This window comes from Aegilops tauschii, chromosome 7, assembly GCF_002575655.3.
Source record: "Aegilops tauschii subsp. strangulata cultivar AL8/78 chromosome 7, Aet v6.0, whole genome shotgun sequence".
NCBI classification, from domain to species: Eukaryota; Viridiplantae; Streptophyta; class Magnoliopsida; order Poales; family Poaceae; genus Aegilops; species Aegilops tauschii.
The window spans coordinates 572,952,515-573,023,736 of record NC_053041.3 but is presented as its reverse complement, the minus strand read 5'-3'; the positions used below and the strand labels follow the sequence as shown (position 1 = coordinate 573,023,736).

The 71,222-nt window shown below is 47.3% G+C and overlaps 5 protein-coding genes across 6 annotated transcripts; 1 reads left to right on the top strand and 4 right to left on the bottom strand.

Moving 5' to 3' along the window:
• Positions 1-26,344: 26,344 nt before the first annotated feature.
• On the bottom strand, positions 26,345-29,264 carry LOC109760696 (G-type lectin S-receptor-like serine/threonine-protein kinase At2g19130). The gene has a single exon (XM_020319505.3). The coding sequence runs from the start codon at positions 29,143-29,145 to the stop codon at positions 26,704-26,706; it is 2,442 nt and encodes an 813-aa protein (XP_020175094.1). The 5' UTR covers positions 29,146-29,264; the 3' UTR covers positions 26,345-26,703.
• Positions 29,265-35,023: 5,759 nt separating this feature from the next.
• Positions 35,024-36,076, bottom strand: LOC109760697 (uncharacterized). The gene has a single exon (XM_045231563.1). The coding sequence runs from the start codon at positions 36,074-36,076 to the stop codon at positions 35,024-35,026; it is 1,053 nt and encodes a 350-aa protein (XP_045087498.1).
• Positions 36,077-38,217: 2,141 nt separating this feature from the next.
• Positions 38,218-43,223, bottom strand: LOC109760692 (uncharacterized). Its single transcript, XM_020319501.4, has 3 exons — positions 42,935-43,223; positions 40,723-41,034; positions 38,218-38,808 (listed from the first exon to the last, which is right to left on the bottom strand). The coding sequence occupies exons 2-3, from the start codon at positions 41,002-41,004 to the stop codon at positions 38,500-38,502; spliced, it is 591 nt and encodes a 196-aa protein (XP_020175090.1). The 5' UTR covers positions 41,005-41,034; positions 42,935-43,223; the 3' UTR covers positions 38,218-38,499.
• Positions 43,224-44,646: 1,423 nt separating this feature from the next.
• Positions 44,647-48,243, top strand: LOC109760691 (DNA repair protein RAD51 homolog 4). 2 transcript variants are annotated; one of them, XM_020319500.4, is made up of 9 exons: positions 44,647-45,080; positions 45,218-45,333; positions 45,499-45,580; positions 45,701-45,835; positions 46,030-46,143; positions 46,228-46,318; positions 46,740-46,810; positions 47,534-47,680; positions 47,894-48,243. In XM_020319500.4, the coding sequence occupies exons 1-9, from the start codon at positions 45,078-45,080 to the stop codon at positions 47,933-47,935; spliced, it is 801 nt and encodes a 266-aa protein (XP_020175089.1). In that variant the 5' UTR covers positions 44,647-45,077; the 3' UTR covers positions 47,936-48,243. The 2 variants fall into 2 exon arrangements, with proteins under 2 accessions (XP_020175089.1, XP_020175088.1); XM_020319499.4 differs by having other exon boundaries at positions 46,737-46,810.
• Positions 48,244-49,729: 1,486 nt separating this feature from the next.
• On the bottom strand, positions 49,730-52,612 carry LOC109760694 (G-type lectin S-receptor-like serine/threonine-protein kinase At2g19130). The gene has a single exon (XM_020319503.3). The coding sequence runs from the start codon at positions 52,427-52,429 to the stop codon at positions 49,979-49,981; it is 2,451 nt and encodes an 816-aa protein (XP_020175092.1). The 5' UTR covers positions 52,430-52,612; the 3' UTR covers positions 49,730-49,978.
• Positions 52,613-71,222: the final 18,610 nt, after the last annotated feature.

Here is a 71,222-nt window from a genome sequence, read left to right as displayed (position 1 = left end):
GATGGTGCGTCCTTGATATGTTATATGAGGACGTGTAGTCAGACTAGTTGTAGCCAAACACATCACACTGGCTTTTACTGTATATTTCATGTGATTACTTTTGGCATATCGAGATCTAAGCAATCTATAATAGGATGAAAAGACTGGCATCCTTCACATTATTGGCGAACTCAGTTCATAGAAACAAGCAATTTAACCATTCTGTGGGTAAATCAAAAGCGCCACTGGAATATTTTTCACTATCCAATCATACACGCAAAAAGGGGCGACGCCACCATAGGGGCTGGTATGGGCGGCCGCCTCAGGTGGCTGGAAAGTGTTCACCTAGTTTGAGTCATCCAGGTTGGCCCACGCTAGTTTTGTTCGTCCCAACGCACGAGCAGGCAATGTAAAAAATGAAGAAAAATGTTTCAATTTGGATGGGCCAATAACATAAGTGCAAGGCAGGCCCTATAGCAGGCTCGCGGCCCAAACGAGCGCCTCCCATATCGATCGACAGCAGGAAAAATTCCAATTCATTCGCTCCAGCCTCCAGTCTGGTTTGCTCCTAACCTAGCCGCCGCTGGACAGACCGACACAGCACTTCCTCGCACCCTCGTTGGAGGGCGGTCGCCGGGCTTCAAGCGAACGGAAGGACAAGAAGATGAAGATCCAACCCTGGGTGTAGCCTGCGTGGGAGGCAGCGGCGGCAGCACGGGCATGGCATCGAGCTTGCGCAAACGGACAGTCGTAGCTTGCAAGAGTAGCATGCGCAACGAGCAGGTACATCACATCCCTGATTATATCTAATTCAACTCTTCAATTTCTGGCCAATAGTTAAACCTGACGGTGTTGTAAAACTGCTTGTATGTAGGGAATCTATGAGAAAATGAAACCAATTTCTACTTATTTTATAACTCCCCCAATCAATACTGAACTGACTGAATCTGATGTATCTAATCAAGTTTCCGATGCAAACATACAAGCTCATGTTGTTCTTGAGCCTGAAGTGTCTAATGAACAGAGTGCTAATGAAGGATTTGATGCAAACATTTTACATGCTCCTGGTGATGAACATATAGTGTCTAATGAGGGATCTAATGCAAGCATTTTGCAAGCTCATTGAAGGATTTAGTGTCTAATGATGATCTACTATGTTGAGAGAGACAGAGATTTGCAGGCATTGATGACAAGCAAATTATAGTGCATTTTCATAGCTTGAGGAAACGTCGAGGCCATCTACCAGAAAGTCCCCGTATCATGACAACATAGCATAAATACTTTTCTAATCTATTGTTTGAAACTATTTCCATACTTGTGCAGGATAGATATATTCATATGCAGTTTGTGCACTCGTTATACGTGCAATTACACTTTGATATTTTCAGCCAGAGAACGAATAATTCAAGCAGGTACAGACCATGTTTGTAGTCCTTGTACACCATGTTGCATTTTGTGTTTTTGGTGCTTGCATCATTTAGTGTTTATAATCTGAACTACTTTGGATCATTAGCTGGTTTTCAAAGTGCATGTAGCTTCACATTTCTCAAGTTATGTTGATTTCCGGAGTGCAAGTGCCTTCGTATTTTTTAAGTTAAATGTTCGCCCCTGGTAACTTGAATTTTTTGATCAGCCGGTGCGGTGGACGAGGGCGTAGATGAGGTAGCTCCGGTGCGGTGGTGAAGCGCGACCGTCGTCTTCGTCGTCGTCGTCCGGCACAGAGGTGGGGAACGGTGGGGAAAGAGACGAGACGAGGGGCGATTCGAGGGTTGGCGGCGAATTAGGGATTTGAGCAATCTGGGCGCGGAAGGGGACGGTGGAGAAGAGAGATTTTGCAGGGCTGGAATTGGGGCCGCCAGATATTTCAATCCGAAACGTGGAAGCGCGAACTTATATTGTCGTCGTCCTTTTTTGGGGGGGAGGGGGTGGGTGGCTGGGTGCTACGCGTCCGTCCGACACACGCGACCACCCCGACAGGACTATGCTTCGGTGCCTTAAGGCACCTGCCTTTGTGTCCATGACATGTGGGCCCAACAGGTGGCTGGCCCACATGTCAGTGACCCAAAGGCAGTTGCCTTTAAGGCACCGAAGCAGCGTCCACCCCGACACGACCCAGGTCTGCCTGGTGCGCCTACATTTGAGAATGCAAACGAATCTTCTTTCATTTGCAAACGAATCTGTATGTATTACCATGCCCGTGTTTTCCTTGCAATAATTAGTCATTAGAAACGAGATACTCCATCCGTTCACTTTTGTAAGTCGTTTCAGACAACTTCAAATGAACTGTTTTGCACATTGTCTGAAATGTCTTCAAGGTCTTATAAAAGTGAACAGAGGGAGTACTATAAATTAATTAATGAGTTATTTGAGAAAAAATCGAAACGGTACCCACGCTAACGTGGATTAGAGTGTGTGTCACATAATTAGTTATTTGAATTAGAGTGTGTGTCACGTAGTTAGTTATTTGAATTAGAGTGTGTGTCACGTAGCGATCTCCAATTCTAACGTGGATTTCGCATTTCACTATATCCACGCTACTTTTTTAATACAAATTCATATGTATATGATGAACACCATGGTAGTGAGAAAACTTTTGGATGGATTCAAACATGTGACCTACAAAATAGCACAACAAACTGAGTCAATGTCAACTTTTCGAAACTTAGTATGGCACGAATTCGAAATAATTACCCGTATGCCTGGTCCTCGGTTCAAATCTTACAATGTACACCGAATTGAAACATCGATATTAAGTCTCGTACTATGTACATTCAAATGTTGTTTTTAGCCCCCCCCCCCCCGCACAAACGGTACATACTTCCTGTATCGGTCAATCTTCCTCTCCTAACCACCTTAGGAAGTTATCGGTTTCCAACACACGTTCATTCTTTCTCTCCATGTTTCGATCTCTAAGTCTCTCAACTACACAACCCCTTTTTCCACTCTGTTACCAAATGTATTTACCTCACACACCCGCCATTGCACCCCATGCCGAGCTCTCTCTCCCCCCCCCCCTCTCCCTCTCACCCTCTCGCGCTAAATACATGCATTGCCTATCTAGCCCCCCAACCTCTCGTGCGCACGCACGCACGTTGTATATCTAGGTCACTCCCTCGAGACTGTCTCACTCTTTCTTCCGCACGGCGGGCCACACTCGCTCAATCTCGCTCTCCTTATCTGAGTCTTGTTTAACCTCGCTTTCTTTCACACACAAATGATATATCTCCCTGTTCGGGCCTCAATCGACACACTCTATACTCTCTCACGCAGATTGTCTATCTAGGTCAGTCCATCCAAGCCGCCGCCACTCTTTCGACCTCATGGTGGGCCACGCTCACTCAATCTCTCTCTCTCTCTCCGTATGTCTCGATTGACCTCGCTCTTTCTCGGACAAAAACGATATATCACCATGTTTGAGCCCAATTCGACCTATGCACATTGTATACTCTCTCACGCACATCGTGTAGCTAGGTCACTCTCTCCAACCCGTCTCACTCTTTCGATCGCACGGCGACCCTATGTGATCGGTTGACCTTGCTTCCTCCCACGCACAAAATATATCTACACGTCTGTGACTGGATCATCTCTCAAGCTCTATCTTACAGCCCTCACCCTTGCCAAAAAGCTCAATCGAACAATATCTCTCCAGAGCATATATATTTGTTCAATGAATGTCGGACCACACTCACTTTGTCTCTCTATCTATATGTCTCTCGATTGACCTCACTTTCTCACACCGTATCTTCCACGCGTTGAAGCTACTACCTCTCCATCCCTCGCAAAGCCGGAGCTATTTACATTGCGAGGGGCACTCCAACCTTGGATTAATTTGTGTAGGCATTTATTCTGGTCGGTTTAGATTATATTTTCGTAGCATTCAGCCCACAACTACTCCAAACACCGTTGCAACCCACGCAACTCCCCTAGTTGATTTCCCTCTGGCTCGGTCATCGCTCTCTCGCACGTACTTTCTCGCCTTCAACGTCGCACCATGGTATTATTGAAAAAACTATGTTGTTCTCTTTAATTATTATAAATAAGCTACAAAACTACACATCGATAGTCCACTTGGAATGGAACAAATTTCGACCCACAAATTAAAGTGCTACAAACTACACACCAAGGGCCCACATGTCATGAAACAAATTTGGACCCATATACAAATTAAAAAATAAAGGACGAGGATCGAGCACGCGACCGGGCCTTCAAGTCGCACGTCAATAGGCAACATACGTAGAATAGCAATGTTTGTTGTACCCCTTCAAGCCGCCTAATTAATGGATAACATGTAATATTATTTTTAGTACTATTCGCCTTCACTTACTGGTGGGTTTCATGTGTGCTCTCTCTTTCCTCCCCTTCTGCGTTTAGACGCACGGGCAAACAGGAAGAACTCGCGGGCGATGTTGCCGTTGACCATATCTGGACGCGTTCACAAGTCACGGCACCAGTTTCACGTACTAGCAGCACTAGTCAGTGTATACGTGCAATGCACGTTAATTTGGAAGTATATTAAGTGCATGCGGATATTAACTACTAGGATATTATTTGCGTGTTGTCATGTGATTAGGACTATTTTTGGCATGAAATTAACTGCACGCTAAACATGTTGAGCGCTTGACATTGAAGCAGTCTAGGTCGTTGGATCACAAGGAATACATGTGGCTTGATGACATTTTATATTTAATTTGATACAGCTCTAGCAGAACATTCAATCGATCAAACCATACATTTCGTTCAGTCTGACTCCGACTTTAAATTATACGACGATCGATATAAAATAAATGGAAATGATAAACGTTCGGATTTTAAGCATGACAATCTGAATGTTTTTCATGGCAAATTTAGATTACATGGCGGCGGCGGCGGCGTCTTGCAGTGGGAAGCGGCTCCTCTGCCGTGCTCTGTGTGTCGTTGGGCCACTGACCGACGGCGACGGCGGCGTCTTGCACCGTTGTTGGCGTACTCCTGGACGTTGGCCTAGCTTCAAGGAAGGCCAAAATGTTCTGGACTTCGGAGCGAGTCAACTGGCGGGAGGAGGCGACTGGCGTTGGTGCAAGGAAGCGGTCGATGGCGGCCATCCATGCCGCTGAGGGGGGCACTGGCACCCGCGCGGGGACAGGCGCTGTCAACGGCGCGGCGGAGACATTCGTGTGCACGGGCACCGGCACGGGCGCGCACGTCAGTGCACGCGCAGGCACATGCACTGGCAGGTGCACGGGCACCGGCACGGGCGTGCGCGTCAGTGCACGCGCAGGCGCATGCACTAGCAGGTGCACGGGCGCGTGAAAGTCGGCGGGGACCTCGTGGAACCCCGTGGAATCAAGCTCGGCGACAATGTGCGGCTCCCAGCCCATCAATGCCACGGGGATGGGCGCTGGCGCAGTCGGGGCGACGGGAGCCGGAACGGGAGCGGGGACAGGCGCGACGTCTTCCCGCAAGGCCAGTTCAAGCTCGTCCCAAAGCGCCTTATGTTCTTGAGACTCCGGCTGTGTGTCTTCCTCAGGAAACTGGAACACTAAGGGCAGACCATCGTGATGTGGCATGGCGTACGTTTAGGTCAGGCTAGTTGGAGGTAGACGACAGGAGAATTGGAGAGGAAGAGAGAGGATTGTAGCAATACCGGGTAGTGCGGGGTTGATTTTAAACTGCGGCGCCGGCGACATTAAAAGTGGGAGCAGTTGGGACGACGGTGGGCGGCGGAGCCTGGTCAAAGGGCTCGCCTCCCGATGAGCCTGCACAGCGGTCTGCTCGCACGCCTCCCATCGACTCACACGCTTGCTCGGACGGCACCTGCCGATGAGAAGCGGGGACTCGTGGCGGCACGTAAACGCCCACGGTTTCAATAGTGAAAGCGTTCGCCTTAACGTGACAGGTCTTTGTTCCAAAATACCTTGGCTCTTCATTTGTGCAACTTGTCATAAGCAGCTTGTCTCAAATTGAAGAAAAAACTTACAAAGTAATATTTGTGCCATATCACGTGACCATGCTTAGTTTCAAGAATTTATGCTCACTTTTGGATTTTCTGAAATTTAAGATCCAGGATTCGAAACAATATCATAACCTGCATCATGCAATAAATTTTCAAGCCGTACATTTGTCCTGTTGTATTTCTTAAGAAAGGATTTGGTCAAACATTTTGCTTAGTTAGACTTCAGACAAGTTATATATGCAGAGTAAAAAGATAATCCCTCTGTACCAGTGCATTGCCTGATATATTAACTCAAGTACTAGGCACGAACAAACGGGCTCAATTCTGTGCTCATCCTGGTGTAGTAGTAGTAGTAGTACTAGGCAATGCAGTTGACGGGTGACCTTGACGAGCGGCGACCGAGGGAATTGAACCGTGGTCGGCATGGTAGGTAACGTTGTCTAGTTACTAAAGCATCCCTCAGTTGTTCATCGGTAGTCATTATGGACCGGGGACATGAGGGGAATTTCCTAGGGCTGGAATTCTGGCCGCCAGATATTTCGACTTGAAACGCTGAGGCTCGACTGGTTGGGGTTGCCTAATGTGCGTACCACGCACGCCACCGAAGGACACGGGCCCGATTTTTTTAGGATCAACACGAGCCAATGTCTGGCTGGTACGCCGTTGGCTCTTACCATTCGAAAATACGAAAGGAACCTTTTAAATTGCCGAACGAATCTATGTGTATTACAATACCCGTATTTTCCTTGCAAATACTAATCTCAACGTGGTAATTGATTTATGACGAGTTGTTGAATTAGAGTGAGTTTGTGATATAGTGATCTCAACGTGGATTTCACATTTCATGGTATCCCTAGTAAGTTTTCCAATGCAAATTCAAATTTAAAAGATGAACAATATGGAGGTGAGAAAACTTTGTATGTATCAAGCATATGACCACACATACACACACAGAGACACACACGCACGAACACAACAACAATCCAATAAGTATAGTGCATCTATTTTTCCAAACCATGCATGTATGACACGAATTCAAAAATACTCCTTCTATTCCTAAATATTAGTATTTTAGAGAGTTCAACAAGTGACTACATACGGAGCAAAATGAGTGAATCTAGACTCTAAAATATGTCTATATACATCCGTATGTGCCAGTCCATTTGAAGCCTCTAAAAAGACTAATATTTAGGAACGAAGGGAGTAAAATGTAAGACATCCATGGTCCTCAGTTCAATATTTAAAATGAACATGAAACTGAAATATGAATATTAAGTCTAGTACTACAGTACATGCAAATGTTGTGTTTAGGCGGAGCTATGATTGTCGGGGGTCAACCCCGCGACCTTAGATAAAATTGTGGAGCTCTGTTTAGGGTTGTTTAGATTATATTTGTCCCCACCCTCCCAACCACCGATTGGTTGTGCACCCCCACCCCTCCTCCCCGGGAGAATATCATGTGCCCCCATACCTTAGATGCTATATGCCGATACGAGTTGCTTGGAGCTTGTAGATCTGAGATATAGCAGCTCACATGATGTGTCTTAATATTTTTGCAGGAAACCTTGATGAGTTTGAGAATTGCACACAATTTGTACAAAAACTACTTAGATGCCCTTTGATCCCATATCCAATGACCTCGAAGCTCGTATCACCGTAGCATCTAAGATGAAGGAGGACATCATATTCTCCTGTATGTAAGAATATCATGTGCTACCACACCTTAGATGCTTTGGTGATACAAGCTCTTCGGAGGCGTTGGATTTGTGACCCAACACCTCCTCGGTGGTTCGAATGGTTTTTTGCAGAAAAGCCCCAAAAGAGTTTGGCCACTGCTTACAGGCACAAAGACTGCTCAGATGCCATTGGATCTCAGATCAAACGACCTCCAAGCTCGTATCACCGTAGCATCCAAGCTGCGATAGCACCTTATGTTTTCTCGCACAGGAGAGTATGAGGTGCTCCCGCACCATAGATTCTATGGTGATACGAGTTCACTGAGATCTAACGGCCCACAGTAGGAGGTTTGAATGTTTTTGCAATATATGACTGATAGAGTTTGGGAAATGCGCAGAAAGTACAAGTACTACGCATGTGCCATCTGATCACTGATCATACGACCTAGATGCTCATATCACCGTAGCGGGTAATTAAGCTACGGGGAGCACCTAATATGAGCACCGGGGAGCCGTTCGATCGAAGATGCAGCGGCACACATGAGGCCTGAATGTTTTATTTGCAAAAAAAACCTTTGGAGAGTTTGGAAATTGTGCATAATTACAAAGACTACTCCCAAGCCATTGGATCTCACTTCCAACGGTGTAAAAACTCGTATCACCATAGTATCTAAGCTGCGGGGTGGATGTGATATTCTATGCCGCTGTCATTTTTGTTCGTAAACTTGCAAAATACATGTAACTCGTGCCGTTACTTGTCTAACCGCGCAAAGTGTTTGTTCAAAAAAACCATCCTACACTGAAATATCGGAACAACACACGAGGGTCCCACTTGTCATTAATCAAATTTGGACCTAAAACTAACAAATCTGAAAGACGAGATTCGAACTGGCAACCTAGACTACAAAGCGTAAGTCGATAGCCTGAAAAAATGAACGGTTGTTGGCTTTGTCCCATAACTTGATTTTATACAGTACTTGCGTTGAGTAGAGTAGAGGGAGTGCCTCGTCAACACGTGCATGACCGTTGTCTCACTTACTGGTGGGTCCCAGGTCTGCGATCTCAATCTCTCTTCTCTCCATCGTCTAACCTTTGCACGGGCACACACGAAGAGCGGCGCTAGCTTGCCGTGGTGTTATTACAACTAAAAAAAAGCTTGGAAAATAGAAGAATCGCCTAGAACAAGAGACGTTGTGGCTGGTCGAGACGGAGCTAACCACATCTATCCTCCGTGCCACGTTTGCATGATGAAGTTGTGTGGCTAGTGGGGTGTTTTCGACCGACTGGCTGGGTCCCGAGGTCGAACCATAGGTACTACGTCTGATACAGTATATTTTTACACGCACATTTTTCCTCCGTGCCGAGACGTGGCACACCCTACCGCGCGGTTTCGCGGTCCTCCCGGGTGGTGCACGCATATATTCTTCCTGATGTGGGACGCCCTACCGCGCGTTTTCTGGGTCCTCCTCGATCGTAGCACCGAAGCAACTAAATGAGTCATCAAATCATGAAAGACCACCTTTCCCGCCGAGTACATCAGTGAAGCACGGTGGCTAGCTAGTTGGGCTAGTTCGACCGATTAGCTAGGCCGCCGCCACATTTGTTTTTTCACCCCTTTTTTATCTACTTGCCGGCAGGTAAATTTAAATATCCACCGCGGCATTGCTCTGGTGTTTGGGTACGGCAGGATTTTTAATTTTTTGATTGACGGGAGCAGGCGTGGCAAGATTTTTAATTTTTTGATTGACGGAGCAGGCGCGGCAGCAATTAGTCATGATGACTCCGCCTGTAAAAACCCACTGCTCCCTGATGTGAGAAGTCGTCGACTGGTGTTTTACCGTGGTGAAAACCAAAAGATTCCCCGCTCCCTCCGCCTTCCCGTAGATTGCATTGCCTTTCAGCCGTTTCGCCCCCTTTGCTTCCTCCCCCCATTGCTTCTACCTGGTGCCATGGCGGCGCAGCAGATCACGGAGTCCGAGGTAAGGCACCTGACACAGGAGCTCCATGTCAAGGATGCGGAGCTCAGGGCCAAGGACGTGGAGCTCCGTGAGCTCAAGGAGGAGAGGAGTGCCATGCTCCTCCGTTATGTGCGGGAGTTCACGGAGCTTCAAAAGCGGCAGGCGTCCACCACAAAGATGCTCGAGGCGTCGGCGGCGTTGCTGCAGAAAGCGGGAGATACGATAGGCCGTCAGGGGAGCCGGCTGGAGCGCGAGCGGGCCGATCATGACGAGGTCCAGGATCGCCTCAGCCACTTGGTGAACCAAGTTGCCATGCACGTGTTGCGGCTGCGCGATGCCTACCGTCGTGCCAGCGCGACGATGCCGGTCGTCGGGCTAAACCCGTTCGACCACCCGGTCGACTTCAATGACCTGCGGCTTCCTGACCTGGTCTCCTTCTTCACCTATATCTCCGAGGAGTTGAGCCGTCTCCGCACGATGGTGAGGGCTGAGCTGGACAAGGAGGGGTTGTGGGCTGCCGTCGCTGTTGTCGGGCGAATCCTTTCAGGGCTCCGTCACCGGAATCCATTCGTACCATTGGACGCGTCTTTGACGAGCTGGCTCCCGTCGACCGGGAGCGGGCTCTGCGGGCGGTTGCACCCTGCATCACCAACGTCGTGCGCCTCGAGAAGCAGAGGGACTTCGGTGGTGTTTAGGCGCCCTCTGCATGGGCATGTCCATGTCTCGGCGCAACATGACCATTGGATCAAACTCAGACGGTGCAGATCAGTCACTGTAGCACAAAGCGTGTGGGTGTGTTTGGTTGCATTCTCATCTCAATATAGTTGTTTCCTCTTCGTGTATTTTTGTCAACCTACTAGTGTGGACTCATGCACCCTTCATGCACTCTGCCAAACACCCAAAAGTGGGTCGAGAAGGGAACTTTTGCTCCCATCCTGTGCACCCTTCATACACCCTGCCTAACACTATTCGTGCTTCATATGGTTCATGTTTCGTGGAGTACTGTAGCACCGTACTCTCCGTGCGCTGTGGACCTAGTTCTGTTAACATTGATCTCACCGTTCATTCTCGACCGGACAGTCGAAAAAGCGGTACTATGTTACATATAGGAGTAGTTGCATGCGCACAACATCATTCGTTATCCTCATATCTTACTACACTAGCAACAAAATTGTGTAGTACTGACGTATGAACCACTGCACATGCCTAGTAGTAGGAGCACTGTGTATGTTCAAGTGGCTGCCGTGTTTCGCACTCCTCCGTCGTAAGAGTGGAAACGCTTGCTGTAATCATTTTTTTCTTCAGAAAAACAGTGGACACGCTCTACCGTGCGGATCCTCCTCCAACCATGCACTAAATTACTCACTTTCACCGACGTGTGGGACAGCCAGCACCTGGGTCCACCAGCCATGCACTAAATTACTCCGTAGTAGAGTGACAGTAGACTACCCCGATCGAACCGCCGCAGTAATGCCCAATGAGCCGTCAAATCACAAAATCCCCTCCTTTCCAGCAGTAAGTTGGACGGACCAAGCAACCATCATTTCACTCTTCTCTCTCAGCTTCCTCTCTTGAAGAAAACCCCCACTCGCTTCGCTTCTCCCTCATCTCGTTCCTCCTTTCACTCTTCTCTCTCAGCTTCCTCTCTTGGATGGACGCCAGAGCACCGGCCGACGTGATGTCTATGGCTCTGGCCAAAACCGTCGAGGCTCATGGTACGAAGAAGCGCAAGCACCCCGCCGAGACTACCGCAGACAAGCTCAAAGCCATCACCCTGTCCAAGCCCCCCTCTCCGAGATCCCTCATTAAGCAAGTCCAGGTAATGTCTCTTGTTGACGATCTTTTTCTCGATCTTGATCGTGTTTTTTCATCTAACACGCAGTACTAGTACTGGTAGTACGACTTTCTGGGTGATCTTGCATGTGATTTTAGTGTGCCAAATGACGGTTCTAAATTCCTCTTTTGACCAAAACATGCGAGAGGTTGACGCTGATTTCTTATAGATTACTTTCAACTACTCCCTCTGTCCCAAATTTCTTGTCTTAGATTTGTCTAGATACTGATGTATCTAATACTAAAATGTGACTTGATACATCTGTATCTAGACAAATCTAAGACAAGAATTTTGGGACGGAGGGAGTACTTTATGAACATCAATGCTACCTTTTAAGAGGGTATATTTGCCTTAGTAACTTGTGTTATGGATATTGCATGTAATCCCTCTGCTCTCATGCCTTTGAAGACATGCTCTAGTGTCTTTTGTTCACTCATTTCTGTGCGTATATGTAGTCATATATGGAGTATAATATCGAAAATCATCTTATATTTCTGAACGGAGGTAGTAATAAAATATGGTTTTTGTTTGAATTAGAACCAGGTCCGCGGTGGAGATGAAATTCTCAAAGTCATGCCGTGTGAACTGGAAGACCTGATGATGAGTTCTACTGCTGAACTATCCAGCTGATGTGTCCTTGTCGCCACGTGTCCTGAACTAGTGTTTTCCTGTAGCATTGTTGTCAGGCGTGTTCTCGAGGCTGTACTTGACCACAACAATTTCCTGGCTGTGCCTTCGACTACGAAGGGTGTGGTTCTTGTAAAGCTTCCCAACAAATCTGATGCGGCATGTCTTCATCATCATGTTTATGAGTGGAAAGACCACTCTGTTAGGTTCTCCAAGGTTGACAAGATGGTGATGGTGCATGTAGACATCTCACACGAAGTCCATGGCCTAGTCAGTTATGCGGGGTTCATCCCGTATGTCAGTGGCAAGAAATAGTCTGCAGAGTTTAGTTAGTGCAACTTTGCTTGTCTGTAGTAAGTACTATTGTCCAGTACTTGATTTGTGTTTGTGAACCCTGTATTGTTTATTAGTACTGCCGCTTTTGGTGTGTGAACGGTCTATGTTAATGTCTGTCCACTCATTAAGTCTGTATATTTTGAAGTATCCAGATCATATTTTTTTGTGAGGACGGTTTATCAATTATGGTTACACTCCAATATCTGTATGCATTGTAGGGTTTATCGCACCCACCAGGATTTCCAGTCCCATGGATGTTCGGTCCATACGATTTGTCACGACCTTTGGATTGTCCTGCTTGTGGGAGTAGGCGGGGCCCCTGCATGCCACGCGTAGTTGGACGATCAATCTTTTGTTTAGTACTTCAACATAGTGATTTCCTGGTAAGGATTCACTCGTGTCACATCAAGTAAATCTTATTGATTTACTGTCTAAATCTTATTGATTTAATGTCATGTTTTCTTTCTTTTCCTGCAATTTTACGATGCAGGTTTTGCCATATGACATTCATCACAGAATAAACCGTTTGGTTTGCTCTACGATGGCTATTTTTGCAGGTTTCACTTCTTATGTCATGTCAGTAACAAAGGCACTGTCCATCACTTATATTACTGGAAAAAATTGGGTCAGTCTGTTGTCTGAGTACAAGCTGAATCCCTATGATGAACTGCAGTTTGGTTTAACAAAAACGCCACAATTAGTCCTTCTCGCGTTTAAAAGAAATGAAGAAAAAAACTGGATCACGGTCACGGATCCTAGTCAAGTTAGAAAGCTGATCATAGCAGACCAGACACGACCGCCGCTGTCTCGCACAGATCGAGCACCGGCAGTTGCTCTAGCACTGACAGCGGCAGCAGCTCAGTCTGATCCAGCTGAGGGTTGGGCACCGACCGCGTCAGCGGATCAGTCTAATCTACCGAAGGATCGGGCATCGACACCGGCACCTGCTCTGACACTGGCACCAGCTCTACAAGGAGCACCATCTCCGGCAGCAGCGGCGGCTTCGGCACCTGCACCAACACTTGCACTTGCATCTGCTCCGGCCCGTGCAGTTGCACCGACAACAGACTGGGCTGCAGTTCGCACTTCATATACCAAAGTCCTTACAAAAACCGACATGTCCACCTTCTTGGTAAGCATTGGCCACCCAAGTGCTTCGTTCTTTTTTCTTTCCATGTTATTTCACATGATTCACTGTGTTGATCTAACTGTTTGGGTATGTCTTCTTGTTTGCAAACAGAGAATTCCTAGAGCAACGAGGGAGTCGTTCAACAATCCGAGCGACCGCGGCCAAGTTTCTCTTACCATGCGCAGCCTTGGTGTGAATGAACCTGCTCAATATACCGTAAGTACAAAGGATGGTCGCATGATGATTGATGCTAAAGGATGGTCAAGGTTCAAATCTAAATCATATCTTGCAGTAGGGGATGATGTCAAAATCGAACTTTCTCGGCAAGGAGAGCTGGTCCAAATCAACTTTGAAATTCTTCAGTAGCAGCACGCAACTGCCGAACTGATCTATCCTCCGAGAGATTTTGATGTAATAATCTGGCATGGTGAAACAAATGTCCTGTGTGTATAAGTAGTACGACAGTATTATTTATCACATGGTATATCGTTGATAGAATTGCAACTCTGATTGCTGGTTAGGAACTGTCGTTCGATTTCATTCCAACAGCTGCCGTGCTTTATTCAATTTTGTGTATTCGCCTTGCGACAACATCTAAAACCAGCACCATACCGATCGCTTGCAATATGAAAAGCGCTGAGGTAGAACACATGGGCCCCCAAACATGCAGGGTCGGCCTGCGGCCCAAAGTCCAGAACCGTGAGCCTATCTGAGTATTATATTCTCAACTGAACCCCCATAAAAAAAGCTAAACCCCCATAATGCCCGTGCGTTGCAGAGGGAGTATATTTCTCGGCAAGGTGAGCCTGTGATATAAAAGATTTGTATATTTCTTTACAGAGGGAGTATCTCTCTATCAAAAAATATATTTATGTGTAACTAGTTACTCCTGTCTTTCTACTTCCTTTCGCTGATATGTGGGGCAACCGGCAACGGGGTCCACGTGCCATACGCACAAATTAGAGTGCACAACTTCACGGTAGACACACCCGGTCGTAACGCCGCAGTAATGCCCAATGAGCCGTCAAATCACAACCCCCCCCCCTTTTCCAGCTTTAGCAGTAAGCTGGACGGACGAAGCGGCAATATTTCACTGGGCCTGAATCCCCTTCTCCCTCGTCTGCTTGTTCAGAGAAAACCCCCTCTCGGCGATTGCATATGGTTTTCTCATGGAGAACCAGGTACGAATTCTTCATCCATCCCCGATAAATCCAAGTCCCTTGGTCGCAGGTAATCCTAGGATGGCAGCCGCCGCCGTTGATGCATTTTTCTTCCTACTGAATCTAGTGTGTTTCATTGGCAGTGCCCAAAGTGCGAGTACCCTACAGGTTTCTGTGCCCTCGGCGAGACGCCACAATTGTTCCTTCTCATCCTAACACAGCATTTTGAAACGCGCACAGTATGTTCCTAGAATCCTCTTTTCTATCCGGGAGGGTGGGGTTTTTTTGAACATGCTGTGTTCTCATATTATTTTTCCTGCAGTGTATTATTTGCTCTGCCAGAACACATGTACTCAAGATGCTCGGCCTTGCCATAACTGAATACACTAGTTTAATGGTCACAGTGAAGACAAGCCATGGATATAAGTTCCGAGTTGGGTTCATGAACCAAGAAGATCGCTGCTTTTTTTATGGCCGAACTTGGATAAATTTTCTCAAGTGTTACGGACTGAAAGTTGGCGCACGAATGTTGATGGAAATAGCAGAACCTGGTCTCATCTTCACTGCGATCTTCCACCCCGACGTCGTTCCAATTGTTCATCCATGTTAGTTTTGTATCTGGTTCTTGCTTGTTGCCTCGATTACTTCTTAATCCACCTATTCTGTCTAACTAATCACAATTTAACTTTAGAAGTAGCAACGAATCTCTCACGAAGATGCTACTTCTAACTAATATTTTCTTATAATTGGTGGCACGTGTAGGTTTTTTCAGAGTTAAGCAGTCTGCTCGTTTGTTACTCTGTAATAACTCGGCTGTTACTAATGGCACTGAAGTTGACTGGATCGACATCCACAAGTTCCTACACTTTATTGATCGTCTTGAGGTCCTTGTGGGGCGTTTCAATGGTGGAAGGCCACGTGGGATATGTGTGCCACTGCTGCACTCGTTGAACAGGTCCAACTGTGTCGAGAAACTTATGGTACGAGCTGTTTTCTGTTATATACGTTGTTCATAAACTATTGCTTATACACAGTTTTACAGCTGTGATCTTCTTCAAACAGGAACTGTCGAGTTCTATTGTTCCCATACAGATGCCTGACCATGGTCGGGTCAGACTTGCGCTTGGTCACAACATGATGTTTATGTCGACCTACTCAATTCCCCTTAGAGGTGAAAAGATACTTATTCATGGGTGGTCTCAAATAATGAAGGCCCGTCCATCTTGGAGAATAGGACAGAAGATTATGTTCATGCTTTTCCATGGCTCTAAAGAGAATATCCTGTTTATTGACCACGTTGCTTTCAGCTTTGGTTGTTAAGTGCCCCTGCTGGTTTCAGTTAAGGTTGTTAAGTACTCCTGCTGCTTTTACAGTCTGTCGTGTTTCTTCAGTCTTGTCTTCCTCCAGCCGCCAAAACCAAACCAGCGCTGGCGGGGCCGCCTGCTTCCGCCTCCCACGGCTGGCTGCGCCTCAGCGCACGCATCGCCGCCCCACCGTCTCCTAAATCGTTAACGCCGACGTCCTCCGCGCGCTTTGGTGCGCTCGCCGCAACGCCGCCCTCTCGCGTTGTCAACATGGTCAACAAACAACAGGAATCGGCAGAAGTACGTGGAGAGGATGATAGTAGGGGCCCACCACGTCAGCGTATGGAAAAATAAAATGCTTCCTCCTAGTGTTTTCCTGACATCTGGGACCCACGACATTGTGAGCGTATATAGTCAATAGACAAGAGAACAGCACAAGATCGGCTGACACCTGGGACGTAGCTACTCGAGCAGTATTTTTTTTGTTTGGTATTGTTGAGACGGAGCAGGGTTTGAACTGGGCTGTGGCCCGTCTAGCCCAGGCTTATATTTTATGTTCACCATGTGACCAGCCCAGCTATTTTTTCTTTATGAAAATGAGTCCAGTTTATTTTTTCTGAAGAATACCCAATCCAGGCCTACTTATTTTTCTACGCCCTGATGGGCTGCAACTCTTTCAAGACGCCTGCAAATCTTGAAAGTAATATGAAATGGGTTGTAAATATAAAAACAAATGACAAATTGGCAATTACTTTATAATTTCTGAATTTTTTCACATTTTCAGATTCCTATTTCACTGGGCATTAACCTAATTTAAATATATCTTCAAAGTACTTTAAATCTGGCTCGACATTTCGGTATTAAAAATAGTTTGGAACCCACAGAAAATGCGAAATTGGCCCTGGCCAACCAAAAAACGACTGCAATAAATTGCATAAGAAGTTGCCATGAGCTATATATAAATTATTAAAAAAAAGAGGGAGTGGTCTGACTTGTGGGCTGTTTAGTTGATGCGTATGCAAGATTTTTTTAGTTATTATATACGTCAACAAACGATTCTAGCAGACGTAACCGTTGGATGTCAATCCAACGGCCGTCGTGTTTCTTCAAACTCTGATCTTCTTGCTCCATCCGCCAAAGCAGCGCCGGCGGGACCGCCTACTCCCGCCTCCCGTGGCCGGTTGTGCTGCCGCGCAGGCCTCAGCGCCCCCTACTACTCCCACCGCTGGCCAGGGCACCCCTCTACTCACCCACACCCCCTGTTATTCTGCGGCGACGGCAGCCTCACACCGCAGCCGAACCGGTGAACCCTCGTACTCCTCTCCACGCGGGCTTCCACTGCCGCGTCTTCCCCGGCTCTGCATCGTCCCCTTCCTAGGCCTCGCCGTCGTCCACCACCGTGGTGCTCTCGGCGCGGCGTGGTCAATGTGGTCAACGACCGACTTCCATCGGAAGAGTACTGTACGTGGAGAGGCTGACAGCTAGGTCCACGGCAGCCGCAAGGAAGTGCCTCCTTATTACGCGGAAAATAATTATTCCTCCACCTGACAGCAGGGACCCACCGGACGGGCCACCAGTATTTTGCGGAAAAAAAACGTTTCCCCCTGACTGCTGGGACCCACAGGACGGGCCACCGTATTTCGCGAAAAAAACGTTCCCCCCGCTGTCAGCTCGGACCCACCGAAAGTGCCTCCTTATTACGCACAAAAAATGAATACCCCCCTGCTAGCTGGGACCCACCTTGGTGGGAGGCTGACTTGTGGGCCTACTAAGTTGACTGGGACGGAGGCCTTTGTCAACTTTAGTCAATATATGAACGATTCTAGCTCCAGTGACCGTACGATGTCCATCCAACGGCCGTAGTGCTTCTTCAACCTCTGGTCTTCTTGCTCCAGCCGCCCAAAGCAGCGCCGGTCGTGCCGCCTGCTCCTTTCACCCGTGTCCGGCTGTGATGCCGCGGAGGCCTCACCGCCCCCTACTACTCCCACCCTGGCCAGGCCATCCCTCTATGCGCCCACACCCCCTGTTATTCTGCGGCGACGGCAGCCTCACACCGCAGCCGAACGAGTGAACCCTCATACTCCTCTACGCATGGGCATCCACTGCCGCGTCTTCCCCGGCTCCGCGTTGCCCCCTTCCTAGGCCTCGCCGTCGTCCACCGCCTTGGTGCTCTCGGCGCGGCGTGGTCAGCGTGGTCAAGGAATGGCTTCCATCGGACGTGGACTGTACGTGGAGAGGCTGACAGCTGGGTCCACGGCCGCAGCAAGGAAGTGCCTCCTTATTACGCGCAAAATAATTATTCCTCCACCTAACAGCGGGGACCCACCGCACGGGCCACCGTATTTCATGAAAAAAACGTTTCCCCCTGACTGCTGGGACCCACCAGCTACATCTTCGCACGCAAGGAAGTGCGTCCGAAAAAAACGATTCACCCCCTGACTGCTGGGACCCACCAGCTACATCTTCGCACGCAAGGAAGTGCGTCCGGGCAAAACAAAACAAAACGATTCCCCCCTGACTGCTAGGACCCAGCAGCTACACCTTCGCACGCAAGGAAGTGCGTCCGGGCAAAAAAATGATTCGCCCCCCTGACTGCTGGGACCCACCAGCTACATCTTCGCAGGCAAGGAAGTGCCTGACAGTCGGGACCCACCTGGTCGAAGCATACGTAGCGTTGTCATTCTGGTCGCGAACGTGTACGTACATATATACTAGTCGATGTAGAGGTGCGCACGTGTCGTAGTAGAGGCGCATACGTGTCGTAGTAGAGGCGCGCACGTAGCATGTGCACATACGTACAGCGGCCAGGGTGCAAGAAAGAAAATACGGCCACGTACGTACATACGGGCAGGGTCTCGAATGCCTACTCGCGCATACGTACGGCCAGGGCTCGTGTACATGGCTGGGTCGGAACGGAGAAACAGCGTCGTCGTCGTGTTCATGGGGAGGCATTGGAATGCGTCATGTTCATGGGGAGGCAACGGAATGCGTCGTGTTCATCGGGAGGCAACGGAACGCGTGGGAGCCAACCGGCTGGGTCGGAACGGAATGCGTGGTCGTGTTCATCGGGAGGGCTTGGACGGAACAGGCGATGGAACGAGGCCTGGCGTACCGCAAAATGGAGGAAACGGCCTTGTGTTTGACCGGCCACGTTCGAAACTGGATCCTGTTCATCGGGAGGGGTCGGGCGTACCGCAAAACGGAGGAAACGGACCTCCTACGGTCGAAACGGGAGTCCTGTTGATCGGGAGGGGTGTGGCGTACCGCAAAACGGAGGAAACGGACTTGTGTTGGAGCGCTACGGTCGAAACGGGGGTCCTGTTGATCGGGAGGGGTGTGGCGTACCGCAAAACGGGACTCCACGGGATACTGTTCATCTCCACCGTCGACCTCCTCCAGCCTCCACGGGCTACCGTCGACCTCCTCCAGCCTCCACGGGCTCCTGTTCATCCAGCCTCCACCGGCTACTGTTCAACCACCACTCCACCGTCTACTGTTCATCCAGCCCTCCACACCACGGGGTCCTGTTCAACCACCCCTCCACGGGCACCCCTCCACCGTCTACTGTTCATCCAGCCCTCCACACCACGGGGTCCTGTTCAACCACCCCTCCACGGGCACCCCTCCACCGTCTACTGTTCATCCAGCCCTCCACACCACGGGGTCCTGTTCATCCAGAGGCAACGCCACCGCTATCTGTTCATCCAACCTCCCCCCCCCCCCCCCCCGCAACGCTCACTGTTCATCCAATCGATCGGCTTCAGTTAGCAGCAGTAGCAAAGGAATCGCTCGATCGGGTTCAGTTAACAGCCATCGATCGATCGCTCGGGTTCAGTAACGCGTAGCCTGCAGTGCAATCGCCCGGGTTCAGTTAGAGCCCAACGCCTCGCTCGGGTTCAATTAGAGCCAACACCTCGCACACACGCGCGTACGTGTACGAGAGAAATGCGCATCCCTCGGCCCCCGACATCCCACCGTAACCGGGAACTCCCAGAAATTTTCCTCCCCCTCGCTTCTACCATGGTTTTTTCCGTCATGGACGGCCCAAAGAATGTCATGCAGCTGCATCTCCGGTCCGCCCAGGACGAAAAGCCCATTTTCTGTCATGATTTGTTGTCATAGAAGTAGGAGCCCACCACATCTATGATGATACCGGGTTTTGTCACAATTATCGTCATAGAAGTGTCATATGTATGACAGGAAAAAAATTCGTTCGGCCCAAAATGTCACGGATGTGTCTTTTTTTTGTAGTGCAAGCATGCGCCCAATAGGCTTACCATCAATGTGACCACTGATAAATAATGGCTTTAGGTGCTGCCCATGCTTCTCTGGTTTCTCAAATGTAGCATTCTTTGGACCAAGAACAAGTTCAGCAATTTCTGCCTCGGGTGCGTGAAATTCAGCAGGCAACGCGAACACCATATTAACATCCATATCAGTTGGTACATCTTTATTATTCTCTGAATTTTCTGCAATAATGGTGTCATCCGTATTTTTATTTTCCTCCGCTGCGATGCGCTTCTCCTTCCAAGTCTTTGTAGGTACCATTGGTTTATCCAGATTGAACCATCTATCGCGCTTCTTCTCAGCTATCTCTTCCTTTATTTCCAATATCCGCGGTCGCTGTACACGTCGTTTCTGAGTGTGAGTAAGTCCATTCGGGCACCACTGAGGTGCTGGTTTAGTCCCTGGCGTGACTGACTTAATTTGGCTGCCCCCCGGGTACTTTGGCCTGTACTGGCGTACTTCTGTTTTTTCGGCGAATATTTTATCTCTGGCCGGAAAACTTCCTTGTTGATCATATACGTTACTAGCATTAAACTTCTGGCCGCGTACATTGCTTGAATCCCAACGTACATGTGTACTAGTATTAGACTTGATACCTTTGTACGCTCCTGGACCATAACTTCCCATGACCAGATCAACTTGTGAGCTTGCCGATTTAGACATTTGACTAGTACGTGAGGACACCACAAATGGCTTGTCTGATTGTGCATGCATGCTATGCCCAGAACCAGTTTTTTCCTCACATTGATTATGTCGGCCCATTGGCTGCACCTTCACACCATTGTTTTCCTCTGTACTAACAATTTCCTTTGGGATCGATCCTAGTTCAACATCATTGCTTGATTCTGTGCTATTGAGAACAACCTCATCTGATTGATGTTCCACCACTTTCAGCCTGGCACCAAAATCATCTGGACATTTTACTGGTTTAGTTTAAGCACGCTTCACCGCCATCCATACTCGCTTGTGGTCGCCCTTATAGTCTTTGCCCTCAGCATTGCGTACCGGTGATCGACTTCCTCAAATCTCAATGGCATCACGTGACCTAGCTCCTTCATTAAACCGAGCTCTTTTCTCATGACACTTGGTCTGAACATAGGCATCGGCGGTATCCATCCCGGCTGAAAATAACCTGCTGGCCCTGTAGGATATGGCGCCCAAGGATTAAACCCCCATGGAGGAAACTGCGGATACATAGGAGGTGCACAACCCCAATATGTCGGCTCCATTGCAAAATACGGCTGTTGGTCATATGCACTTCCTTGCCATTGCTCATGACTGCGAGGTCCAGAAGGAGATCTAGGACGCTTATTACCTCCGAGCCGATTAAACACATTGCTGGTCTTGCGTGAGGTATATTTTCTAACAACATGCTAACTGTCGGCTTTGGCCTTGGAGCTTATCTCCTCCCTCCGTTGACTTTCCACACCTATTTCTGGATTTTTTGGTTTGATCATCCTTGGAGGAGCACTGTTATCAACAACGTTTTTCTCTCTTGCGGATTCGGTCTGATCCGACCGAATAAGCATTTTTTTTACTCTCAAGCTCGACCACATTGATAGGAAAAGGTTCGCTGTCGAGCTTCATCTTAGAACCTTCTGTAAACGTCAATTGTCCTTCATTGATGGCCGATTGCACCTGTCGACGAAACACGTTACAATCATTAGTAGCATGAGAAAAAGAATTGTGCCACTTACAATAAGCTCTTCTACCCAATTCTTCTGGAGGTGGAATTACATGACCCTCCCTCACTCTAATTAATTTATTTTGCAGTAACATATCAAAAATTCTATCACACTTGCTTACATCAAAAGTATATTCAATTTCGTCTCTTCTAGCAGGTGTAGGTTTCAAAGCAGAACATGCAAAAGGTTTTGACTTTGGCGCTTGAACCCATTCGGCTACACATATATTAACATCATCCTCACTAGCCGAATCACTATCATAATCTAAGGCATTAACCGCATGATTATCTTTCTCTTTATTTATGTTATCTTTAAACCGGCTATATTGTTTAATTTCCTTAGCCTGGTTTTCTTGCGCCAAAGCCTTCTGCAAAACTTGGTTAACATCTAAAAATTCTTGCCCTTCTAGTTTATCCTTAATATGAGCGAGTAAACACGAAAAGGCAAGATCGGCTAAGTCCTTTTCGGCTATGGTCAAGCTGAAACATCGGTTTTTGACATCCCTAAACCTCTTAATATAATCATGAACATGCTCATTATATTTCTGCCTAACCATAGTTAAATCTGAAAGCCGAAGTTCTGTTTCACCGCTATAAAAATACTCATGAAATTTTTGCTCCAATTGTGCCCATGTTGAAATAGAATTAGGAGCAAGCGATGTAAACCAAGTAAATGCAGTACCGGATAGAGATAAAGGAAATAATTTTAATCTAAAAACATCCGATGTGCCGACCTCACTGCATTGTGCTAAAAATTGTCCTACATGCTCAAAAGTAGATCTACCATCTTCCCCCGGAAATTTAACAAAATCTGAAATTCTAAAACCATGAGGATATGGTGTCGAGTCAAAGTAATCGGGGTATGGTTTTTGATATGCATGTGCTCTACCCTTAGGTTCTAAACCAAATTCTCTAAGTATACTAGCAAGATGATCCTTAAAATTATCATTGGGCTGTAGAGAACTAGTTTGTGGATCAGATGGAACACAAGCACGTGGCGGAAGCTCCGGCAACGAAATTTGAGCATGTGAAGTTTGGAGTATGAATCGGGTACGGCCCGTACGGAACCCCGGTACCAACAGGCGGCAGTGGTGGCGTACTATATGCCATTGTCCGATAACTAGGTTGCTGCAAATTAGAATTAAAACCAAAACTTCGGTTATTGCTATTGTGATTTTGTGGAACCGAAGTCGAAACGATAGGAGCAGTAGTACTAGGAACAAAATTATTAGCCGAAGTGCCCACATAATTCCGGCCATCTTGATTATTTGTTAAAGGGACAGGAAGCTGCGTAACATTAGCCGATGCACTAGGTGTATGTATATGATTAGTTAAATTAATGAATCCGCTATTTTGTGGTGACATCGGCTTTTTCCCAGAAGATTCATCATTGACTTGCAGCACTAATGAGCGTACATGACCAGGTAGACAATTTTCAAGATCTTTATTAAACTGTATCTTAAATTCTTCAAGTCTATTAGCTACCGCTCGAGTAATTGTGCATGTCGTATTTTCCATATCAGAACCATATTTACTAGCTACGGACACATCAATTAGATGAGCAATTTTTTCGGTTGAGTTTTTTACCTGAGTGTTGAACGCATCGGAAGGGCTTGGAACTACCTTTTTGACGACGTCGTTCCTCGTCTTCGCGTATCCAGCCAACTTCAGCTTCATCCTCTCAACCTTTTCTTTCTCAAGCTCCTCTTCAAGCTTGCGCCGATCATCTTCCGACAGATCGTCGAGTGTGACGGTGATGACGTTCTCCGGGTCGATGTCGCTCCCGTTCTTGAACTCGGTACTCATCTTGTAGCTCTTCTTCTTCTCGTCCCCAGCAGAGTCGCCAATTGTGTTGGCACGCAAAATCGCCGCGCAACACGAGGATGTTTGTCGTGCTTTCGTGACGACGAACAATTGCTTTACAAGCAAAGCAACAAAGATGTCCTCGCTTTCGTGGAGGAGAACCGGCCGCTTTCCAGCGCAGAACGGCAAAGATCGCCAAACCCTAGGGCTACTAGGGCTCGGCAGGAGAAGAACGATGGAAAATAAACGTACGTGAAAAAGTAGTTTGTATTGATAGATCGATTGTTCTTTTTCTCAATCGGCCATGGCCTATTTATTAAGGCACGCGGGACTTGGCGTATACAGAAGTACTTGTCGTACAAGTATAGAACTCCAAAACTAAACCGATCAGGATCTGATTCGGTTACCATGTATACTACTCTTTGCCTTATATGAATATATAAAATATTCCGGCCACGTCGCAATCACAGCCCGAGTTATACACATACGTATAAATACCCTTGAGCCTACAAGGAAAATAATAAAATACTCCAGCAAGGTCGCTAATCACACCGGCTAATAATGATTGATCATTCATCATGTATTGTTGCATCTTCTCATACGTGACTCCATAGCTCATGCAAGAATCCTTCATCTTAGCAACCACAGTTTAGCCCAGCGTACGAGAATTTGTCCAAGTAGCCGCTAATCCATGCGAAACTCCATATATTTGTCCTGAGTAAATAACTTCAGTTGGCCTAATCTCCTGATGTATCATCTGCACTAGACTATGACCACGCCTGCATTTCAAATTAAACAACAAGGGCAAATATAATATGGACCAATAATATGGCCATAATCATTTAAATTAATTTGGCCGATCATACAAACTATTAGCCAAATTACACCATGAACAGATCACTGCAGAATTATTTCCTGACCATTTTAACTGAACATTTTATGAAATCATTTTAACTGAACAAATTTTATTCAGTACTCTATTGCCTATTCAGTGAACAAATTTACCACTCAATTTAGCACAAAGAGGCAGTAGAATGCAACATTGCAGTGAACAAATTGAGTTGCAGCTGAACAGTGAACAAATTCAGCATTGCAGTAGAATGTACAGTAGCATTTCAGCAGGGCACTGACAAAAGAAGCAGAAGGGTGAGATTAGCAAGAACATGATGATATACTCACATCATGAACAGTGTTGTATGAACCCCCTGAAGAGTTATCATGTTTTTCTTCCTCCTCTTCTCAGCTGCTGCAGTAGGTGAACAAATTGAAATTTAACACTGAAATTCAGTAGGTGAACAAATTTAACACTGAAATTAAACCACATACTCTACAATTTTACATGCCTATAGAAACAAAACAAGGTGCCTTGTGCAGAAACAAAACAAAACAGAATGTATTCATTGTTCCTGTATGAATAAACATGAATGGTTGATCAATTTACCCACAGACTGTATCTATAGAAACAAAAACAAGGAACTGGCTTGATGAATCCAGTCTAACTATAGAAACAAAACAAGGTGCCTTGTGCAGAAACAGATTCCCGTGAAGCCAATAGTCTCTGAATTTGTCTTAACTAAATATTCCCCTAGAAAACTAGATTCTCTTTCAAAATCTATCCTGAAGACCATTTGACTTGGATGTACACTGAACCGAGAGCATTTCAAGTGCAATAAGATTAAAACAAGAACCTGCCACCAATTGGTTGTACACTGAACAAGCTCTACTTCTGTCGCAAGTTAACAACCTATACTGCACACTTGTCTTTCAGTTCAATGTGCTCAAGCTCAGTTTCTTCCTGAGACTGAGAACAGCACAGCAGTCCTTAATCTACATGCATACTGTTAATTACGCTTTCTGAATTTAAGTGTTGTTTTATAAATTCAGTTACGTGTTGTTGTATAAATTTAATTAAGTGTTATAAATTGAGGACCATATTGTCCATTCAGTAAAGTGTTGTGTAAATTCAGTTGAGTGTTATAAATTCAGTTAAGTGTTCTTTCTGAATTTAGTCTCAGTTCAACGAGGGGGGAGCAACACGGCGGCAGTGTGGGGCGGCATAGGGGGGATGGGAGGGGTGGAGCAAGGCCGCGTATCTCCGCAGGTATGCCGACGGTTATACCATCGGCATGGAGAAGGCACAAGGGACACCAGCTGCCGCCACATGGCAGCCATATGCCGACGGGCACTGGAAGTTAGCCAACGCTATCTAGACCGACGGGGATCGGCCCTTTGCTGACGGCTTAGCCATGGGCACAACCAATGATTCCTGTAGTGTGAATGCTCGTCTTGTGATGCTTGAGGTTTGACTCATGGATGCACAAATATCATGAAGTTCACCTGTTCACTCTAGGTGTCTCGCTTACATGTCATGCTTTATTTTCTGCTGGTAGAGTTTGTAAGGCACTGTGGTTTGAGTATGGCACTTTGGAGTCCAAGCTCCATAGAGACCTTAATTTTGAAAAAAAAATCCAAATTCAAACTTTCGCTTTCAATTTTTTTTGAAACAATACCCATGTTCACACGGATGTAATATGTATATGTGTAAAGTTTTAGGATGAAATATTTTGAATTGCGAGCTGCACAAAAAAATCATGGACTTTTAGGATGAACAATACATATGCTAACAAAACACATATTTTTCCTTTTTTTGTAGCTCTCATTTTAACGCGTTTCGACCTGAAAATTCACACAAATGTACACTATGTCTCTAGGTATATGTGTATTTTTTTTCATAAATTTTTGAAACTAAAAAATTTGAATTTAAAGTTTTCAAATTAAGGCCTCCATGGAGCTCGGTCTTCATTTGGCATTTTCGCTATGGTTGTTGTTATATAAGGCAGCTATCTTTAAATAATTGCAAAAAAGATATTATAAAACCATGGAGCGTCAAAATTCGAAACTAGTAATTTCGGTCGGCAGTTGATGTGTACGCCCGTACAATTGTCTTGTTCAAAAATTATTTCATTAGTCAAAAAGATTCCCGCGACGTGAGAATTACATGAGGGTGACAAGGTGCTCCAGCGTTCGTGGCACCGGCGGGGCTTGTATGTGGACGATGCCTTCCAGCGCCTGCACGACCTGCGCCATGGTCGGGCGCTGCGCCTCCTCGTCCTGGATGCACCAGCATGCCACCCTGCACGCCCGCTCCAGCTCCTTCGGCATCACATCGCCGCGCAGCCGCGGGTCAGCCACGGCGCCCACCTCACCTTCCAAAACCTTTGCAGCGGCCCACACTGGGAAGAAGGTCAAGGAGGACTCACTCCCACCAGTCCCTGCCGCCTCCAGCTCGCTGTACCCTTTAGAGTTACGTCGTCCCGAGATGAGCTCGAAGAGCACCATGCCGAAGCTGTACACGTCGGCCTTAGCGCTGATAGGCTGTCCAGAGATCCACTCCGGCGCCAGGTACCCGATGGTGCCCCGCATAGTCGTCAACGCGCGGCTGAAGTCCCTCCCCACCAGCTTCGCCATCCCAAAGTCGGCGATCCTTGGGGACATGTCCTCGTCCAGCAGGATGTTCTCCGGCTTGACGTCGCAGTGTATGATGCATTCGCGGCAGCCGTGGTGCAGGTAGGCCAGCCCTCTGGCCACACCGAGCATGATGCAGTACCGGTCGCGCCAGCTCAGGCACGCGCCGTCACGGAAGAGGAGGCCGTCGAGGGAGCCTCTGGGCATGTACTCGTAGACGAGCATCTTATCGTCGCCCGACGAGCAGAATCCGAGGAGCCGGACGAGGTTCACGTGCTGGATGCAGCCCAGTGTGCTCACCTCTGTCCGGAATTGCTTGTCACCCTGCCGCCCAAGACTTTCAAGCTTCTTCACTGCCACCTGGACTCTGATTGAGTTGTCTCCCTTATGCCGCTTCAGGACACCGCGGTACACCGAGCCAAAGCTACCGTGGCCCAGCCGCTCCGAGAAGTCCTTCGTGGCAGCACGGAGGTCGCCATAACTGTACACGGCCAAGAAGGATACATTCTCATTTGCCATACTGACTAGTCTCCTTCGGGCAAGAACAATCCTCCAGGCTAGTATGACCGATGCCCCTACTGCTGCAACACCAGCCAATATGATGCCAAGGACAAACCATAACTTTCTTCCCATTTTCTCCCTGTCTACGCTATGGAGATCTTGCAATCCTCTTTCTGAAAGCCGAAGGTACAAGTCTGACCCGGGGCTGTCAGAGTCCAAGTAGAGCTGTTGAAGGTTGCGGAGCTCTCCGTACCAGACGGTGCACTCCCCGGCAGAGAAGGCGTAGGCCTGGCAAGAGCAGCTCTTTACGCAAGCCGATTCGCACTCTACTTTGCTCTGGGCAGCGCCCACGGTGAGCGAGTCATCGGGAAGTTTCACGTCTGGCAGCATCAGGAACCCGTCCGTCCTTGATCCATTGTGCGCGCACGTGAGCGGCGAGCTCCGGCAGCACCCACCGCTCCAATCGTTGAGCGTCCAGTCCCCCTCTGACACCGGGGCAAATCCGGGCGGACAGTGGCAAGGTAGCTTGCCTCCCTGGTCGCAAACGCCGAATGCGCCGCAGAGCGCGTACACGTCGCACTGCAACATGGGACCGGTCCACAAGAGCTGCCAGCTCTGACTCGTGGGCATCCAAATGTACATTTGTGCCTGACCGGTGGGATCGAGCACGCTGCGTGTTATGGTTGCATTGTCGTAGAGTACGTTGATGACGCGCCGGTACGCCGGCGTCTCGACGTACGTCCCGTTGTAGATGGTGTTCTTCGTTGCCTCTGGCAGCCTCGCAAAGGCTTGGCCCATCCAGACGCCGGTCCGCCAGTACACGCGGGACCGGTTCCACATGTAGAAGACCTCGCTAGCGCCGTTTGGGTCCAGCGTCTCACTGAACACCCCCGACGCGGGGTCTTGGGCGTTCCGCCACGACGTCAACGCCTGGTACTCGCCGGTGAGCTTGTTTTCCCCGATCCACGCTTCCGGCACCAGCGTGTCCGTCGGGTGGTCGAAGCTCTGCCACAGCACGTTGGAGGAGTTGCCGCCGTCGACAAGAACCAGGTTGCCGTTGTCGCGGATCTCCGCCGTGTTGTTTGAGCCCGGCGACAAGGAAGACGACAGGTTCGAAGACCACACGACGACCGGCGAGGTGGAGGCAACGGTGGGACCGACGAGCTCGAGGTTGCCGTCGTCAGCGGAGACACGGAGCTCGGCGGAGGCAACAGCAGATAGTGGACTCGCGCGGTTGCCCACCCAGATGATGGTCTGGCCGGGGATGTTCTTGTACCAGATCCCGAGGTAGAACCTGTCGCCGGAGCTGCCAGCAGGGCTGAAAAGGCCGAGCTCGAACTTGCCCTGTGCCGAGACCAGCGTGTCGTTGCCCCGCAGCGGACGCCGCGCCGAGACTGTCGCCGCTGCACCCACTGCCGGGGCGAAGCACAAGCAGGCAAGGGCTATCAAAGTGGCAGTGATCAGTGACATGGTGATGGTGGAGCGCTTCCGTTTGCGAGTCGAATTTAGAGGCAGGTGAACGACGGAGACGGGTGGCAAGAAAAACCATCTTCTCGCGAGCGTCACATGCGTGATGACCCCGGCATGTTTTACCGCTTATTAAATTCTACTGCTCGTGCATTCGCCTATGAAAAGGGGCAAGGGCTTTGAAGTAGTCCGTGGCATGAGAGTCCACCATGGTGACGCACATATATACTCCACGTCAAATGCTCCTGTATAAACTGTAAAATCCAAACATATTTTAAAAGGACTCAAAAAAAATCTGAATCTTTCAACAAACATGCAAATGCTGATGATGAAATCACATTCATGAAGGTCTGGGAAAAACAAAACAAAATCAACACTAAAAAGTGCTTTCAAAAATAACATTTTATAGCATCAGTTTCTCCTCGACAGATGTTTTAGTTTCGTACTGTGTTGTAATAAACGTTTAATAAAGTAAGCAGCAAGTTCCCTTAAAAAAGCATCAATTTCTTTTTCTCAAAGAGCATTAGGAGTGCTTCTTGTTCACAGAAATTGCACATATGTACGACATTGAATAATATTTGTTGCCAGAAAAATTCAGATTTTTTTTATTCATTTAGCTATTTGTTTTTATTTGTTCATAAGATGCATTTGAACTCGGGAGCAGAAACTTCATGTCCGGTTAGTTCAGTCATCCATGGAAGAAAAAGTTTGTAAGCAGGGGCATGAGAAGGTTTCACAGAGACAAGACGAAGAAAGACGTGAGAAGCAAGTTTTCTGTGGCAGAGGGTCTTTCTTTTATTCCAAAAGTACTTTTGGTGAGATCTCGAGACCATTCTAAGATACTAACTAGGTTGGTGGCTGAGCTAGTGGATAGTGGTTTCAAAAGTCCATCTGAAAGATGGATATTCATTGAAATTGACTGTCTCGCTCATTTTAGTCATTGTATTTGGAAAAAAATAAACAGTCAGTAAAATATACCGGTATAATATGGTTACGGGCTCGTTTCCTACACTATTTTCTTTTGTATACAGCTTTGGTCCGCTTAGTCTCACCTGCCATTTATTTTTCATTCTAGGACTTAACTGCATCTACACTGCTGATAACCAAATGTACTCCACAGGAACAGAATTTACACTTAATTCAGTTAACCAAATGTTAACGGAATTTTAGGAGTTAACTGAATTTACACTGAATCCAGTTAACCAAATGTTAACTGAATTTTAGGAGTAGAAGAATAATGTGCTAACTGATTTATACTAAGGGAAGCAATTCGGTGCTAGAAAAACAAAAAAAAATCATTTACACTTAATTGAATTTTCAGTAAAGTCAAATATACTAATGTATATTCAGTAAAGTTTTGTTGTATAAATTCAGTTTAGTGTTGTTGTACAAATTCAATTAAGTGTTATAAATTGAGGACCATATTGTCAATTCAGTAAAGTGTTGTGTAAAGTTAGTTAAGTGTTATAAATTTAGTTTAAGTGTTCTTTCTGAATTTACTCTCAGTTCAATATAGAGCACCTCCGGGTCCATATTGCCATAAGTGTTGTTGTATACTGTTGACATGAAGTTTCCGTGTTAACATGGATTGCTTCCATTAGTCCATTTACACTAAGTGAATAAATCAGGGATATAAATTGTCATTTACACTTAACTAATGTTCTCCATGGTTCGCCATGGGGAACAAGGGGGAAGCAACGCAACTGCGGCGTGGGGTGGCAGGCTGGTGGGAGGACAAGGCGGCCTGCGGCGTGGGTGGTGTTTTGAATCAGAATGATCGAATTGATTGATCGATGGTTACAAGCCCCCTTTTATATGTCCCGAAGAGACACGACGATCCCTCAAGGAGGCGTCGGTTCCAGGAGATCGAAGGGAGACGTCGGTTGCGGGACAAACCGCAACGACGGTTTGGGCAAGGGGAGATTTTCCCCTAATTACAGAATTATTTTTAACACTCCCCCTAATCTACGCTTGACCATGTAGATCATCTTCACGATTGTCCGGGAAGCTCTATCATCTCAAAAGATTCTCCTTCAAAAGTTCTTCATAAAATCTTTGATGAGATCCTGAAACATATACTCACAAAGAAAAATAGCATAATGTGATGTCATTAAAATGAGGATATCTCAAGAAGAGACTCCCCCTGACACCTGCAAGTCCCTAAGTCTTCGCATACCAATTCCATGAACACATTTCTGGAATGTAGAATGTGGTAGAGACTTGGTAAATAAATCAACAAGGTTGTCGCATGATTTGACTTGCAGAATGCTTATTTCCCCGCTTTTCTGAAGATTATGGGGGAAAAACCATTTAGGAGAAATATGCTTGGTGATATTACTCTTGATGTATCCTGTTTGCATCTGCGCAACACAGGCCGCATTATCTTCATAGATAATGGTAGGTGATTTTATCGAGCCCATTCCACATGACTGTTGTATGTGGTTTATCATTCTGCGGAGCCATACACATTCGCATGTTGCTTCAAATAATGAAATTATTTCAGAATGATTGGTAGATGTTGCCACCAGAGTCTGTTTCGAAGACTTCCATGATATAGCAGTGCCACCATGTAGGAACACGAAGCTGGTCTGAGATCTGGCATTATGGGGATCAGACAAATAACCGGCATATGCATATCCAATCATATCAGAGTCCGGATTTTTCTGGGACTGGAAAAATAGGCCAAGATCCTTTGTGCCTTGGAGATATCGAAAGATATTCTTCACTCCAGACCAATGACGTTTGGTGGGAGCTGCGCTATGTCTAGCAAGTAGATTCACTGCAAATGCAATATCAGGTCTTGTGCAATTTGCAAGATACATAAGCGCTCCAACAGCACTAAGGTATGGAACTTCAGGTCCCAACACCTCTTCTCCATCATCCCTTGGTCTGAACGGATCTTTCTCTATGTCTAGAGATCGAACCACCATGGGAGTTTTAGATGGATAGGATTTGTCCATATTGAATTTCTCCAATATTTTCTGGATATAGGCAGATTGGTGTACCATGATTCCTGAGGGAAGATGCTCAAGTTGAATACCTAAGCAAAATTTGGTTTTACCCAAATCCTTCATCTCAAATTCCATCTTTAGGTGATTGCGTGCTTCATCAATGTCTGGTGTGCTGCCGATGATGTTGAGATCGTCAACATACACAGAAATGATGCAAAATCCTGTAGAGGACTTCTTGATGAAAACACATGGGCAATCAGTACTATTGGAGTAACCTTTCTGAAGAAGGAACTCACTGAGTCGGTTGTACCACATCCGTCCCGACTGCCTTAAGCCATATAATGACTTATTCAGCTTTACACAATACATGTTGCGTTTTGCATTTTTATTCGGGACAGAGATTCCATCAGGAACCTTCATATATATGTCCGAATCTAGTGACCCGTAAAGGTATGCGGTCACGACGTCCATCAACTGCATAGATAGACGATTTTGCACTGCCAAGGATATAAGATATCGGAAAGTGGTTGCACTCATTACTGGAGAATATGTTTCAGTGAAACCAATGCCGGGTTTTTGCGTGAAACCTTGTGCTACGAGCCTTGCTTTATATCTCACCACCTCATTGTTCTCATTCCGTTTCCGGAGAAAAACCCATTTGAATCCCACAGGGAAAACACTGGGAGGTGTAGGTATTGCTTCAGTGAATACCTTTCTTTTGTTAAGCGAGGCAATTTCTGCTTGGATTGAATCCTTCCATTTAGGCCAGTTGGAGCGCTTTTGGCACTCAACGATAGACCTTGGATCATGATCAGTGAGAAGGGTATCTGCAATCTTTTCAGCAAAATATATGTCGACAGTCGTAGTCTTACGGTCAAATGATTCTCCAGAATCAACATAGTTGATGGAAATTTCCTGCACCCCTAGTGACTCTTCGTGATTTCCCAATACGATCGAGTCTGGGTGTTCCGATGTCCCAGTTAGTTTGTGCATACTGGAACTGGGTTGTGGAGGTTGCCCTTCCACTGGGTGTATACTACCGATCAGGTGTTTGTCAACGTTGAGTTGACCTGCATTTATTGACTCCGAGGTTTTTTTCCTCGATTTCCTTTGCTGCTTGCTAGAAGCATGCTCTGGGTCAGAGGCCGTACTACTCCCCCTCTTTTTAGGAATAGGGAGTTGAGTGGTTTTTATTGGTACCTCCACTCTTTCTGGCGCATTTCTGGCCGGGTTTAAGGATTTTGTAACACCTTTCAAATTAGTAAATGAATCTGGCAGATTATTTGCAAGATGTTGCAAATTAATGATCTTCCGAACTTGAAGTTCGGTCTCATGGGTACGTGGATCAGAGGATGAAATGGAATGAGCATTCCAATCAATTTCCGGGCATTCTTTCTGGTACTTGAAATCTCCCCCTAATGCCGGAAAATGTTCCTCATTAAATATGCAATCAGCGTGACGGGCTGTGAACAGATCCCCAGTCAGGGGTTCCAGGTACTTAATAATCGACGGCGATTTGTACCCCACATAGATCCCCAACTTCCTGTGTGGGCCCATAGATGTCCGCTGTGGTGGTGAGATCGGGATGTATGCAGCACATCCGAACTTACGCAGATGGGAAATGCTTGGAGGATTTCCACATACCAATTCCAGAGGGGAAGAACTGTGATATGCAGTTGGCCTCAATTGTATCAAGTCAGCAGCGTGTAAAACAGCGTGACCCCAACAAGAGGTTGGCAAGTTGCAATTCGTCAACAAAGGTCTTGCAATGAGTTTGATCCTCTTAATCAACGCTTCAGCCAAACCATTTTGTGTATGGACATATGGAACAGAGTGTTGAACTTCAATCCCCAAAGCCATGCAATAATCATTGAAAGCACGTGAGGAGAATTCTGCAGCATTGTCCATTCGAACTGATTTAATTCGACTTTCAGGATAATGGGCTTGCAACTTAATGACTTGCCTCATTATCTTGGCAAATGCATGGTTTCATGTGGATAGAAGACACACATGTGACCATCGTGTAGATGCGTCAATCAGAACCATGAAATACCGGAAAGGTCCAGATAATGGCTGAATGGGACCACAAATGTCTCCTTGAATACGTTCAAGGAACTGAAGTGGTTCAGCTTGTATTTTGAGGTGTGAGGGCCTCAAAATTAGCTTTCCCGTGGCACAAGATGTGCACACAAAATCAGAAGATTGAGGAAATTTTGACTCAAGCAAATTATGACCAATGGAATTGCTAGTAATTTTTCTCATCATCCCTATTCCAGGATGGCCTAGGCGATCATGCCAGGTTTGGAATGCGTTAACATTCTGAAAAATTACTTTGTATGCAACATGTTCCACGGGTTTGATGTACGTATAGTACAAACCAGACGATAGAGAAGGAATTTTCTCATGTACCTTTTTGCCATATCCGTCATCTTTAGTAAAGAGTAGATACTCCTCTTTGTTGTCTTCATGGGTTTCAATATGAAAACCATTTTTACGAATATCTCGATAACTGATCAGGGTACGTGCAGAATCGGGATATAGTAAAGCATCCTCAATTGTCACATATGTACCACTTGGGAGGGTGAATATGGCACGTCCAGTACCAACAATCACAGTATCGCGTCCAGCGATAGTTAGAATATCTCCATTCGTCTTTTTCAGAGTTTGGAAATATTTCATCTCCCTCAGTATGGAGTTTGTGGCACCACTGTCCACAAGGCATAATTCCTCTTTCATTGGATTGTCCCCGTAGAAAACTATATAAAACAAAGAATTTTCAATAAGAAAACCTCATAGTAATATATAGAATACAATCTTTATTATATCAAATGTGCTGATACAATACAATATAAAGACAACAGCAAACTTATGTTCTTATTACAATCATCACAAATGGACATAATTAAGTAGATCACTAGGAGATTGAGGGACTAGTCGAAGTCGCCAAACACGTTGTTTGCGGTGTACTCAATCAACGTGTTCTCCATTTCAGCAGTAGCCTCAGGCAGATAAGGAACCACGGCGTTGCTCGGTCCAGGAGGAACATCGTGCGAACTACCAGCTCCTTTTGCGCTATCCGGATGAAGGTTGAAGTTGGCTTCAAACCTTTTCCCTTGAGGTGCTTTGCGTCCCTGAGATTGCTGGTACAGCATAACCAGATGCTTGGGCATTGTGCACTTTTCAGTAGAATGCGTGGAGCATCCACACTTGTTGCAAAGCTTAGATTTATCAAGCCTGGGCTTTGAAGTGCCTTTTCCCTTGCCTGGGTATCTAGATCTCCTGTTCCCATTGCGCTTTCGCTTATGCTCGAAATTGGATTGTTTACCCCGAGGGGTACCATTAAACTTTTGTCTATTTGCAACATTCAGATGGACTTCAGGTAAAGGTTGTGCCCCAACTGGGCGCTGAGAGCCATTCTTAGCAAGTAGCTCATCATGCTTTTCAGCCTGAAGTAACATGTGAATAAGCTCGGAATAGACAGTGTAGTTACGAGCACGGTATTGTTGTTGGAGAATCCTATCTGAAGGGAGCATAGTAGACAAAGTTTTCTCTATCTTCTCCCCCTCAGTAGGTTCCTTCTCACAAAAGCGCAGTTTGGAACATATCTTATGAACAGCATGATTGTACTCACCGATGGACTTGAAATCCTGAAGACGGAGATGAGTCCAATCATGGAGTGCTTCTGGCAGGACTACTGCCTTCTGCTGTTCATACCTCGTTTTGAGGGCCAGAAATAGAGTACTAGGAGATTCCTCCTGTAAATACTCAGACTTGAGATCTGGATGAATATGGTGCCTAATGATGAATAAGGCAGCATAGTTCTGCTGTTCTGTCAGCGGCGTGGCCCCAGCCGGGAGAGGAGTCTCCGGGGGTTGTATTGCACGCGCTATCCCACGGGACGCAAGACTGATCTTGATGTCCATAGCCCATGTAGGGTAATTGTGGCCATTGAGGGCAAGCTCCTCAAACTCTTTGGCAGTCATCTTAGCCTACATGGGAGAACCAGAGATAATTAATTTACGAGTGGTAAATTAAAAACCATCATGGTTGTGTAATAAGAATGCAAAAATTTGATACTCAAGTGTAAACTTGAAAAAATTCTCAACCTCAATTGTGTGAACATAACACTTTGAAGATCACTTAGATCTCACAGTAATAGGCTACATCGCCATTACCTTGTGTATGCTACAATTCAGATATAAGGAATACACGTTGGAGGTAATCGTTTGTCGAGAATGACAAAGCGTAGACCTCACAGTAAGAGAGGATAGTCTGCAAATAAGCAGTAGATCACAACTCATTACCTTGTGATTTCAAATAAGATGAGGGAGAAACATTCAAAAATTTGCAAGTTTGATATGCGAGAGAAGATCTCAATCGCAAAGACATGTTCGATAAAAATGAGATGTGGTAAACACATGGGACATGTCATTCTTCCCAGATGAAATCCGGTACTTTATTTATATTATCAATCCATTACATAATATAAACACACCTACTAATAATTACACAAGTCCTAACATAGAATAAATCTAGAACAGGACTAAAATGTAAGTAGTAGTCAATCTAAGTACTAAACCGTACTAAACATAGACTAAAATTGCACAAATACAATAATTAGTACTAATGTTAAGAAAACAGAGAGAGAAAAAAAATTCCACACTTCTGGCCGGCCCACCCGCCACAGCACCGCACAGGAGAGGAAACAGCCGCCTCAGGCGCCTGGGCCTGGGCCTGCCCGGCCTTTGGCCGGCCCACTCGCCGCCGCACCGCACAAGACAGGGGGGAGCGGGCGGATCGGATAAGGGTCGGAGTATCCGAACCTCGCACCACCACCTCTGCTCGATCCCCACTATCACGCGGCGGCGCCGGCGGGAGGAGTGGCCGCCGCAGGCCCTTGCGATTCCGGTGGTCACCGGCGTAGCACCGACGACCCCTCCTCGTCCGAAGAAGAGTCGACGACGACGTGATCTGGGCGAGCAGTTCCTGGTGCGGCACTGGCGAGTCCGAGGCTCGTCGGAGCCCACGAACCGGGGCGGCGGCTGGGGCGACGGTCGATGGCGGCGACGGCGCGCCCGAAGAGACGCCCGAAGCGTCGTGCGGCTCGGCTGCTCGAGCCCGCAGCCGTCTCCTGCTGAGGTGTGGCGGTGGCGTCAGCGCCCTCCATGCCGGCTCCAAGGCGGACCACTCCGGAGGCACCGGTCGGCGCGGAGACAAAGGCGAGCGCCTCCTCCTTGTTCACGACGGCGCGCATCGGCACAGGGTAGTATCCGGGCGGGCCGGCGGCCTCGGCTGCGGGCGTTGGCGTCGACGGCGCGAGCCACGCGGCCGGCGGAGGAGGTGGTGGAGGCGGAGATCCAGGAGGCGGTGCAGGCGCGGCTGCAGCCCTGTGCACCATGGAGGCGCTCGAGCCGGCCACTAGCCAGGGGTCGAACCCCATGGGCGCCTGGCCACGGGCGCAGGGAGCACCATCGTGGTTGCGTCCAGGGGCGAGGGGAGCACCGCGGGGGGCGCGTCCAGCGGCGCGGTGGCGGCCAGGAGCACCTCGTCCAGCGACACGGTGGCGGCCAGGAGCGCCACGTCCAGCGGCGCCGCGGCCGAATCGACGGATGGCTTGCATCCGGCGATGGAAACGGTGGTGGCCACCAACTCCATGGCGGCGAAGGGCAATGAGGCGGTAGCGGCGACCGTCCTCGCGGATCAGACGGAGGAAGAAGGAGACAAGGCCTGTCATCTCACCGGCGGCGAGTACTTCCTCTCTTCTCCTTTCTCTGTTGCCTTTCGCTCTCGCTGGCTGTTCTACGTGCTTGATAACGTGTTTTGAATCAGAATGATCGAATTGATTGATCGATGGTTACAGGCCCCCTTTTATATGTCCCGAAGAGACACGACGATCCCTCGAGGAGGCGTCGGTTCCAGGAGATCGAAGGGAGACGCCGGTTGCGGGACAAACCGCAACGACAGTTTGGGCAAGGGGAGATTTTCCCCTAATTACAGAATTATTTTTAACAGGTGGGGGGAGGGAGGAGCAAGGCCAGCCAGCGTCGGAGCACGGTGACGAAGAGGAGAAAGAAGTGGGATGCAGGTTCTGTCTGGAGTCTGCAAGGACTAAATTGCAAAAAAATACCACCACAACAAGCCAATGCCCCATCCCCATGTACTGTCCAGTAGAATTTCCACTGGCATCCGATTGTTCATCTTACAGCAGACAAGCTGTTTCCAGAAAACTAACAGAGCGCCCAAATGCCCCAATTAGCATGTTTCCGAGTCTCTATTACTACATGATCGAGCGTCCGATGTGTTAGTCCATGCCCACAGCCAAACCATGGAGTGACTGACAGTCTTCCATACCATCCAGAATCTCTACAGGTGAAAAAACAATATCCAGGAATGACTGACAGCAACTTCATGTGCACTGCTTAAACTTGTCGTCGCCCTCGTAATCCGAACCCTCGTCATCGTCTGAGGACTCCTCCACTCGGTTAGGCACTCCGCTGTTGGGTTCCTCCTCGCCACCACCGCTTGGTTTAGCCCGCTTTTCTTTCTTACGCTGCTTCTTCTTTTGGCGTTTCAGGCGCTTCTTGGCTGTAGGCTCCTCGGCTGCTCTCAGTCTTTCCTCCCTCCGCAGATTGAACTCAGCCACCTGTTTCCTCTTTTCGTAATCACTCTCCATCCTCGTTATTCGGTCCTGCTCCCTTCTCCTCATTTGCCGATACTGTCAAAACAAGAGTGCTTACAGTTAAAACACCAGATTATTAACTACCAATGTATTACCATTCAAGTTCTCAAAACTATTCATGTCATGAAACTTGAGAAATCTGGACCTAGATTTGTACCTAAAAAAATTCAGTAAATAAGATAGTTGACAACACATCAAGAAATTTTTTGCTCTGGCTCTGTGAATGCTGGAACAAGAGGAATCAAATATAAATATCATGATTTTCAGCTGCTATGATGTAACCTGAAACAAGGATGTGAGATAAGAATTCTGGTGAACAAACATGACAGACAAAATGTGTCTTTGAGTTTATTATTATCACGAGTCTCAAAGAGAGCAGAATATGAATGAACTTGTGTACAGTCTCAGCAAGACAATCTCCACTGCTATAATGACAACCTTTGTCCCACCCAGTCACTCACAGTGATTGTATGCATCAGTCTGAACCCACACACAAGTCAATAGCAGTTTTAAAGTTAAACTAGGATTGTGCCTACAAGTCAACAGCAATACTTCATTTTAATAACTCAAATGAAGTTGTGAGTAGCAAAACACTAAACCTTCTCTTGGTAGGCTGGTAGCAATTCTGGCCTCCGTTCTATTTCAGCACTCATAAGCCACTGAAACTTCCCATTATCATGTGATAATGCCTATGATCGCAGCTAAGCCACAAATACAAAGATCTTGTATCTGATCCCTTCTCTTATATCACATCATAACTCAATAGACCTTCACCTTTTATCAAACTGTGGTCATTCGTCAGCCTTAAAACCTCCCATTGATTAAGTGATGCAGCAAAACATATTCTTTTTATTTTTCGTATTCAGTGATGTTACCTAAAAATCCACACCAACTTGTATTCTAGATATTCAAGAATCGAGCAAATTTTAAACATATTGTTGTTTTGGTATAGTCAACTGCATAACAGCATACACAAAATTTAGTCAAGTGCTTTCGATACTGTACTCTTAAGAATATCAACAGGTAAAGGGTCTTGTGTACATGCATTTTTGCATGCAAGGACCATGTTTTTTCTTATATAGACACCAAAGAACTACTCCCTCCGTTCCTAAATATAAGCTTTTTTAGAGATTCCAATACAGACTACATACGGAGCAAAATGAGTGAATCTACACTCTAAAATGCGTCTATATACATCCATATGTAGTCCGTATTGAAATGTCTAAAAGGTCTTATATTTAGAAACGGAGGGAGTATTCGGAATCAATAACTCACGTTCAAATGAACCATAGACTCGAAATTTCCTTGACGGGTCTTCGTCGAAAAGCTAACTCCACCCGGCATTTTCATACCCTTTCTTTGGGTGGTATATCGCCTTAAAAGTCTAAGAGGGTAGTAGGGGATCTATAGTAGGTAAGATAATTTGCCCTTTGATTTTGATTGAATATACTATTTTTCCGCCTTTACCACGCATTATTGTATGCGCTTCTAGAGAAGTATGTATGCAGGAAGTAAATTCTAACCGCTTTCTTTTGAATCCAATTTCAAATTAGATTAGAAAGATAGAAAGGCCATGAGGATGGGAAAATCAAAATAAAATCTTTTTAATTAGTTCTCCTTTTTTGGAATTTTCTTATTATAAGACAAAATTCAATAAAATGGCTTCACCATAACATTGCAACCATTGAGAATCAATCATTCATGTTCAGATGAACCATAGACCCAAAATTTCCTTTTAAGAAAAAATTAAATAAAATGGCAATTGCACCAAAACATTACAACCATCTACTCAAGTGCTAATTGACAGATAAATCTCATCATAGCCAGAATGTAGAGTTATATGTGAGTCCCATCTGCATAATAAGGAAAAGATAAAAAAAATTGGTTCAATTTGACACTCATTTTAGCTGAATTCTCCACTTGTGAGAGGGTGGGAGAGAAAAAGAGTACCTGGTGGAAGTCGCCAGAGCCAGAACCAGCGGAGGACCCAGAGGTGTTGCTGACACGGACGGGGACATTCTCCATGATGCGCCTTAGCTTCACCTCTAGGTCCTCCTCATCCTCCCGTAGCTTGACCCCTCCGGAGCTCTTTCCTCCACCCTCCACCAGCACCAGCTGCTTTCCACTGTCACCAACGGAAGCCTTCGCCACTAGTTCACCACCAGAAACCCTTGCCGGTGGTGCCATTGGGACTAGCTGCTGCATATTGCTATCCTTACCAGGAACTGACATTGTTGATACCAGCTCCAACTGTGGATTTGCCTACATAGAACATAATAGTAAAGCATGAGCTAAGGATAGGAATTTTCGCTTCTAAGTTTATGTTGGACATGTTTACAATACATTTTCTTTCATATATGCATTTGAAATTCCTTGTTGTCTTGGGGGCTACAGAAAATAACAAGTGCCATAATGGACGTGGAAATAGCAAGTATAGACTGATGACTGGGAGGGAGGAATGTACTGAACATGACAAATCTGAGTATCAAATGAATGTACGGTAACAACTTATATGTTTCCATCCTCCAACCTCGTGAAGAATGGAACTTTGTGTAATTTTTTCTGGCTAGTACAGCCAGCAAATTCACAATAAGACGTGGACCATGTCCAACGCAGATGAAGCAAATACAAATTTCTATCATCTGGCAAAGATGCATCATCTGCGTTGGATATGGTCCATCTGTATTGATTGCTGCACTTCCGTGATGATTGCCAATGAAGGGCAATTAATGCACAGAAGAATGTATACATGAACAAAGAAAGAATGTACATAATAGCAGTCTTTCCTTTTGCAATCAACAATCAAGCCAGTAGAGAAATAATGACAAGATATACATCAGAGAAACAGAACTTGGTGACAGGTACCAAGTCGATCTATCCAAGCATCAGCAGAAAAATATATTGCCAAGAGGAAGGTGGTGTTTCTAACATAAAGAAGCATATTTGTCATCTCACAAAAGGAAAAGGATGTATTTGTCATCTCACACAAAGAAAAGGATATATGTCTACATTCAGACACAAAGAGCCATATTTTGACTGATTCTACAACTGAAACTAAGGGCACTTCAGTCCTATCTTTTCCGTTGTTGATAAACGGAAGAAAGCATAATATAAGGAGAACCTTTTTCCAGTGTATCTTTCTTAGCAGTGACAAATGAAAGAAGAAGTTTTCTTTTTTGCAGTGAGCCATTGACAAAGACAAGATCATTTCCTAAACCAAATGACACAAGATTTTCAGAATGCATAACCTAGAAAATTGGCTGGTACTTTAAACAAAAAAGATTTCAGATCTTCAGTTGTATGGGCACAAACACAACCACACAAGCATATGTAGATTGTAGAATACTGATAGTTGCATGCATCAGGTAGTTTAAATTAAACAGCTACATACATTAATCTAGCACAAACTCAAGTGTCTCTGGTTTAAGCTAGCTTGGCATGTGACCACAATCTAGCGCAAGCTCAAGTGTCCCTCTGGTTTAAGCTGGCTTAATATGTGACTGCGCCAGCAGCGATGTAGGCAGCTGTACAATTATTTGGATATGAATCTTGACCAACAAAATCATCAGAATGTTTGTCATTGCTACAAAAAGTACTGAAACTGTTCTTGTTGTGGTGTTTCTCAAAAAAAGATACAGCCCCACCTTCATAAGTTTGTGTAACTTTAATTTCATCATGTTATCTTTTTCTAGCATTGCTTAACCATCCCCTCAATAAAGTTATTGTTACTACCTGGGAGGGATTATATGCTTGTTTACCACTACTAAGACATTTTTTTATATAATCTTTATTCTCCTGCTATTTTTTTTTACAAGTGTTGATACCAAAACATTGCAACCCTGTAGTTCAAGATCAGAGTCAAAACATTGATAAATTGACCTACACAATGGATCTGATAGCTACCCCCCCCCCCCCCCCCCCTGGTTCCTCATGCCTTAGTTGAATTCAGAGAGAAGAGAGAGCTCAGATCCTAGAACAGGTATCTAGAAGACATATGAGCTAAGTTGTATTAACAAATATGACCAATCTTGGCAGCAGACCAAGAACCCTAGACATTATCCAAGAACAAGACCAAGAACACTACAGATTAATGAACCAAAGGGAATAGAAATTAAGAGGACAAGCGGGGGAATGAAGTAGAGGGGGAGGAGCGGGGCCTGACCAGTCCAGCGTCGGGGGAGAAGCACGCCGGCGACGGCGTCGTTGCTGTCGCCACTCCTGGTCACCGCCGAGCTCACGCTGCTGTGGTTGGATGCGGTGCCGCCGGTTGGATAGTGGGAGGGGGAATAGGATGAGGAGGGACGCCGCTACCGTCTACTCCGGTTGCGCCGTCCCTCTCCCCGCCGGCGTCAGTGTCGTCGTCGCCGCCGCCGCCACCTTCGTCGGTGTCGTGACAGTCCTTTTTTCGACGGCCCGACACGTTTTTTTTTGGACGACCCGACAGTGGCTCCGGCTTCGTTATCCATGCGGCCCATCTTGTAGTTTTCTTTTCTAATATCCATTTCTGAGCCCAGACTCATCTGCACCCGCGCTAAAGAAAAAAATCAAAAAAAAATAAAAATTCAAAAAATCCAATTTTTTTGAATGATAGATAATTTACTTTTGTAATACTCTTTTCTTTTGTGTTTTTTTACTTTTATAATTCTCATTTTCGAGCAAGTAGCTTTGTACTCTTTTTTTTATTGGGTTCGTCTTCAAGGGGAGTTTAACTAAAAGGTTTTTACGAGGCAGCTATATTTATCTATATGACACTTCGTCTCTTTTACATTTTTTGTATTTTTTCTTAACTTTTATATTTGTGTATTTCTTATTTATTTAGATTTTTCCATAAATTTTCAGATTTTCTTAATTCTTAAAATGTAGAAGACTCGAAAGGATGAAAATGAATGAAGGCTGACCTACATGTGTGCCAGGCCATGTTGGCCTTTTTATGTCACAAGTCGGGCCGATCCTTGAGCCGAGGCCTTCGACTGGCACGACACGACCATTTTATAAAAAGGCTGACATATTGTGTGTCCGAAAGTGCCGACCCTCATAGCCATGTTTGGGTTGAAGGCGTGGATTGGATCCTGACGGGTTTCATAGGTTTTAGGGTGTTTAGAATGGGTGTGTGACCCAAGCCAGGTTTATTTGCGAACAATTCCATCGTAGCATCGGCCATTTCCTCTTTCAAAACAAGGGAGCAATTAATTAAGGAGTGTCATTTGGAGGGCTCCCTTGGAGGTCAATTGCATGCCTTGGGAGCGCCTCAATTAGTGTGCCCAGTAGCCACCAGGTGTCATGAGCTGGCGCACCCTTGTGATTTTGGATTATTTTTCTGCACGTGTTATAACGATTTTTGTTTTTTGGCTTTCAGGTTCTTGTTTGATTTTCCCTAGGTTTTGTCAAAAAAAAAAGGGTTCTTAGAAGCAATGCTTTTTCACGATGTTCTGCTTCCCAAAAAGTGAAGCACAATCTGAAAGAAAAAAGCACAGTCATGTGCTTCTCCAGAAAAGGGAGAAGCGTATCTATGCTTCAACGAAAAAGCAAAAATGTTCTTCCTAAAAAGAGAAAAGCATAGTTGTGCTTCTAGTTTATTTATTTTTTGAAAAAACACAACTGCACTTCCAGGTTTCTATTTTTTCGGATTTCGATGGTTTTCATTTTTATTTTGCTTTTTCATTTATGTTTTTTGCTATTTTTATTCAGTTTTTTATTTTTTTGTCCAAATTCATTAATATAGATCTTTTTTTAGGCACATTAACATGGATCTAGTTTTGAAGATCTCAAGGCGAGTAATTATTGTAAAATCGGCCTGGGTCCAGCCCAACTACAACAACCCACCAAGGCACGCACAGGGAGGCCCATTAAGCTGACAGAGGCAGGCGCTATCCCGTTCCGCGTTCCGTCCCGTGTGAGTGTGTGCCCTGCCCCGCCGGCCGCCGCCTCTGCTGCGCCGCGCCACCACTGGACGGACGCCCCGCTGTCCTCCTCCCGCCCCCCTCCCTCCAAGCAACGACCGCGCGATCCGCGCCCCATTCCGTACTGCTGCCCCGCCACTGCCAGTTCCCTTCTCTGCCTCCCCCGCCCGCGACGGCGCGGCACGACGGCGGTGCTCCCTGGTACCCTCTGGCCTCCGTCGGCTAGTGGCTGCCGCCTGCACCTCCGACCCCGAGCGCCGACGCCGAGAGACACGCAAGGAGGAGGAGGAGGGGTGGAGGACAGCGGTCTCGCGCAACTGCTCGTCCACTCCCCTCGCGCAGGAGTCGTTGGCCTGCTGCACGGCTTGCCTACTGCTCGGCTCTGGACAGGGAGGGAGAGCCCACATGGTAATTTCTATCTCCAAACAGACAACTGATGCATCGAACACTTCAGATCTTCAGCCGAAACCGAACTGTAATCCAACTGTGTTTATGCATTGAGCATTTCAAGTTTTTCACTGCTTCACTTGTGAGATGTGATACAGGACATGAATGAAGAGCAACCTCACGTTGAAGATCGGTGCGTACCATGGTCGGATGGGATGCAGCTGCTCAAAGATGCGGCAGAAGGAAAACATTTCCTCCCTACCGGACTTGAAGGGTACTCCTATCTCGAATGTAATCATTTGGTTCCCTGTCAATTGATGCCTCGTGTCATGAACCTGCCGATCTCTGTCTAGAGAACCTCCCCATCATCATGCAGAAAATCACACTGTCCTAAGAAGCAGTAGAATATATTGTAACTTATCGTGTCCTGAATTCCCAGCATTGACACGCTTCTTGGAGGTGGGCTGCGCAAAGGCCAGTTGACAGAAATAACCGGCCAGTCATCTTCTGGTAAAACACAGGTGAAAACACGATTGATCTTTCTTTTCTCAACTTCAAGATGGCTAATATGCTTAGCTGTGAACATTGAGCCGTGGAACAACTGCAGAGTTACTCATAATGCAGAGTTACATCAACTGCAGGTCTGTCTATATTCTGCTGCACATGTTGCAGCCAGGCATATGGGTGCTGTTCTCTACTTGGATACTAGTAATTCATTCTCCCCTAGCCGAATTGCTCACATTCTTGATGAACTTCCCATCTCTTTGATCAAAGAGGTTAGTAATAAACCAGGGATCCATGTTCCTGCCCTGCTCCTACCATTGTCTTCACTCTTCAGGGAGTTATCATATCTTTTATCATTCTTGTGGTGTAAGTAGAATGTCAGAATGCCATTTGCTTTGGCAATCATTAGATTACCCTAAAACTTCTGGACCATGTGATTTCTAAGCACCCGATTTCCAACATGCAGCCAAAGGATATGAGGCTTAAGAGGGTCATGAGCAGTATCATTTGTGAATCTGTATTTGATATATTTGCTTTGTTTGAAGTACTAGATCGACTTGAAGTCTCATTGAATTGCAAGGTTAGTATGAAGGGAAATAGGATTGTCTTCAATCTCCCTTTTTATTATCCTAAACTCTTTTCTCACGTGTCACAAGCTTAATAGGTAACTAATGGCAGTAACAAGATATGCCTGCTTATCATTGACTCGGTATCATCTCTACTTGCTCCCATTATCGGCGGGAAGAATTCACAAGGTTCTTGCATAGCCTTGTCTGATTGATTATTCTTTTGTACATTATATGATGCAGTTTAGCACTTTAGCTATACTAGAACTAACTCACGCCTTAAGGTTCAATGTCCCAAGAGAGACATAACATATACAATTTCTTGAGTTGCGAAATGTAGAAAATTGGTGTAGCGGTCAGATTGTGCAAGATAGATTGTTTCCAATCATTAACTTAAACAACACAGCACAACTAATTCACAAATATGCAGCCTGACATTGATAATTTGAATTTATAATAGTTCACTATGTCTTTGTCAATAATTTGAGTTCTAAAAGCATTATTTGCTGACATGATTGCTTGTCGAGAGGGGCATCATTACTTCTTTGAAGTGTACCTGAACTAAAAGAAATGCTGTTTCTTTTCTGTGAACCTGTATTAAACCCAGCAGGGCGGTCGATGATGATATCAGTGGCGATGATTCTTAAGAAGTTGGCACATAAGCACAATCTATCTGTTCTGGTAATCCCGCCTGCTCTAACTTGATTGGTAGTCATTCATTTCGATTTGAGCATAGTTCTGTTATTTGGAGCGAACACATGGATTCAACTTTTTATCACTTAGTCTCAGATGAAGCATCGTTATACCATTTTTTTTTTGTGAAAGCCACCCATACTTCATTCAGTGTCACCATGAATCTCCTGGAGAAAATCAAGAAGCATGTTTGACTGTTGTTCAACTAGCCTCTTTTTCTTTTAGTATTTCTTGTTTGTAATAACCAATTTATTGTGTATACACTGTTGACCATTTCCACTGTTTACTAATTAAGTATGCCATCTTATTGGAGAACAAGGTGTGCCGTGCATTTGGAGAAGTCTCATCTCATCTGTAAATTTTTCCTGTTTACTTTATCAGAGGGTAGTTTGTGGGTAAACTGTTGAGTAGGGTTTATTTGTCTATGTACATATTCTGTTTTATATTAAGCTGTAGTCCCTGAATTTACCTGTCTGTCAGGGTTCATGTCCCTAGTGAGAGCCGTGATCGTTGGAGAGAACAGTAAAAGATCCTGTAATTTTATCTTATCAAAGAAGAAAGCCTTGCACTTGTAATTTTCTCAATTGATTTCCTGCAAGCATTCACGGACTAGATGTTAGAATTTTTGAATTTTGGTCAGATGTGAAACAAAAACAATGCAGTTATCATGTCTATCCATCAACCGACCATTTTGATTTTGTGTTACTCTAGGTAACGAATCATATGGTCGCCGGGAATGGAGCTCCAAAGCCCGCCCTTGGTGAGAGCTGGAAAGCTGCTCCACATATTCGGTTGATGATCTCTCGTGATCGTGGGAGCAATATCTGCACCGCAACGACGCTGAAGCACACACTACTGGTATTTTGATTGAAAATTTGGTTACGCTTTTGGATGTCATGGCCACACAGCATTGCTTCCCTTCCCTGCATCTTCAAATTTTATGGATGAGATGTCTTGACGATTGCTAATTGTTGTCATCTCCTTCCATTGCATTCTATTGGACGGGTGGAGAACTTTGTGCTGGCTGCCTTTGGGGTTTTGTTTGGTTCCTGACAGTCTGCTTTGTTGCAGGCTTGTGGTCGCCATATGAAATTTCAGTTCCTACCTAGCTGAATTCGCCGAGCATGCATGGTGTTTGAGGAGAACATACCAGGCGTATCTGGAGAAATGTGTGGCTGCACACGGCGACAACTGGACATGACTATCGACAGCTTCACTGGCGTCAAGATTCAGACTTGGCATGTATCACATGCGCGTCAGACATACTTCCTCCGTTTAAAAATATAAGATGTTTTGGATATTTTAATATGAACCATATACAGATTGAAATGAGTGAATAAAAGCACTAGAAAATGTATATAAATTCAATTCAGAAAAATGTTAGAACATCCTATACATCTGATTTAAATTAGAACATCTTATACTGCCTCCGTACAATATCAGATAGTTTTTCAAGGTAACATAGCTCGAAAAATATTCTTATACTCCCCCTCCATCCCAAAGTAAGTGTCTCAACTTTGTACTAACTTGTACGGAAGGAGTAGTTTTAACGGAGGGAGTATTATTTAAGGACGGCAATCTTTTTAGACGTATGGACAGAGACCTATTTGATGCATGTGACCTCCTGGCCCAAGGTACTAGTATAACATAGGGAGGGTCGTGTTAGCTCCCGGGTGAACAGTACCCCAAAAAAATAGTAAATGTTTTCAAAAAATTCTGAATTATTTTGTAGATGATTGTGTTGGTGTTGCAAGCATGCTTGATAATTTTCATGCGAAACGGAGCAGCGGTGTTTCGTCGGTGAAAAAAAACAAATTTAGGGTGATATTTTGGGATAACATTTGGTGTTCAATTTGTTTTTTTATTGCACAGGCCAAAATGCTTAATCTTTTTGGCTGAAAATTTGCAGGTAGCATCTGGATGTGACTAATAACACACAAAAATTTGTCTTAATTTTTTTGACATTTCAAAAATTATTTTTGGGCCCCGGGGCATGTGCTCCCGGGAGCTGAATTCAATTTCCGTATCAGGGACATAACTTTTTTCTACCAGCTATGAATGAGATGAGCTCACGCTGGCTGTTGTGCTTGTACAGTCACAAACTGATCATGGTTAGACTGTCAGGTAATCTTGAGTCCGTAAAAGAGTTTGTGTGATGCTATTGGTGTCCTAGAAATAAATAAAGAAAACTAAGAGCACGAACCGTATCCTCGGCTATCGATTTTTCGTGCCACGTACGTTCGGGATATGATGTGATTGATCCTAAGTGTGAGTTTCAGCATAGACTAGTAGTAGTAAGAGAGGCGAGAAGTATAACTAGATGAAAACTAATTCCATGTCATGAATGTTTTTTCTACCTGCTATAAATTAGTATAAAGTTGGGTCATCTATTTTGAAACGGAGGGAGTATAAATCATGCCGGCACCCTGTACTCCCTCTGTTCAGAAACAACTGTCGCTCAAACGGATGTATCTGCAAACGGACCAAGGGAGTAGTATTCAAGTTTAATCATGCCGGCAGCGTGTCACAAACGTTCATTAATTTCATTAGCCAACCACCGTTAGTTTAATCACGTCACGAGAAGAAGCTGTACCCATATCTAAACGAATAAATGTTGCGTGTGTTGACATGGACCGGTCGTTGCTTTTCCTGATCTCCCAAAGTCTTGCCATCGTGTGTGAAAAGTGGACGGGCTTCCTACCCGCCTGCGCTCTACGGTATATAGCGCTCTAGTCAGAACAAAGGTTGATTGAGGAGACCGGCGGTCGCCGTGTCCACAACGGCTGCTCCCCGCGTATCCATTGGTGTTTGTCAAACAAAAGTTGTTTGAGGAGCATTCTTGCTCCGCACCTTCGTCTAGTAGCCAAAAGTTGCTGATAAAAGTTTGTTTGTTTCTTTGCGGCGAAGTTGCTGATAAAAGTTTTTAAATATAAGTCTTTGTAGTTAAAATGAGTGAATCCGCACTCTAAACTACGTCTATACACATCTGTATGTGGTCCATAATGAAATCCATACAAAAACTTATATTTAGGAACAGAGGGAGTAGAGATTCAAGACCACCCAACAACTACTAACGTAAATTGGGTTGTGAGTTTACGGATGGAGTACTTAATCATGTCGTCCTTGGCACAGGAAACGCTTCCGCGCCGCCACCAATTACGTGACGAGGCGCTGCAGTGCCCGTGGCACCGGCGGCACATGGACGTGGATGGCGCCCTCGAGCGCTTGCACGACCTGCGCCATGGTTGGGCGCTGCGCCTCCTCGTCCTGGATGCACCAGCACGCCACCCTGCACGCCCGCTCCAGTTCCTCCGGCATCACCTCGCCGTGCAGCCGCGGGTCAGCCACGACGCCCACCTCTCCTTCCACAACCTTTCCCGCGGCCCATACGGGGAAGAAGGTGAAGGACTCCCTCGCCTCAGTCCCTGCGGCCTCTAGCTCGCCGTACCTCTCGGAGTTACGTCGTCCCGAGATGAGCTCGAAGAGCACCATGCCGAAGCTGTACACGTCCGCCTTGGCGCTGATTGGCTGCCCGGAGATCCACTCTGGGGCGAGGTACCCGATGGTGCCTCGCATCGTCGTCAGGGCGCGGCTGAAATCCCTACCCACCAGCTTCGCCATCCCGAAGTCGGCGATCTTCGGGGACATGTCCTCGTCCAGCAGGATGTTCTCCGGCTTGATGTCGCAGTGTATGATGCGCTCGCGGCAGCCGTCGTGCAGGTAGGTCAGCCCTCTCGCCACGCCGAGCATGACACAGTACCGGTCGCGCCAGCTCGGGCATGCGCCGCCGCCGAAAAAGGAGCCGGTGAGGGAGCCTCTGGGCATGTACTCGTACACGAGCATCTTCTCGTCGCCCGACGAGCAGAACCCGAGGAGGCGGACGAGGTTCACGTGCTGGATGAGCCCCAGCGTGCTCACCTCCGCCCGGAATTGCTTGTCACCCTGCCGCGCAAGACTTTCCAGCTTCTTGACTGCCACTTGGACTTGGATCGTGCTGCCTCCCTTGTGCTGCTTCAGGACCCCGCGGTACACCGAGCCGAAGCCTCCGCCGCCCAACCGCTCCGAGAAGTTGTTGGTGGCGGCACGGAGGTCGGCGTAGCTGTACACAACCAAGGAGGATCCATTCTCGTTCTCCATGTACACAACCAGTCTTCTCCGGGCAAGAAGAATCCTCCAGGCTAGTATGACCGACGCGCCCAATGCTGCTACAACGGCCAGTGTGATGCCAAAGACAAGCCATGATTTTCTCCCCCCTTTCTTCCCGTGTCCGCCATGGAGATCTTGCAATGCTCTTTGTGAAAGCCGGAGATAAAAGTCTGACCCGGGGCTGCTGGAGTCCGGGAAGAGCTGCTCAAGGTTGCGGATCTCTCCGTGCCAGACGGAGCAACCCCCGGCCCCGGCGGAGAAGGCGTAGGCCTGGCACGAACAGTTCTTTTGGCAAGTCGACTCACACTCTGCTTTGCTCTGGGCGGCGGTCATGGCGAGCGGCTCGTCCGGGAGCTTCACGTCCGGCAGCGCCAGGAACCCGTCCGTCGTCGACCCATTGTGCGCGCACGCGAGCGGCGAGCTCCGGCGGCACCCGTCGCTCCAGTCGCTGAGCGTCCAGTCCCTCTCCGACGCCGGAGCGAACCCGGGCGGGCACCGGCACGGCAGCTGGCTCCTCTGGTTGCAGACGCCGAATGCGCCGCAGAGCGCGTACGCGTCACACTGCACGGTGGGCGCCGCCCAGAACAACTGCCAGCTCCGGCTCGCAGGCACCCAGACGAACTGTTTCTTCTGGCCGTTGAGGTCGAGCACCAGGCGCGTGATGGTCGCGTTGTCGGTGAGCACCGTGGTGGTGCCCCGGAACGCCGGCGTGTCGACGAACGTCGTGTTGTAGAGGTTGGTGCCCCGTCCAGTCGCCGCCCCAACGTCGCCCTTCCAGCGGCCCCCCGTCCAGACGCCGCCCCGCCAGTACATGCGGGAGCGGTTCCACAGCATGAAGAACTCGGCGGTACCGTTGGGGTCCAGCGTGTCGTAGAACATTCCCGGCGCGGGGTCTTGGGCGTTCCGCCATGACGTCAGCGCCTGGTACTCGCCGGTGAGCTTGTTCTCCCCGAGCCACGCCCCCGGCAAATACGTGTCCGTTGGGTGGTCGAAGCTCTGCCACAGCACGTTGGAGGAGTTGCCGCCGTCGACAAGGACCAGGTTGCCGTTGTCGCGGATCTCCGCCGTGTTGTTTGAGCTTGGCGACGAGGAAGAAGAGAGGTTCGAAGACCACACCACGACCGGCGAGGCGGAGGCGCTGGTGGGACCGACGAGCTCGAGGTTGCCGTCGTCGGCGGAGACCCGGAGCTCGGCGGAGGCGAGGCCAGACAGAGGAGTCGCGCGGTTGCCGACCCAGACGACGGTCTGGCCGGGGATGTTCTTGTACCAGATCCCGAGGTAGAACCTGCCGTCGGAGCTGCCGGCCGGGCTGAAGAGGCCGAGCTCGAACTTGCCCTGTGCGGAGACCAGCGTGTCGTTGCCCCGCAGCGGACGCCGCGCCGAGAGTGTCGCCGCCGCACCCACTGCAGGATCCAAGCACAAGCAGGCAAGGGCCATGAAAGTGGCAGTGATCAGTGGCATGGTGATGGTGGAGCGCTTCCGTTTGCAGGGGCGCAGCCGAATTTACAGGTGAATGGCGGAGACGGGTCAAGTCCTACTGCGTGATGACCCCGGCAGGCATATTTTTCTGGCCAAGTTGTGCTGCTCGTGCGTCCCCTCCGTCAAGAAAGGACAGGAGAGAGTGGGAAATGGGGACAAGAGGCAAGTAGTTTCAACGAATGAATGGATGCTGCAGCGCTGAATTTTAGTGCGTGGCATGACATGAGGGGTCAGAGCTTTGCCGCGAGACTGCGAGTCCACCATGGTGACGTGCAAAGCAGCTGGAAATCTGGAATCACCTTGGCCCATGCTAGGACCGGCGGGCGAAAGTGTCGTTCTAAACAAAATGAGTTAACTACATCATTGCCTAAACTTATTCGTTGCGGTCAGTTTAGTGCCTAAATTTATAAAATACATAAAAATGATGCTACAACTTGTCGCATGGTGCATATACGGTGCCTCCATCCGTATGTCCGTATGCCACCGTATTTGCTCTCGCTGCGGTGTGACAGCTGGCGGCTGGCCCACAGATCAATGGGTGAGCGTTGCCTGCGCTGGGTGAAATGCGTACGAGTTTTTTTTTTCAGAAAATCCCGTGAGATTTAATTAAAGTCAGAAATAAGCCATTAAAAAATATACTGCATCATCGAATTGGTTTCGACCCTGGGACCTCCACGTTAAATAGCACGCACGCTAGACGCCAAGACACTGCAATTTCCATTATAATTTTTCAAGTTACTGTTTGGTTTTTACAATATATTTTAAATGTCCAATATACAAATATGCAACTATTGTCTATTAAATTATTTATTCTATTTTTATTATTTGTAGTTCAAAGAGGTAAACATGAACTGTTTGTAAAATTTGTGTGGATTTAAAAAGTTCAACGTACATTATGAAATATTGCGTAATTTTTTTTTGTATCTTCATTCAGGACCACAAGTACGGAGAATTATTTTGTATCTTCATTGTATTTTTAGAATATATAATTATTAAAAAATCAACAAAGTTGTATTTTGAAAATTGTTCAATGCATATTAAAAATGATTGTGTAAAAAAAACAAATTCTATAAATGGGTTAAAACATATTAAACGTGTTTGTAGAAATGTAAGAATAATTTTACACAATAATTATTTTAATACATATCAAACATTTTATGAAATAGATGTTGTAATTTTTTTGAATGCGTGACGGGCATTTTTCAAATACACGTTTACAATTTCTTAATACAAGTGAGAATTTTCCAAAATATCTTGCTTTTTAGAAAAAGGCACTAACACTTTTTTAAGTTGATGGCAGGTAATATGTTGAGTTGTTCTCTTTTTTTCAAACGTGAGAATTTCTTAATAATTTTCGAAATTTTCTGCAAGTCAACCTTTTTCTTTTTTATTTCTCTTTATTATTTCGTCTGATATCCCTAATAAATAGTACTGTATCTGGATATTGCGTAGATAACTATTCTTGGCTTATTGGTTAGCACATGTGAACGTTGTGCGTGAGGTAATGAATTCAAACCCTGCCGGTGCGCTATTTTTTTTTATTATACTCTATTTTATCCCACATGCTGACATGCGGGGCCTAAATCTGACAGGTGAGATCAATGCAGTTTGGCATATTTAAATAAAATATCAGGAGCTTTTTGTGAAAATTATTTAAAGTACAAGGAATTTTTTGTAAAACAACCAGCCCACTCCTCTCACAGGAATTGACATGTGGAGTCGACGCCATGTTGGCCCACCATGTGGGCTATGCATATGCCCGGATACGGACGGAGGAACCGTATTTGAACGTTCGGACAAGTTACGGCACTAGTTTCATGTATTTTACAAGTTTAAGCATCAAAGTGATCGTATCGGACAAGTTGAGGCACCCATGGTGTATTTAACTCAAACAAAATAGGATGACCATACTTCAACGTAGCTTCACCATCGGCGGAAGTCATGCTTAGGAGGATCGGCGGAAGTCCTGCTTAGGAGGATCTGAGTTAGAGGGACAAGATTAGAGCGCGGCAGGATTGCTTGGAGAGCAACGATCGTTACCACGTACGACTAGATAGGTGGGATAGTGGCGAGTAATCCGCATGTGGATTAATGGCCCTGAGAGCCATGGCTAAGTTGTAATTGTATGAGATTATGATTGCACGATGTATTGCTCTTCGTGCATAGGCACGTATATATGATGTACAAAGGTGGGTCACGGACCTCAACTATACAAGGAATTAGGAGGCGGGCCGAATACACAATATGCACATAACACATATACTCAACACCCCACGCAGTCGAAACGACACCGCGACTGACGCAAAGACTGGACCGGAACTCCTCAAATGACGCCGTAGGCAAGCCCTTGGTCATGATATCGGCAAATTGTTGGGAAGTAGGGACGTGTAAAACACGAATATGGCCAAGGGCCACCTGTTCCCGAACAAAATGAATATCCAACTCAATATGCTTGGTCCGTCGATGATGCACCGGGTTAGCGGAGAGGTAGACCGCCGAGACGTTATCGCAGTAGACCACCATGGCACGGTCAACAGGGCAAGAGAGCTCCTGAAGCAGCCGGCGAAGCCACGAACACTCGGCGACGGCGTTGGCCACCGCATGATACTCAGCCTCAGCACTAGAACGAGAGACCGTAGGCTGTCGCTTGGATGACAGCGAGATAAGTGAGGGTCGAAGGTAGACACAATAGCCCGAAGTGGAGCGACGAGTGTCAGGGCAGCCTGACCAGTCTGCATCGGAGTAGGCGGTGAGGGCGGTGTCGGCGGAGGCGTGAAGCGTGACGCCAAGATCCATAGTGCCACAGATATAGCAGAGAATCCGCTTGACGGCAGCCCAGTGAACATCTCGAGGAGCATGCATTTGAAGACACACCCGCTGCACGACATACTGGACCTCTGGTCGAGTCAGAGTGAGGTACTGGAGAGCACCAACAATAGACCGATAGAAAGCAGCATCCGAAGTAGGAGAACCATCTGTGGCAGAAAGCTTGGCCTTCGTATCAACAGGCGTAGCGGCGGGCTTACAGTTAAGCATGCCGGCGCGCTCCAGGAGCTCGTGAGCGTACTTCCGCTGATGAAGGATGAAGCCATCCGGACGGCGCACCACCTCGACACCGAGGAAGTAGTGCAAAGGACCCAAGTCCTTGATGGCGAACTCAGTGCGAAGACGAGCCATGAGCTGACTGAGGAGACCAGACGTACATGCCGTCAGGATGATGTCGTCGACATAGAGTAGCAAGTAGGCCGTGTCAGAGCCCTGATGATAGACGAAGAGCGAGGCATCCGAGCGGGTAGAGCGGAACCCAAGCTGGTGGAGAAACGCTGCGATGCGCTGGTGCCAAGCGCGCGGAGCCTGCTTGAGTCCGTACAAGGACCGTGAAAGCAGGCACACGTGGTCGGGAAGCGCCGGGTCAACAAACCCGGTGGGCTGCTGGCAGAAGACCTGCTCCTCGAGGTGACCATGGAGGAAGGCGTTCGAGACGTCCATCTGGTGCACCAGCCAAGCACGGGAGACCGCAAGGTGGAGAACCGTGCGTATCATGCCGGGCTTGACGACCGGAGCGAAGGTGTCGGTGAAGTCGATGCCAGCACGCTGTCGGAAGCCACGAACGACCCAGTGTGCTTTATAGCGATCAAGGGTACCATCAGGACGGAGCTTGTGTTTAAAGACCCACTTCCCTATAATCACGTTGGCGTGTCGGGGACGGGGAACAAGCTGCCACGTCCGGTTGCGCAACAGGGCGTCAAACTCCTCTTGCATCGCAGCCATCCAGAGCGGGTCACGAAGAGCGGCTCGAACGGAGGACGGCAACGGCGACGGCTCAGAGGTGGACGCCGCATGGACGTAGTCATCCGAGGCGTAGCGCGAGCTCGGACGAAAAACGCCCGTTCGGGCGCGGGTGACCGGACCGGCCACAGGCGGCAGGGGCGGGGGGGGGGGGAGGCCGAGGGGGCCGCTGGGGCTGTAGGCGCCAACATCGGGGGCGCCAGTGCCGCGCCAGTGGGAGCCGCCGCATGCGGGGGGCGCGCCTCAAAGCTAGGGGCGCGGGCCAAGAGAGGCGCGCGAGCGCCCTGGGAGAGGCGTCGAGGAGCCCGCGTCACCAGTGGCGGGAGGAACAGCCGGGGGTACCTGCTGAAACGGAAACACATGCTCATCAAAGTAAACGTGCAGGGAAGTGAACACACGGTGGGAGACGGGATCGTAGCACCGATATCCCTTGGAGTTGGAGGGGTAGCCGATGAAGATGCAAGCGACAGAACAAGGTGCGAGTTTATGAGGAGCGGAGTCGGCAGTGCTAGGATACACTACAAAAAAAGACACATCCGTGACATTTTGGGCCAAACGAATTTTTTTGTCATACATATGACACTTCTATGACGATAATTGTGACAAAACCCGGTATCATCATAGATGTGGTGGGCTCCTACTTCTATGACAAAAAATCATGACAGAAAATGGGCTTTTCGTCCTGGGCGGGCCGGAGACGCAACTGCATGACATTCTTTGGACCGTCCATGACGGAAAAAACCGTGGTAGAAGCGAGGGCGAGGAAAATTTCGGGGAGTTCCCGGTTACGGTGGGAGGTCGGGGGCCGAGCGATGCGCGTTTCTCTCGTACACGTACGTGCGTGTGTGTGAGGCGTTGGCTCTAACTGAACCCGAGCGAGGCGTTGGGCTCTAACTGAACCCTAGCGATTGCACTGCATGCTACGCGTTACTGAACCCGAGTGATCGATCGATGGCTGTTAACTGAACCCGATCGAGCGATTCCTTCGCTACTGCTGCTAACTGAAGCCGATCGATGCTGCCTCTGGGATGAACAGTGAGCGTTGCGGGGGGGGGGGGGGTTTGGATGAACAGTGAGCGGTCGCGTTGCCTCTGGATGAACAGGACCCCCGTGGTGTGGTGGAGGGCTGGATGAACAGTAGACGGTGGAGGGGTGCCCGTGGAGGGGTGGTTGAACAGGACCCCGTGGTGTGGAGGGCTGGATGAACAGTAGACGGTGGAGGGGTGCCCGTGGAGGGGTGGTTGAGTAGTAGCCGGTGGAGTAGCGCGCGGTGGAGGCTGGATGAACAGGAGCCCGTGGAGGCTGGAGGAGGTCGACGGTAGCCTGTGGAGGCTGGAGGAGGTCGACGGTGGAGATGAACAGTATCCCGTGGAGTCCCATTTTGCGGTACGCCACACCCCTCCCGATGAACAGGACCCCCGTTTCGACCGTAGGAGGTCCGTTTCGTCCGTTTTGCGGTATGCCACACCCCTCCCGATCAACAGGACCCCCGTTTCGACCGTAGGAGGTCCGTTTCGTCCGTTTTGCGTTACGCCACACCCCTCCCGATCAACAGGACCCCCGTTTCGACCATAGGAGGTCTGTTTCCTCCGTTTTGCGGTACGCCAGACCCCTCCTGATCAACAGGACCCCGTTCCGAACGTAGGAGGTCCGTTTCCTCCGTTGTGCGGTACGCCAGGCCTCGTTTTCATCGCTTGTTCCGTCCAAGCCCTCCCGATGAACACGACCACACCTTCCGTCCGACCCAGCCGGTTGGCTCCCACGAGTTCCGTTGGCTCCCGATGAACACGACGCATTCCGTTGCCTCCCCATGAACACGACGCATTCCGTTGCCTCCCCATGAACACGACGACGACGCTGTTTCTCCGTTCCGACCCAGCCATGTACACGAGCCCTGGCCGTACATATGCGCGAGTAGGCGTTCGAGACCCCGCCCGTATGTACACATACGTGGCCGTATTTTCTTTCTTGCACCCTGGCCGCTGTACGTACGTGTACATGCTACGTGCGCGCCTCTACTACGACACATACGCGCCTCTACTACGACACGTGCGCACCTCTACATCCACCAGTATATATGTACGTACACGTTCGCGACCAGAATGACAACGCTACGTACGCTTCGACCAGGTGGGTCCCGACTGTCAGGCACTTCCTTGCCTGCGAAGATGTAGCTGGTGGGTCCCAGCAGTCAGGGGGCGAATCATTTTTTTGCCCGGACGCACTTCCTTGAGTGCGAAGATGTAGCTGGTGGGTCCCAGCAGTCAGGGGCAAACGTTTTTTTCACGAAATACGGTGGCCTGTCCGGTGGGTCCCCGCTGTCAGATGGAGGAATAATTATTTTGCACGTAATAAGGAGGCACTTCCTTGCTGCGGCCGTGGACCCAGCTGTCAGCCTCTCCACGTACAGTCCACGTCCGATGGAAGCCGTTCCTTGACCACGTTGACCACGCCGCGCCGAGAGCACCAGGGCGGTGGACGACGGCGAGGCCTAGGAAAGGGACGACGCGGAGCCGGGGAAGACGCGACAGTGGATGCCCACGCGTAGAGGAGTGCGAGGGTTCACTGGTTCGCTGCGGTGTGAGGCTGCCGTCGCCGCAGAATAACAGGGGGTGTGGGTGAGTAGAGGGATGGCCTGGCCAGCAGTGGGAGTAGTAGGGGGCGGTGAGGCCTCCGCCGCATCGCAGCCGGCCACGGGAGGCAGGAGCACGAGGCACGATCGGCGCTGGTTTGGGCGGCTGGAGCAAGGAGACCAGAGGTTGAAGAAGCACTACGGCCGTTGGATGGACATCGTACGGTCACTGGAGCTAGAATCGTGCATATTGACTAAGTTGACAAAGCCCTCCGTCCCCGTCAACTTAGTAGGCCCACAAGTCAGCCTGCCACAATACTGGGTCCCAGCTAACAGGGGGAGTATTCATTTTTTTGTGCGTAATAAGGAGGCACTTCCTTGCGTGCGAAGATATAGCTGGTGGGTCCGAGCTGTCAGCGGCGGTAACGTTTTTTTCGCGAAATACAGAGGCCCTTTCGGTGGGTCCCTGATGTCAGGTGGAGGAATCATTATTTTGCGCGTAATAAGGAGGCATTTCCTTGCGTGCGGCCGTGGACCCAGCTGTCGGCCTCTCCACGTACAGTCCACTTCATATGCATGTCGGTCGTTGACCACGTTGACCAGGCCGCGCCGAGAGCACCAGGGCGGTGGACGACGGCGAGGCCTAGGAAGGGAACGACACGGAGGCAGGGAAGACTCGGCAGTTGTTTCCCACGTGGAGGGGAGTACGACTGTACGAGGGTTTACTGGTTCGTCTGCCGTCGCCGGAGAATAACAGCAGGTGTGGGTGAGTAGAGGGATGGCTAGGCCAGCGATGGGAGTACGGTGGGGCGGTGAGGCCTGCGCGGCAGCAGAGCCGGCCGCGGGGAGGAGGGAGCAGGCAGTCCCGCCGGCGCTTGTTTGAGCGGCTGGAGCAGGAAGAGTAGAGATTGAAGAAGCACGACGGCCGTTGGATGGCCATCCAACAGTCACTGCTTGTGCGTCAACCTTTTTTTTAGGAAAGGCTCAAATATGTGGAAAACAGCATACAGCCCATCTGCCATTATTTCTAATAATTTACAGCCCATTTGCTAATTATTAAGGTTTTTTTGGAGCCCATATTCTTTTTGTTAGCATTACAGCCCATATTGTGGCCACGGTTAAAAAATTATACGAAATTTTGCATATTTTGGTGCGGTCTGAACTGTTTTTAATCTCGAAATTTCGACTCACATTCAAACTGATTTTAAAAATAAATGTATATCAATATAAAATCCAACAAATTCTCCACGCATAAAAATTAATGTAATTTAAAATCTCGAAATGAAAAAAAGATATTTGAAACTAATTGCCGGTTTGATGTGTTTTAAAAATGTACAACCCATTTCTCATTACTGATGGGCCATTTTCTCGGCCAGTCGAATGAAAGCTCTCCTCGTCTTCAAAGATTTGCAGCCCAACAGGCCTGACAAAGCGACTTACTTGGCAAATCACAAAAAAACTGGGCTGTGGCCGTGGACCCAGCTGTCAGCCTCTCCACGTACAGTACTCTTCCGATGGAAGTCGTTCCTTGACCATGTTGACCATGCCGCGCGGAGAGCACCACGGCGGTGGACGACGGCGAGGCCTAGGAAGGGGACGACACGGAGCCGGGGAAGACACGACAGTGGAAGCCCGCGCGGAGAGGAGTACGAGGGTTCACTGGTTCGGCTGCGGTGTGAGGCTGCCATCGCCGCAGGGCCTGGCCAGCGGTGGGAATAGTAGGGGGCGGTGAGGCCTCCGCGGCAGCACAGCCGGCCACGGGAGGCAGGAGCATGCGGCACGACCGGTGCTGCTTTGGGCGGCTGGAGCAAGAAGACCAGAGGTTGAAGAAGCACTACGGCCGTTGGATGGACATCGTACGGTCACTGGAGCTAGAATCGTTCATATTGACTAAGTTGACAAAGCCCTTCGTCCCCGTCAACTTAGTAGGCCCACAAGTCAGCCTCCCACCAAGGTGGGTCCCAGCTAGCCGGGGGAGTATTCATTTTTTTGTGCGTAATAAGGAGGCACTTCCGGTGGGTCCGAGCTGACAGCGGGGGAAACGTTTTTTTTCACGAAATACGGTGGCCCGTCAGGTGGGTCACAGCAGTCAGGGGGCAAACGTTTTTTTCGCAAAATACGGTGGCCCGTCCAGTGGGTCCCTGCTGTAAGTTGGAGGAATCATTATTTTCCGCGTAATAAGGAGGCACTTACTTGCTGCGGCCGTGGACCCAGCTGAGACTCTCCACGTACAGTATACTTCCGATGGAAGTCGTTCCTTGACCACGTTGACCTTGCCGCGTTCCGTTGCATGCATGCGTCCATGGGCGTGGTGCGTCCCCACTGTCAGCCTCTCACGTACAGTCATCTTCCGCTGACTCTCGGTTGTTGACCATGTTGACCACACCGTGCCGAGCGCACCCAGACTGGAACGACCCGGAGATGGGGAAGACGGGGCAGTGGAGTCGCAGATGGAGAGGAGTGGGAAACTTCACTGGTTCAGGTGCGCGGCAGCACAGCCGCGGTGCCGCCCACGGGAGACAGGAGCAAGAACAGAGGTTGAAGAAGGAGCACGGCTGTTGGATTAACATCCAACGGTCCAACTGCTAGAATCATTTGTTGATTAAGTTGACAAAGTCGTGCGTACACGTCCGCTTAGTAGGCCCACAAGTCAGTCACCAAATCTGACGGGTCCCAGGTGTCAACGGGATGAATATTTTTTTTCACAAAACAAGGAGGCACTTCCTTCCGTGCGAAGATACAGCCGGTGGGTCCCAGCTGTCAGGTGGAGGAAACATTTTTTCAGCTTAATAAGGAGGAACTTTCCTTGCGTGCGACCATGGACCTCGTGGGTCCCAGCCGTCAGGCTCTCCAAGTACATTCCTCTTCCGATGACTCTCGTTTGTTGACCACGCCGCACGAACGCAGCGAGGCGGTGGACAACGGCGAGGCCCCGGACGGGAACGACTCGGAGATGGGAAAACGCGGCAGTGGAGTCGCAGATTGAGAGGAGGAGAAGGGTTATAACTGGTTCTGTTGCGGCGTGGGGCTGTAGTCTGTGGAGAATAACAGGAGGTGTCGAGGGGTGGAGGGATAGCCCGGCCGGCGGTGGGGTAGCACTTCGCAGCGATGCGTGCTAAGCAGAGCCGCTAGCCGCCGGAGGCCGGACCAGGCGGTCCCGACGACGCTGGAGGAAGAAGACGAGAGACTGAAGGTGCATGCCGGCCGTTGGATATAAATCCAATGGCTGTGGATGACACAATCATTTGTTGACCAAGTTGACAACGCCCTGCGTAGGCTGACCTATTGGCCCACATGTCAGCCTGCAAAAGTGTGGCATATATTTAACCCATGTTTTCTAGAATGTACAGTCCATTTGCTGGGCTGGGTGAACAAATAATTTCGCGTCAATCAGGCCCATTTATATTTTCTAAGAAATCCCAGCCCATTTGCACTTCCTTGAAATACACATATTAGGTGGGCTCGTTATATATATAATGTTATGTTAGAAGGAACAATTAATATCAAAGAATAAACTGGAGAGGCACATTATATATATATATATATATATATATATATAATTAAGAAATTAGCGAGGTATTGCTCAAAATAAAAATGAGCGCGTTATTATTAAATTGGTCCTTAAAATCTTTGCAAGCTTTTGTACGCAATCACAAGGATTTTCCTTGCCTGTGAGTCAAAAACAACCAGGATTTTCCTGGCCAACTTCCGTTAAACATTTACTTTTATAAGTTAATAACACGTGGGATGTTTTTATAATGTATATATAAGTCTTTATAAAATATACGATAATAGTAATAATATAAATATATATAATGTGGTTAGAAGGGAAAACATAAATTGGACACAACATTACTTTTATAAGAGACCTGCGTTTTATACCCCACAGTAGGCATACTAACAAGTTCACACACAAATACAACAGAAAAGGTAAACATTCATATCAAACTCAGGTTCACAGGACACGTTCATATTCATAGCCAACATTCACTATCAACAACTCAAAAGATTCATATATACACAAGCTCAGCATATCTATGCATCCAAATGATTGATAGATCACACGACAATATTCATACATAATTCACAAAAAGATTCAGATATACACATGTTCAGTATGTTTATGCATCCAAATGATTGAGATCACAGCCAATATGATTCATGGACGAACTTTAATTACCTAGGGTACAGACTGGTAAATGGTGTTCAATCGGAGGTACTTCTTGCTAAAATTAGTTCTTGTACGAGTAAACTTTCGAGTACATAAGAGGCAGCACAGACAATCTGCACTTTGCTTGTAGGTTTATCCTCAAATAGTGGCCTCGTGCCGAGGGAGGTTTGAGCAACTTGGCCACTACTTTCATCCAACTAGTTTACTGGCTCATCTTGGTCCTGTATCTCGCCAAAATTCTACATTGCAGACGAGAAAGGAGGCGGTTGAGAAAATGAACCACCCAAACTTTTTGTGCAGTTCAACTGAAATGGAGCATCCTTGGCGTGCAGACTGATTAAGTGCCAGATGAATATGCGCGTCAACCAACTTGTCTGGAATCTTTAGACTCCATGCCATATAGTTCGCTACCGTATGTGCCGATAACCAAAAGGCACAAGTTGGGACCAAAGACTGGACTGCGTTTTTCTAGGCTATGCACCAAGCAATATTTTTGGCGTTCACTCTCCTAATACTTGGAGTTTGACAATTGGGTGACGCCGGTTGATACTCGAATGAATATAGGCACTTCTTGTCAACATCGATTCTTGTCTGAGTGAACTTTGGAGTACATAGCAACAACATAAGTACCTGTCCATCTGATCATTTTGTGCAGTTCTACTGAAATCACCCGATGTAATGATTTGCCTGTGAGTTCAGGCTCCAAATTACTCCTTTATGAAATCGGCAAACAGTAGCACAATACCAAATTACCAATACATATGACAGGCACAATAATCAGGATAAAGACCAGTACCAACCTGTGTGAGGTAGCATATCAATTACTATTTCCTTTGACTGGAAGCCGAGATAAGCCAAGCGACTGACAGCAAAGGAAGAAAGCAAGCGGAGATTAGCGACTGACAGGAAAGGATGGAAGCTGTCGAGGCAATGAAGCACCCAAAGTTTTTGTGCAGTTCCACCAAAATCGAGCATCCCTGTTGGCACATATATTAAGAGAGTGAGATTACTGTAATAGTGGGACTAGTTGATGAAACATACACTAACAAATAGAAGCACCCTCATTATCTTAATGGGTAAAGTTAGCAACATAGTAGTCTTGCTTAAAGAGAGGTATTATTTTATTTAATCAGTGCCAATTAGCTCAACTCAACACTCAAAGCATTGCCATTTATCATAGGTTGCAAAACTTTAACGTGCAAAGATAAAGGAGTTTCTCATGACAGTAGCACGATACAAATAGAGATGACAGCAAACTAATATGGATGAAGGCCTTAGGCCCGTACCAACCTGAGAAAAAAGCTTATTCATGTAGTCCCATAAGAGATGATAAAGCACTCACTGGAATCACACAATAGTATATATTTTTGTGCACTTCAAATGTATGGTTGAAATCACTCTTGTTTACCAGTCTGAGATTATATCGAAAGATTATCAAGAACTTCTAGCAGAGTTAAAGCACTGGCTGGGATACAGTTCATTGTATTGTCTTGTGTAGTTCCACTAAAATGTATGATTGGCACAACATGATCCCTGTTTGCACAAGTAGGAACAAGGTGAAACCTTCATTAGCTTAGTGAGAAAGGATAGGAAGACATTAGCATATTACTCAAACAGTAGCATCAAATTCATGATGGACAATACGCAAAACATTGCCTCATTGAACCAATGGCAATAAATTGACATGCAAAACAATAGCACTATTATGTCATGGCACTAATAATATTCCCTCCCTGCTCGACCACATGATTCACCTCCATAGACAAACATACACATGTACATGATTCAGCACATGGTCCTACTAAAGATTTGTTTAACTCCAACAGGAAAATTAGGCAGTAATAAATTAGTGGTACTTAAGTACTCCTAATTAATTAAGTGAGACAGCAGAAGTGGAAGGGCTCCCTGGAGGATCGTCTCACATGTGTAAGGTAGTCGTTGCCGGAGCCCTTGAATGGCCTCGACTGAGGCCTCTGGCTTCAGCAAGATCGCCTTGGCACTGTTTATTCTTCTTCTTCTTCCTCTTCATGCTCTGTTTCTCTTTCTCCTCACCAGTTGGTGAAACCAAGTACATGATTGGCCTTCTAATTCAGAATTGGTTTTGTCAGTGAGGGAGTACAAGTGTACTAGTAAAAAACAGCATTATTTTCTCATGGCAGTCGAAAAACAAAGATGAACACATGCATTAAATATCATTCTTACCTAAAGGAAGGTTATGGCGCCAATATGGATGATGAGGATTGGAACACATATCTCCCTTTGTGCAGTTCCACCAAAATGAACCAACTGTCCCATTCTGACATTCCAGTTAAACAGCACAAAAGTCACTTCTTTTAAGAAGAGTTTTGTGCAGTGCACCAAAAGGTCACAACAGCAACCAGGTGAATTGGATATCCCTGTTTGCACAAAAAGGCACAGAGGAAACAGTCAGAGTCTCAAACAATTACAGGCAAAAACATTTGGCTAAACTTGTCATGGCTTATAACAGTGGCATGGCTTCATTTTTACCAGGGACATTAGATTAAGAACAGCTAAGGCTGCGTTCGGTTCACAGGTTTGGTGCAGGATTTTCGTAGGAACATAATTCCTACGGTATTCTTTCCCTTCCAACCGTTCAGAACACGGGAAAGGTGAATAGTGTTTCATAGGAAAGCTGGTCTGGTAGTACTGATTCCATAGGATTAGAAACATCCACGCGCTGCTCATTTTTTGGGCGGAAGCCTGAGGCAGGCGCTCGCTGCCATGCGTTAGACAGGTTGCTGTGCTATGTTGCCGGAATAAAAAAAATCAACCTATGTGTGGTACGTGAGGTGAGGACAAGAGTAGTCACTGTGCAGCTGAATAAACAAATAGCATCTCATACTGCCAAGCATGCTACTCTAAAAAAACAAATCTGTACATTTCGTAGTCCATCCGAACACATTCTCTTGAGAGTTTCCTCCGGTTCGCTGTTCCATAGTTTTATACCTACATTCCTTTCCTATTCCTCTATTTTCATCAAGACCTATGTTTTCTGCCCCTTTATTCCGAACGGAGCCTAAATATTTGGTATAAGGGCATGGGACAGTGGGTGCACCAGCAGTCCAGCACCATGTACGTAAACAGGGGCATAAAGTGGTGATTCATAGTTTGTTGCCCCGAGAAACAAACATCCAAGAAACATATCTGGGTTGGTCCCATTTTTGTTCACTCTAGCCACCTACTCCTATGTGTGGATAGCAAATCTAGTCCTGGTCATACCACTGTGTACAGCGTTACCCCTATATTTCCCTTTTCGACCAAGAGACCGGTTGGATGACCAGTCTGTACTACTTTCACCCCCTTTCCTTCCTGTTTGTACCAAGTCCGATGTACATACTAAATTCCCCCACCCCCACTTTATTTCTTGTTTGAACCAAGTACTCCCTCCGTCCGGAATTACTTGTCATCAAAATGGATGTGTCTAGAACTAAAATACATCTAGATACATCCATTTCAATGACAAGTATTTTCGGACGGAGGGAGTACAAGATTCGACTCCATGAAGTAGCTTTACCTCTAACAATAGAAGAAAAAAATGTGACGTTGGACCATCCGATCGAGAGGGGCTGAGAGGTAGAAAATGATGCACGTGCAGCGACGTAGCGAGCTGGGGAAGTAGAGCTAAGGCGGTTTCGAACGAAGATATACCTGAAGGTCGTCGGGATGTGGATAGGTGGGCGGCGGGAGGCCGGATCCGCCCAGAGGCAACGACGAAGGGATCGGAGGACCTCCCGCGCCGGCGCTCGGTCAGAGATAACGGTGCGGCCGGCAGTGGGTCTCCTCCCTCACTGTCGACGACGGCCTAAACGCTGCCCCTCCTCCCCTTCACCGGCGGAGGGGATACATCGGGATCTGTAACCAGCGGTGAGGATAGAAAGCCAGTGTTTTTTGAAGGGAGAAAGACAGTGTTACTACCCCTATCTTGTTTAGATCTGGAGATGATGAGAGTGTGTGAATAGAGCAACCCTAGCAAGCAAGCGCGGAGGCTCCGGCCTATATATACGTAGTGGGGTAGTTTTCCTTTTTCACTCCATCAAAACAATCGTTTAAAATTGTGTACTACTACATGCCAGGTCGTGGTTTTTTTAGTTGTTGATTGTTTTCTGAGATAGCTACCCGCTTGTTCCAAGTGGTGTTACGGTGTGCCAGGTCGCACTTTGTATCGTTCAAGTCTGGTACTACAAGTCCCTCCATTAAATGAACAACCACCCCCTCGTAAAAATTGTGAACAAGCCCACGGCTAAAATGAGCGGAAACGTGGGTTGCCACAACATGCATTATTATTTATATTTTCTACTCCCTCCGTTCCTAAATATAAGTCTTTTTTATAAGCCACACCTAAGACAAGATTTTTTTTTATTAGCAGTGAACCCCACATGTCATAGACACAAAAATTGTGGCAAGATTCCCTTAGGCAAGCCAAAGTCTGTCTAACAATTTGAGCAACTCAGGTTAGGCAAGTGTGGGAAAAATAATGTGGCAACATAATACAAACATAGTCACAATCCAAACAGCCCCGTAATTTTTTGTGACATGCATGAAAATTTGGTTAGTTAAATTTATAGTCAAAATTTGGCAAGGTGCATCAAATCAACACATGCAAGTATCAAAAGGAAAGTCACGGCATGCATGCATGCGTTGTACTCCCTCCGTTTCCAAATATAAGTCTTTTTAGAGATTGCAACAAGTGACTACATACGAAGCAGAATATGTCTACTCCTACATACGAAGTAGCCCATTTGAAATGTGTAAAAAGACTTATATCGAGTGCAGTGCTTTGATGTGTCGCGTCAACTCGTACAAGACCGAGAAATTTGATTACTACAACGCCCTCTCCCTCGCGGACTGAGCTCTGGTGCCTTAACTGCACGTGCCTTTGGCTGCATGACAGGAGGGCCAACCACCTGTTGGGCTCACCTGTCATAGACGCAAAGGCAGGAGCAGTAAGTAGAAGCTTTCGCTACACGCTATCCCTCCCGCACGAGGTGGACGGACATGCAGCAGTGGATTCGATACTATAGAAGTAGGAGTAACATCATTGTTCGTCTTCTCGAAGAGGCGAAGAGCCAAGCGCAATCCGAACGTGGCAGTTGCGAGTGCTCGCGTGGTGCGGTTCCTTGGAGTACTAGCCAGGCTCTTGCATGAGACAAAATTGCTATTGTTCAACAATAGAACTCCATTATCCATTGGTTGATACTCATTCTGCATAGGTCCACGCGCTTAGCACCGTTTCCTCCTAAGGTCACCAATGTTTATTTGCTAATTAATAGCATTGCATGCAATGAACTAGCCATTGCAAGTCATTAAAAGCATGCACACCTCTCATCTCTTATTGGTTGACATGTCAAGAAACAAGAAACAAGGTAGAAGTTAATGCACCGCGCCTAAGTGTTTTGGGACTATTTGGTTTTCGTAAGATGACTTACACACCTAGACGGAGGGAGTAGTATAGCCCTGTAAACCAGAAAGGAGTATTTGCCTTTCTAGAGATTTCAACAAGTGACTAGACTACACCGTGTGCAGTACTCCCTCCATTCCGGTTTATAGGGCTCAAATCTCAAATCTCATGAACCAAGGCATTTTGCGATTGGAGGAATGTATCTCGTACTTTACAAAACTACCCTAATTAAACTCATGCATTAATTACGTAGTTCTCTCGTTTTCCTCTCCGCCTTGGTCGCGGTGCACAATATTGAGCACTCCTATATGACTAGCCGCTCTATCTACATGCGGGACATTTCAAAGCATCTGGGCCCGCGTGCCATCCACCAAATCACAGCGAGGTGCTACAGTCGAGACTCACCTGTCACCCCGGTGTGGCCGTCATGACCCGTCATATCACAAAACCCACACCTTTACTAGCAGTGGTAAGGTGGCATCCAAGTTGGACTGGACGAAGCAACCATCATTTCACTGGAATGCTCGTTCAAGCCCTTTCTTCCCTTTCTTGAAGATCCCCCGGTGAGCTGCACAAGGTAAAAAATAATGGTTTATTACCATAGTTGTGGTTTTTGATTATTTGCAATGTGCTTGCTAACATGTTAGGGTTGTGCAGGTGCCGGTGGACGTCCTTGATGATTCCGATGTCGTGGCCCGTCCTGTTGGCATGGCCCCGGAGATCGATTCCGATGCCGCTGTCCATCCTGTGGACATCGCCCCAGAGATCGATTCCGATGTCGCGGTCAGTCCTGTGGACATCGCCCCAGAAATCGATTCCCATGCCGCTGTCCGTGCTGTGGTCATTGCCCGAGAGATCGATGACAAGAAATAGTTGGTCGCGCTAATCCTTCAGGGTAGTTTGCATTGCCCTATGTTTAATTACCAGAACGATGCGTGTTATCAAACCATCTTAGGGCTAGTGTACTGTCTTGTGTGGGCGGATCTTGCTACTTTTGTTTGATAGTGAATCATGCGATGAATCATGCGAACCCTCTCCGAGTTATGGAAACAGATGTATCCTCACCAGCTTTTGATGTAATATATGGCATGCTTAGATGTAAGTTTGAACTGTTTATCATATCAGCAGGGCTTGTTTGATGATTCTTGGTGTTAGTAGGCTAGCTACTGTGCGAGCTATAGTACTTGCAAAACACTCACCGAAGAGAAACGTTGGGGCTGATGAGCTCGTGGTACGCTTATACTTATCCCTCGTCGATCGACCAATAGCCCTAGCTCCTAAAATTGTAGGCTTAGCGACCGATCAGACAATAATCGACATACATTCAGGCCTCATTTGGTTCATAGGGTAGGAAAATCGTAGCAAAAGTACAGAGAACGTGCAACACAAAATCATAGCAGTGCAGAGACGTACTCCCTCTGTTCCAAAATAGATGACCTAGGCGGGCTAGTTTGGCCTAGTGGGTTTCAGTGATATGACGTGGTACAGTGCCGTCCAGTCTTCACGTGTGGTAGCAGTATTGCGCGTACAGTAAATTTTCTTGAAGAAGCGGAATTCAACGAAGTCATGATGGTTCCTTCGTCCGAACAACTTACAGTGGGAAAGGTTGGGCCTGCGATACGACCGGGGTAGACCAGGATAATTTTGTGCATGGCAGGTGGACCAGGATGGTCGACGTCCCACATGTCGGTGAATGAAAGTATTCTTTCCGATATAGAGGACGAGCAACGAGTATTCATTGTTTATTTTTGATGAAAGCTATTGTCTCCACTGTTATGACGGAGGAGTGTGAAACACGGCAGCCCAGTGAACTTGGCATGTGCACCACTCCCTCCTTCCTCATGTAATGCCCAGGTTACAACTTTTTTTCTCACTTTCTCTCTATCTATTTCCTCTCAAATGTTTTTTACCTTTCTTTTTTTAAGACACAATTGTTTTTTATGCCTTTTTTTAGAATTATTTTTTTATACCTAGGAGCATGTGTAGAGACGGGCTCTTGCAGAGCCCACTCCTTGACTTTGTCAATGCCTCTCTCTCCTCCACATAAGGAGTACTACTTGCTATGCATGCATGCGGCGGGCAGCTGGCGTCTTGAGGGGCCAGGGCGGTGAGAGCGGGCTCTGGAAGCAGTTCGGACTCCAGCATGGCGCACCTCACATTATCACCATATATTTCTTGGAGTCCGTGCGCGGCGGGCGGGCGATCTCTTCTCCCTCCCCCGTTTCTCTCTTCTCAGCCGACGCCCGCCGAGCGATTAGATTTTGGCTATCGACGGTTTAGTCAATTACGGTCCCACATGTCAGTGAAATTGCAAGACAACGCGTGTCCCTTCTGGTGAGCGGCGTGCGAGCCGGACTGTCGGGGTTGCGACGCGTACGAGTCGTAAGTGTGCCGCCTTTTCCTTTAGAACTTGCGAAGCGTAACATTTTCGCGCGATCGATCGATAGAAATCCAGAACAAAATGAAGAGGGCGGTGCTTTCCCGCTCGTTAGGCGGGCTAGTTCGAGTGATATGACGTGCTACAGTGCCGTCCACTTGCTCCATTTTTATGTAAGAAAGAGTTTACACTCTTACGCGGGAGGAGTGCCAAACACCGTATATCTGATTTTGATCGAGGGATAACTGTTCCCTGCCAAATAATGGAGGATTGTTAGCGATTATAGCATGATCGTTAGGGCATCTCCAGCGCTGGCCCACAAATTTACACCGGCATCTGTCCGAGGACACTGATGGATGCCATCCGATGCTGCCCGCATACCTTTCGACAACTATATGAACTAACCGGACGAAATTCATGCAAACAAAGCAAATTTCAAATTAACTG

Excerpts from the sequence above, each read along its gene's own strand:
- LOC109760696 (XM_020319505.3), bottom strand. The coding sequence starts at position 29,145 with ATGTCACTGATCACTGCCACTTTGATAGCCCTTGCCTGCTTGTGCTTC.
- LOC109760697 (XM_045231563.1), bottom strand. The coding sequence starts at position 36,076 with ATGACTGCCAAAGAGTTTGAGGAGCTTGCCCTCAATGGCCACAATTAC.
- LOC109760692 (XM_020319501.4), bottom strand. The coding sequence starts at position 41,004 with ATGTCAGTTCCTGGTAAGGATAGCAATATGCAGCAGCTAGTCCCAATG. Across the intron at positions 38,809-40,722 it reads GCTCTGGCGACTTCCACCAG|TATCGGCAAATGAGGAGAAG; the intron begins GTACTCTTTTTC and ends TTGTTTTGACAG.
- LOC109760691 (XM_020319499.4), top strand. Across the intron at positions 46,811-47,533 it reads AGCACAATCTATCTGTTCTG|GTAACGAATCATATGGTCGC; the intron begins GTAATCCCGCCT and ends GTGTTACTCTAG. Across the intron at positions 47,681-47,893 it reads CGCTGAAGCACACACTACTG|GCTTGTGGTCGCCATATGAA; the intron begins GTATTTTGATTG and ends GCTTTGTTGCAG.
- LOC109760694 (XM_020319503.3), bottom strand. The coding sequence starts at position 52,429 with ATGCCACTGATCACTGCCACTTTCATGGCCCTTGCCTGCTTGTGCTTG.